The 50708-nt window shown below is 34.2% G+C and overlaps 1 protein-coding gene and 1 pseudogene across 1 annotated transcript; one reads left to right on the forward strand and one right to left on the reverse strand.

Annotated features, from left to right (window-relative positions):
• Positions 1-1079: 1079 nt before the first annotated feature.
• On the reverse strand, positions 1080-2348 carry LOC142616713 (UDP-glycosyltransferase 87A2-like; annotated as a pseudogene).
• Positions 2349-12556: 10208 nt separating this feature from the next.
• On the forward strand, positions 12557-15083 carry LOC142617502 (cytochrome P450 71D8-like). The gene is made up of 3 exons (XM_075790388.1): positions 12557-13498; positions 13906-14105; positions 14394-15083. The coding sequence occupies exons 1-3, from the start codon at positions 12587-12589 to the stop codon at positions 14818-14820; spliced, it is 1539 nt and encodes a 512-aa protein (XP_075646503.1). The 5' UTR covers positions 12557-12586; the 3' UTR covers positions 14821-15083.
• Positions 15084-50708: the final 35625 nt, after the last annotated feature.

Consider the following 50708-nt stretch of genomic DNA (forward strand, 5'->3'; position numbering starts at 1 on the left):
CTCGGCCTCTTTGGCTACTTTCACACCAACCTTTCTCATTCAAGGTGAGCTTTGCTTGTAGGACTTGCTCCAAAGGCTCTTGCTTCTTCTTATTAAGCCTTTCTTCATGGGCTTGTAATGATCCCATGAGTTGGTCAATGGTCACTGACTCCAAGTCTTTTGATTCCTCAATCGCCACAACGATATAGTCAAACTTAGAAGTTAATGACCGTAATATTTTTTCTACCACACGGACATCATCCAAGTTCTCACCATATCTCTTCAATTGATTTACAATTGCCAACACCCTTGAAAAATAATCTGAAATAGATTCAGATTCTTTCATGTGCAAACCTTCAAACTCACCTCTCAATGTTTGAAGGCGAACTTTCTTCACTTTATCAACTCCCGTTAGAGAGTTTTTAAGAATCTCCCATGCTTGCTTGGATGAAGTTGCATTCGCAACTTTCTCGAACATAGTTTCATCCAAGCCTTGATAGATCAACGTAAGTGCTTGTTGATCTTTCTTTCGAGCTTTTTGCAAGGCTTCCTTTTGGTTTGGGGTTAAAGATTCTTCATCTTGTGACTCCACATAACCTTTCTCCACAATCTCCCACGCATCTTGGGATCCGAGTAACGCCTTCATTCGGATACTCCAATTTTCAAAGTTTTGTTTGGTAAGTCGAGGAAATTGGAATGACACCATCCCATTAGCAATAGCCATTCTCACCACGAACCGATTGGCTCTGATACCACTTTGTTGGAAATAAAACAAAATACTGATGGGCCTTTCCTCAGTTACTCTCACAAATATCCACACACAATTTAGTGTGTAGAAAAGACTCACACTCACAAATTAAATAAAGAGAGAGAGAGTGGAGAGGGAAGAGTTAGAACTCTTTAAGGTTTTGTATTTCTCAACTCTTGCATAGAATTTGACGGATGAATGGGTTTATATAGTACACTATCCAACCTTTAACTCTCACTACATTTATTTTCTAACTCTTACATTCATAAATCTCACACATAACTTTAATAAACTTCCCACTACATTAACTTATGAAACTCACTTATTTATGAAGGATTAATTACAAACAAGTTTAACTTCTAACAGGTACACCAGCAAAAACAGCCTCAAGAGTGGAATTCCAGGCACAACACCTTCAATTGGTCACACCAAGGAACCACTAGCTACGCTTATATCACCACTACAATCCTTGAACCGACCAGTTTCTATACCTGACACCCACAAGCACCGAACACCACTGTCTCTTATACCACCAAAAATTTCATCCATTTGGGCATTTGAAACCGAAAAGAAACTTCCCATTGGGATGTACAACACCGAACATGGAGGTTGAGAATTAAGCCACCGGAGATAGTTGACACCATTGTTAGCATTAGTTATAGAAGCACTCTTTTCTTCAAGTTCTAAGTAAGGTATGGCATGACCAATAGGGTAGACAGGGATAGGAAAGTTGGTTTTTAAAGTGTCAATGGCTTCAGCTTCAAGTTCGTGAAAGGTGGTGAATAGAAGATACTGTGCTTTATTGGAAACCCTTGAAATTCTTTCCAGGACTCCAGGCAAGACTAGTCGACCATTGCCATATGTAAAGGTGGGAAGATCAGCAATACGGATTGTAGAAACTCCAGGGATGTAGTCCACAATCTCTTCACCCCGTTCTTAATTAATCACATGGCATAGACACAATGCTAAGCTTGGTGTAAAGCCTAAATATTGTAACGACTAACTAGAAACTGCCTTGGAACAAGAGGGAATATATATATATATATATATATATATATGTGCACACACACACAACGCTAAGCTTGAGTTTCTTTAGTAGATTTTTTTTGTGCCAATCTTGTTTTTTTGTTTTTTTAATAAACTTTAGTGCCAACTAAAGATGCTGTCTTTAGTTGAAACATATATTCTGGAATATCGAACATTACAAGTTCACAACTAAGAACAAAAGTTACAAAGATCTAGTGTAGGTGATCTATATATATATATATATATATACACACACACACACAACGCTAAGCATGAGTTTCTTTAGTGGATTTTTTTTTGTGCCAATCTTGTTTTTTTTTTTTAATAAACTTTAGTGCCTACTAAAGACGCTGTCTTTACTTGAAACATATATTCTGGAATATCGAACATTACCAGTTCACAACTAAGAACAAAAGTTACAAAGATCTAGTGTGGGTGATCTGATATGACCTTTTCTGTTGTATAGTGGTTTGATTGGTTTTTTTAAACACTTTGATGTGCCATAGTCCTTAGGAATTGAGTTTGGCCCATGAATTGCATCCTTGGCCAGGAACTCGTAGCAGTAACAACAGATAAAGAGGAAGGCCCGGTCCATCATAGCGACAAACTACTCCTAGAATCTCCTATGGTGAGCCAAGAACATTAGCAGAGAACAAATTAATTGAGGTATTAGACAGCGCCTCGTGAGCATTTTTCGTCTTTTTCCTGACATTTAGCCTGATTTTCGGGCAACTATTTGAAGGCCTTTCTGAGCTTTGTTTTCTTCAAATGTTATATGCACGGAAAGCTCTAAATGTCTAGTTTCCAATGGTCTTGGCCTCATTTGATTTGGAGATACGTCGGAAAGTTGAAAATTTCTGAACGTCTTCCCTTGAAAAATTCATATATTTTAATCCGAAGCTAATATCAACAAGCCCTTTTGGTAAATATTGGCTAAGACCTTGTTCTTCAAGATGGTCCAACCCGTTCGTTCCAGTTCTTGCCTAATAGGTACAATTTATTGCACAAATCTGAGTAAAAAGCTGGTAATTGTCCTAAAAAATGCAGTAAGGACTTTATTAGGGTTCGGTATTTTTGTGATATCTTATTTGTTTAGCTCTAATTTTGGCCTATAAAGTATTGTTTTGAAGGAAAAAAATATGCCTTCCAAGACGGTCTAAAGTCCAATAGAATCCAACGGTTGAATCAAAATGTCAACTGTTGACTATACCCGGTTAAGCTTTTGGTCAAATTTTCTGTAAAATGAGTTTTTCAACAGTTGTGACTTTTTGATTCACCATTCAAACCAGGGACAGAGGCATTAATTGACCAGGGGCAGTGGCCCCCCCTAATTTTTTTTAAATATATTAATATATATATATGTGCATTAACTTTAGTAATTTTGTTCTATAAAATTACATTTTGCCCCCTTAATAATATCATTGAATTTTTTTAGAGTAACGTTAAAGATACAAACTTATTTACAATATTTTTATAAACTTTTGAGGTTCAAATTCTTATTGGTTCACATTTGAGCCTATTACTTGCATCACTTTTTTACTTACCAATAATCACTCACTATATTAGCAATATACTTCTAGCACTTTTCTGATTTTAAAGGCCATTAAAAAAAATTATAGATCTAAAATCTAAAACAACATATACTAGCCAAAAAACATTTGTGCAACAACAAAAATCACCAATAGAAAAGCTAAAAAAAATTAAGTCCAATTAACCAATTTTACTTGAACAAATGCACACATTAAAAAAAAAAAAACCTCCGTGGCTAAGAAGCCGCCAAACTAGAGGTCAAGGTTGCCCCTCTTTACTTAAAATCCTAGCTCCATCCCAGGTTCAAACATGTTTTATTTATTTATTTTCCCTTTTTGGCTTTAAAACTTATGTTTTTGCACCCTTTTTTATTTGTTTATTTTTTTTTTTTCTTTGTTTTGACTTGTGAATCGAGAACAGACAAAATACGATATCAAAAACTGCCCCTTCTTTGTTTAGCATTTATTGGCACAATAAATGTTAGACAAAGAATTAGATAAAGAATTTTGTCCCTCTCGATTCTAGTGTAAACAAATTTTGGGGCCAAAATCGAGTTGTTACGGAAAAATGAAAATATTGACAGAAATTGGGAAAGAGGGTAGAAAGAAATCTTGATTATTATTGTTCTCTTCTTTTCTACTCTTTTTGGTGCATCCTAGTTTCTTTTCCCTACAAAAGGTTAGTCGCGTCCTAGTCACCAATCTTATTGCCTTAACTAATATCCACAAAACCCGATTATCGATTAAACTCTACAAACCAAAATCACAGATCTAGAAACCCAAACACACCCACCAAAAATCAAACCTTGAAAACCAAAACCCATTAACGAAGGTGCTCCTTGATGAACAGTGACTGTGGTGGTTTTACACAGCTTGAAGAGATTGTTTATGGAGAGAGAGAGAGAGAGAGAGAGAGAGAGAGAGAGAGAGAGAGAGAGAGAGAGAGAGAGAGAGAGAGAGAGAGAGAGCATGTGGGCGGATGAAACATTGAAACCAAAAGAAAAATGATTTCCAAATGGGGCGGATCAGATGAAAAGAATAGGAAAATGGTTTTTATTTTATTTTATTTAAGTTACTTTAATTAGATTAAAAAATTAGAATAATAAATTAAAAAAATTAGAAATTCATAATTTTTTTAATTGTTTTGTTTTTTAAAAAAATGCTGACGTAGCATTTTTAAAAATCAAGTAAATTTATTATTATTATTTTATTAGCCACATCAGCATTTATTATGCAAGTAGTGCACTTCATTTGCCATTTAGGACTTTTCTGTTAGTGGGTTGACCGCAAGGACTAAAATGGAAACAACTTTCTAATTTCAAGGATAGATGTAGGCGCAAAATCAATTTAAGGACCAAAATGAAAATTGACCCAAAATGTAGAGACTAAAAATGTATTTTTGCCTTTACAATACATTCAGCCAAAGTTTTTACTTTTATTAGTTGGTCATATAGGTAAATGTCATTTGTGTACTACTTTACAGCAGTGACAGCAGACAGAACAATAGTGCGAGAAAGAAAACAAAGATAGAGACGTAGATTGAGAGTTATACCACCGGTTGGACTGGTTTAGGAGTGGAGTTTAGCAGACGATCGGAAGATTGCATGGTAAGGCAAGGCGGCGCTACAATGGGGTAGACATTTTTTTTTTCTTCTTCTTTTAATTACTATTTTTTAAAGGGGGTTTACTCTTACTGGGTTAATTCAAAATTCTAAGCTTGAAGTTGTAAATTCTATAGTTTGAGGGGGGGTCGATGAAGAAAATTTTCTTTAATTTCTAAGTTATTTATTACCAATTATATTGACAAATAATGGAAATTTCAAAAAGCTCTGCCTAGTTTCGCCTCTATCAGGTTTTGTTTTTTTAGAGGACGAGATTTATTTATTTTTATAAAAATATTGTTGATTTTGAAAATTGTGGGAGCTTCAAATTCCATATAGCAAGCACTTAGGAAGTTAAAAAAAAAAAGTGAAAACGATTCAGTTTTATAGTATAGCGTGTGTTTATATATATATATATATATATATATATATATATATATATATATATTATTTTGTATATTCATTTTTCAAAACACCCAAATCAGATACATATAATAATTTTATGTTATATTTTATTAAAATATCAATTTTTCTTATTTTTAAAATTATTTTTCTTTTTTCACATGTAACAACCAACATTCATTTTATTATTTCATTCTCGAAATATGTAAAAAAAAGAATAAACAACTAAATACAAAAGTAAATAGTGTCAGTGTAAATTTACATAATCACTGTTATAAACTTGTAAATTTACACAAGTATATACAGATTAATGGAAGTTATTTTTAGGCAAAATTATACCAATTTTACCCATTTTTTTATATTGAATGCTAAACTACAATGCAATACAAAAATTTTACCAAAATTTTATATTAAATTTCCAAAGAATAAAGGAGTGGAATGTTCAAAACTCACAACTTATGATTTAGAATGCGTCACTATCACTGTAAAAATTTACCGAAATGGTTATTGTCATCATTATAATACAAAATAGTGAAAATACGCAGTTGGCATGGTGTTTTTGGAAGTACGTGCATTGTGGGCATAGGATGGCACTGAGCTTTTTTAATTAACTAGCTTAAAATGAATGCTCTTACCGACATCATGATCAAGTTAGTGGATTTGAAAGACGCGTGTCCACAAAAGCGTAATCATCACATATCACATGTGAACAGTGGGTGAACCACATAAGCCACCTAAGGTATCTTTTTTCGAGTCGATGGGGCGGCTGTAAGAATATTTTTTTAAAGAAGTTAAGAAAATTTGTGTTAAATAGGTAGATAAAGACCTTATTGTAAATAAATTTTTTTTTTTTTTATCTTAATCATTATGATAATAATGATGAGATCTTTTGTATCCTATGATCCAAAGGAAGATTTTTTTTTTTTTTTTTCTAAATCAACACGAGTTCTTTTAGATTATAAATCTTATGTAGGAGATAAATCTTGTATGTACGTGACTTCCCTATCAAAAATTCATTCATAATATTAGCAAGAGAATTAAAGGTTAATTATAAGTTCATTGGGCATATATTTTCTTAGTATAATGAAGATATTAATTATTATCATTAAGATTAAATCTTGTAAATTATCTATTCTGTATTACTATAATAAAGTTATTAATTATTGTTGTTAAGTGAATTTTAATTATTATTACTTAGAATGCTCTAATTCATTATTTATTAGTTTTTGTTTTTACTCTTTTCAATTCTTTTATTTAACAATTCAACTCAATTGTGACAGCTTATAGGTGTTTGTAATTCATTAAGAAGAATTTTGTTTTGTTTTTTACAATACTCTATCAAGAATTCACCGGAACAATACAATCAGTAAAAAATAAATGTTCATTCTCCACTATCTTATGCCCCACTTCCATTACCTTATACTTAATTTTATTTTAATGTGTACACTTTACAGATCATTTAATTGTCTTTTTTTGAGATTTAAGATCAAAAAATTAAATTTTGTTGTTGGACTTGCTATTTTTTTCCTTGGATTTTAGATAAAATTGGTTTGATGTTGAGTTTTTTCTTTTTGTTTAGGAAGGCCAAAATAAATTTAAGTAATTTAATTGATTTGTTCTTTGAACTTATTTCAATGAGTTCAAAATTTTATTTTAAAGTGTTCAAAACAAAAATAATTTAAAATATTATATGTAAAAAGAAAAATCATAAGTTAGGGGCTTTATTTGAACCCCCTGAACACCATGTGGCGCCACCACTGCTCCATGTATTCTCTACCGACACAACTCATGAGACCTTCAGAGTTGATTGGTCTTCTAGTTGGTACACGAACACCTCTTCTAGACCAAGATTAGACAAATCTAAATCAGTGTTAGCAATTATTGGGAGTGCATAAAGGGATTTTGAGTCTTTAAGAGTAAGGGTTTTCAAGAATGATGAAATTGAATTTGGAGGATCAGGTCTATGGACAACATGTTCATATCTGGACGTTTTGAGGATACACCAATGGTTGGGTCTGGAGTTTGATCCAATGGATCTTTTTTTTTTTTTTTTTTGGGTGGTTTTGGGATTTTGGTTTAAGTTGTTGAGGGTAAGTTATGGCTGGGAGGATTCCACTTGTCTTGAGAGGGTAGTAAGCAGGATGAATTGTGCCTAAGGGTCGAAAATTTTGTCCTAGAGAATTGGACAAAAATGGGGAGGCTATGGGTATAGATAGGTCTTTGTACAATGATTGTCTGGGTTGGTGGGGAGTGTAAACAAACATTGGAGAGGGTTGTGTGGCTATCTTCTAGGACCTTTCTATGGATTGGAGTTAAGTGAGCAATTGATTTCTTTCTTTTACTTTTTGACTAATAAGAGGGAAAGAACTAGATATATCTTTGACCATAGATGCAATTGTTTCAAGCTCTTGCTCAATCATTTTGATCTTCCTCTTCAAATCATTGATAAGAGAATTTGAGGATGACAAAGACTGTGTCACCGCAAAGTGTATTTTCCACCTGAGATGTTTACTCCCAAAATTTTTATAGAAGTCAGTCCAATGACCATTTTCTTTTTTGAAAGCATAATCCCTTGAGATTTCACTAAATTGTAATATTCAGTGAGTAATCTTTCATGGGATTCTGCATCTTTTGAGAACAGAAGAATATCATTCGCATAGATCAATGCATTAGCCAAGATAGGTTGGAATAGGGTTACCACTACCTTTTGGAATTGAGATAGAGCATTTTTTAGTCCAAAGGGCATAGCCGTCCACTAATCTTGCTGTTTGCCAGATTGATAAGGTATTTTATCATTTTTCACTTTAGTCCTCCAAGTTTGCATTTTGTCATTTTATTTCTCTAAGTTTCAAATTTCTTCAATTCAATCCTTTGTTAACTCACTATCCATAATTATCGTTAGTTTTGGCCATAGTTTAGTATTTATTATATATTTTATTATTTATTTCTTAATTTAAAAAAAGTGTTAATTTTTTTTTAAAAAAAAATTAGAAATTAAAATAACCCTAGTTACACCACCCGCCTCATTGGAAAAACACATAAATCCCTAGCCTACTTCGATATGTGAGAGTATGAGAGGGAGAAAGAGGGAGAAGGAGAGAAAAAGAGAGATCGAGAGGGGGAAAGAGAGAAATATTTATAGCTTAGCAGCCTAAGATAATGAAGTTTTTAAAATACAAATTTTAGAGAGAGAAAGAAAGAAGAAAAAAGAAAAAGAAAAATGAGATTAGAAAAGGACTTGGAAATCAAAGCAGTTATGGGAGTTGTGGGGAACAGAAAATCTTGGAAACAGCAACTGATCCACAGGAACACAATCCTCTCCAAACTAAATACTTTCCAATCCCAAGGCTTCCTAGATACAACAACACAGTCTTACTCTTCATCCAAATTTTTTTGTACATACATAAAATACAAGTATACAACAACAACAATAATAGAAGTAATAGTTAAGGTAAAATAAAGTAGACCCAGAAAAGAAAAAACTATTATTTGAGGAAAATATAAAAAGAAAGATGATAATTCAAAGAGCAATGAATTTTTTTTTGCCCACTTTAAAGATCTTTTTTTTTTTCTTACTCTAATCATATATTCTTTCATCTATTGCTTCTTCTTCTTCTTCTTCTTCTTGGCCTGAACCAAGTGAAGAATTAGCCAAAGACGCCAAGTAGACCTATTTGAGCAGAGTTGTGTGAAAACCTGGGGAGAGCCACCGAAAACAGCTCCTTGTCCCTCTCGGTCTATTGCTATCCTTCTCCCTCTCAATCTCTCTTTCTCCCTCTAAGTCTCTTAGATATCGGGTTAGGCTAGGGATTTTCTTGTTCTTTAGATGAGGTGGGTGGGGTAAATGGGTTATTTTAATTTATGAGTTTATTTTTAGTTAATGTTTCTTTCCTAAGTTACGAAATAAATAATAAAACAAATAGTAAATATTAAATTATAGTCAAAATGACGCCATTTTGGGTAGGTTAATAGCATATATGGATGGTGACTTAATGGAGGACTCAATTGAGGAGATTTGAAACTTAGAGACTTGAAATGACAAAATGCAAATTTAAAGGAATGGAATAAAAAGTTATGAAACTTAGAAGATGGGCTTTGCATTTTAGTCTTCTTATTGATAATTTTTCAAAATGGCTTTAGTGTCCTAATAGTGGATGAGGAGCATAGGAAAATTTGTTGTTTTTTGAAAATGGTTCAACCATGGGATGAAATTAGTTTTTCAACTCACAATTTCATGATATTGTGATTTTTTTTTCTAAGATAAAAAAGGTGCTCACATGCATGATCATTGCTCCGCAATGCATTATAGCATGGGACTACTTGGGTACTAGTAGGGTTTACCACTACTTGAACCTACAATTTTCGAATTTGTAGATGTGACGGGTCATAAAAACTTCTTATCACGAGGCCAACTCCCAGGTGATCTTAACATTCTAAGCTGGGTAGATGATTTTGTGTGACTCGAATGAAATCAACATTTCAACTCAAGATTTCATGATATCATTAGTTGAACTATTGGTTTAATGAAAGAAAAATATATTTAGTGATTAAAAATTTTAGCAATAAAACATGTTTTGTTGTGATGGGTGACAAATGTATTATTCCGAATAAGTGAAAGTAGTGTCACTTTAAATAAAAATTTAACACCTTAATTAATAAGTTATGAAAATAATTACATTAAAAATAAGTTATGAAAAAAGATAATAAATTTATATATTCACTGTTGCTCTCAAATAAAGTTGTGATTATGATTCACGATTTACTAGCACCAACTTTGACTTTCGAATCTATATACATACATACATACATACATACATAGTCAAAGTTTAGAGAAAATTCAATTAAATTTTAATTGAATTTTTCAATTTTGTGTCACGTGTTTTATTTAATTTTTAATTTTTTTTCCAAACGAATTATTGAGTGTAAAAATAAAAAATTTCAAATCCTATTAAATTTTAAATTGAATATTAATGGGAGTTCAATTTTCCCCCATATGTCCATTTATTTTTTGAATTTTTATGACAAGTAAATTATTGGGTGAAAAAACTGAAGAGTCTAAATCCAATTAAATTCTAAATCATATATATATATATATATATATATATATTGAGAAACTATTACATATTTTAGAAATGTATGATTTAAAAAAAATGTAAACTAATACTGTGTATAATTTAAATATTTTAAAAAAAAGTATAATTGTGATTATTTTTAATTATACTCGTGCATATGCACAGAGCTATACATTAGTAGTAATAATAATAGAAGAAAATACTAACACCAACCTTTATGGTACAAATTAATGGGTGCATAACACCCATACTTGCACATGTCGATAATTTAATTGACCCTTATAGCATAAATCCTCTTCTTGAGAATGTATTTTATGAGACAATCTTTTATATGAGACAACCTCATTAGAAATTTCTCCCTATCTATCACAATTTGTAAAATTGGGAAGTGAAACTCATGTGTGAGACTCACACATGTTGTGAAATAGATATCTTATAAAACAGTCTTATAAGATACTTTTTTCATTCTATAATCAAAATCTTCCAGAGTTGACACAATGATGAAATACGGTTAATTTTAAACATGTGTCATGTCTGTGTTGCTTGTGCACTGAACTTAAGCTATTTATACATTCTCACCTAAAACAGAAGTCATTTATGCACTAATTAAAAATTGCTTGTTTTTTTTAAAGCATAAAAACTCTAAAACAGTGGTAAATAATGACACAGCTTTTGGGATATTCATTTCAATAATCTGTGACGAATGGGTGACCAACAGTACTACATACATTTTTTTTTTTTTTTTAACAATATTTTTCATATATTTTTGAAATAGTCAGTGACAAATGGTAAGAAAAACAAAAGTGGCTGATACATTTAGAAAGTGTTATTCATCATTAACAGTTGATCATTTGTATGAAAGTTGTTGTGAAAAGAGTTACGTCTACAGTATTATGAAATCTAAATAACATGCTTCGGATATCCTGGGGAACACCAATTTGAAGACTCTGGTCTTTGAACTTTAAAGGAGACTCATCCATCAACAATTTCTTTCAAGCCAATTGGGATTTCTTTTCTTTACTTTTATGGATTTTGGACTTTTTGTCATGATGTTGTTAGTGGCTCAAATTCGAGTGGAATCCTTTGATAGAGAATCATAATCTAACTGACATTGGAGCTATCTGAAACGTGATCCTTGCTTTGAACTTTGAAGCTAGTGACACAAAACCAATGAGTTATTTTCGGAACAAAACCAATTTTACATTTATTCTTAACAAGTATGTTATGTGATAGACAGTAACCCATTATTAGTTATTTTTATATAGACTTATCATTTATTTTTTTATCATTTACAGTTTGTCATCCTATAATTTGAAATTATGCGTGAAATTACTTGTGTTACTAATATTTTCACGATTAATTACATTCAACGAGAGTTCACCAATTTTTTTCACACCAGCCCTCATTTTTTGCGTCGGTACTTGGTGGGCCTAATTGAAACCTATCTCAAATATTAAGATTTAATTCTCTAAAATAAAGAGGATTTTAGTTTTGGCTAATCTGTAGGATATGCTCCCTTATCCAAAAACGTTTTACGCCAGCAAACGTGTTATCAAAACACTTATCCACAATGTTATTAAAAAAATAAAATAAAAAAACGCTTATCCACAAACCATTTATCCCTACAAACTTACACCTGCAATAGAAAGAGAATGAAGGAAAACAAATTAGAGAAAAGCAAGAATGACAGCATGTTGTGACATGCATATTTATATATATATTTAAAATGAAGCTGGTTAATTTGGCTTCCAGTAACAAATTTGGGCAATGAAATAATCTGAAACATAGCCTAAATAAAGATATAGTATGGGTAGAATCTCTGCATGAGGATGTGGAAGACGTTTTCCATTAGGATTTGCCCTTGAACTTGTGTTGTTTTTATAGTTTTGGTTTTTTTTAATACTATTTCGCTTACCTTTGTCTCAAAAAAAAAAAAAAAAAAGAAAAAGAAAAGAAAAGAAAAGAAAAGAAAGAGGACAGTATTTGACATCCACGTCATCGAACAAATAAAGTTGTTAATTTGGTCTGCCTTTTTTTAATGTTAATCGGCTTCTAATGTGAAATTGCCAAATTGAACCATGCGAAATTGGGAAAAACTTTTGTGTAGAGCCGCACGAGGTTGACAACGTATGCAACCCAAAACCACAAAAATTAAAAAGGAAAAAGTAAAACTTCAAATAGTATTGAATTACCCTATTCCCAAACATAGAGCTTCTTTTCTTGTCCCCAATGCTCCCAATCACAATGCCCTCCTTTCCTCTCTATTCGTGCCTCTTCTTCTTCTTGTTTATCATAGTTTTTTATTGGAAGAGGTCCAAAGCCAAACGCCAAAGCCATAAGTTGCCATCAGGGCCATGGAAACTGCCTCTTATAGGGAATTTGCACCAACTAGGTTTCTCTCTACCACATCGATCTTTGAGAGACTTAGCCATGAAATATGGACCTATTATGCAATTACAACTGTGTGAGGTCGTGGCTATAATCATTTCATCTCCAAAAGTAGTTGAAGAAGTGCTGAAGACGCATGATGCTGCTTTGGCAAATAGGCCAATTGTTCTTGCCATTGAAGTTATGTGCTACGGTAATTCAGGTATAGTCTTTGCTCCCTATGGTGATTATTGGAGACAAATGAGAAAGATTTGTGTCTCAAAGCTCCCGAGTGCCAAGCGAGTCCAGTCATTTAGCAGAATTAGAGAAGAAGTGGTAAATAATCTTGTTGAATCCATTTCCTTCTCAGAGGGAGTTCCAATCAATCTCAGTGAGAAGATCTTCTTCTCAACATATTGTACAGCTTTCAGGGCAGCCATTGGGAAGAAGTGCAAATATGAAAAAGAATTCATATCATTAATCAAGGAAATGTTTACTCTAGATGGAGCCTTTGACTTACCTGATTTCTTCCCTTCACTAAAGTTCCTTCGCTTCCTTACAGGAATCAAGCTCGCATTGTTGAAAACGCATAGAAAAACAGACAAAATTCTGAATGATATAATCAACGATCATAAGAAGAAAAGAATTGTCATTTCAGCTAAAAAAAGTGAAGAAAGCGATAATGATGATATGATTGATGTGCTTCTGAAACTTCAGGAAACGGGCGAGCTTGGATTTAACGTCACAAGCAACCACATCAAAGCTGTCACACTGGTATTTTTTTGTGCAATTGTGCTTCCCCTTTTATTTATTTATTTTTTCATCTTCTCAATTAGTAAATGCGCAGCTTTATACAAATAGTTTTACAAGGATTCTTTTACTCCATAAAATGGTGAGCTATTTGAGGTATGTACCTTCACGTATTTTGCCACACCATATTCTTTTGAGTGGTAGACTTCGTAGTTTATAAGCCAAGTAGATTGTGTAGTGCAGAAAAAAATTTGCCTCTTGACATAAATTTCATTTACACGTAACAATTATCAACATCCAAGATTCACGAAATTAGGAATTTAGAAGAAAAATCACATATACATACACAAATTATAAAGCAAACCTATTTTGCTTAGTATTAAATCATCATTTCGATCACTATGTAATTGTAAGTCAACATCATTTTTCAGGAGGTCTTTTTTGCGGGAAGTGAGACTTCAGCAACCACAATTGAATGGGCAATGTCAGAATTAATTAAAAACCCAAGAGTAATGGAAAAGGCACAAGCAGAAGTGCGACAAGTTCTTGAAGGGCAGAGAAATTTTAATGAGGCAAACATTCAAAAGCTAGATTACTTGAAATTAGTGGTAAAAGAAACTTTGCGATTACACCCTTCTGCTGGATTCAGATCCTCTAGAGTTCCTAGGGTACTCTACCAAGTAGAGTTCATTAAATCCTAACCACTCTTTAATGATTTAGTGGTCTAGATTCTGCCATGTCAGCATTTCATTAACAATCATCTTAATTGTTTTGTTTACAACATTATTTTATTATTTTAAAAATATTATTAATGAAATACTGACATGGCAGAATCTAAACCATTAAATCATTAAAGAGTGGTTAGGATTTAATGAACTCTACTTGGTAGAGTTCGTAGGAACTCTAGAGGATCTGAATCCCCTTCTGCTGCCTTGATCGCCAGAGAAGCAAGAGAAAAATGTGAAATTAATGGGTATGAGGTACCGAACAACACCACAGTAATCATTAATGCATGGGCTATTGGGAGAGATCCTGAATATTGGATTGATTCTGAATGCTTTTTCCCCGAGAGATTTCAAGATTCTCTTATTAATTTTAAAGGGTCCGACTTTGGATTTGTTCCATTTGGAGGTGGTAGGAGGATATGTCCAGGCATATCATTTGCTCTTGCAAATATTGAACTCGTTCTTTCTCGATTGTTATATCACTTTAATTGGAAACTCCCTAATGAGATCAAACCAAAAGAACTTGACATGTCTGAGAGTTTTGGAATATCTTGTAGGAGAAAAAATGATTTGTACCTAATTGCCACTCCTTTGAAACCTCTTCTTCATGAAAGACACTAAATAATAGGGTTGCAAATATATTATGTGCGGATATTTCAAGATAAAGTGATAAGGTGGTTGGTTGTACTTTGATTAATTAGGTTATTTAAATTAAACAATAAACTGAGTATTGTTAGTTAGCCAAAGTTGTTATTATGTTTGGTGTGTAACATATTTTAAGAAGTATTGATCTTTAACTTCTTCATATATTTGAGGAAGTGTTGGCATCTAGTGTATCCTATTTAAATAATGTATATGTTGAATGATGAATGAAATCATTATGTGGAAGTCAGAAGTTTATAAATGTTCAATTTTTTTCAAGTTTTGATTTACCACAATCAAAAAATTGATACACGAGTGCACACAACTAAGAAAGTGGCGCTTAGATTCAAAGAAGGTGTGAATACAACTACATATTTATGCACTATACACACATGCATAGGCATATATTCAGACAGAATTCCAAAAACCCTATGAACTCTAAATCTAGTAGTGTGCTATTTTTATAAATATCTTAATCAAATACGCATGCATGGAACACACGCATTGAACAATTTGAAACATACAAAAGGCATAACTTAAAACAACGGGAAATCTTTTTATATTTTTTATATATATATATTTTTTATACAAGATAGAATTTCTACTCTAGCTTAATCTAAATATATATGTGTATAAAGTTTCCTCCTGAAAACTTGAACCCTGACTCTTTGCCCCTCACACCCTACAAGTATTTATACTTGTGGAGTGACCACTGCACCAATGGTGCACGGTGAAATAACGGGAAATCATTAACTCTTTGCAAATTGTACATAATTGTATGAACATTAAATAAGTCCTAATACCATCACACACTCTTAACGCGATGGTTACTTTAAAAGTATAAGTGTTTGTGTGGTGTGATAGGGAAGGACCGAGGTTCAAGTCTCAAAAAATGACATTCAAACATATATACACTTAGATTAGACTAGAGTAATATTTTTATCTTGTAAAAAAAAAAAAGGGACTCTGTAATACCAAACACTTAAGAAATTGAATTACATAATGAATAATAATCATGAATAGAATTGGAATTCGAAATACTCTCGTCAAACCCTAATATAAGTACAGCACGACAATAAATTAAGTAAATTAAAAGATATCATTTCTCTTCAGGACTCTTGAAACCACAACACAAATTACAACTTCAACAAATTCGCTAATATACTAAAGGGAAATCACAAAATAGTTTTAAAAAATCATTTGAAAGTTTTCTCCTCTCTCCAAATTCCTTTCCTTTCTTTGGCCAAAAGTCTATTTGGAGGAAAATAATATCTATGGTTTTCTCTTTTTTCTCAAAGCCCTAAATTTAACTCTTAGAAATCCTTTTTCTCATCTAATGTGGTCCCAATTATATCAAATATTGATATCATAAAGTAAACTTACAAAATATGATAAAAAAATTATTTGGCAAAATTCGTAAAAAGAAGGCTTTGAAAAAATTTTAGACATTAAATTCCGTAATTTCATAGGCTATATAGTATGACCATACTTAAAGCGTCATATCTTATCATTTTATTTTATTTCCAAAAGAAGTCAAATTAGTACTCATTTTCAAAAGCTCTGGATGTCCAAATTTTAGAAAGAAAATAATTTTCTTTTAAAATTCTCTGCATTCTTTGTATGTTCAAAAGGATGAAGAAATGTCTTTTTCACCACCACCTATTTTTGGGGGGTATGATAGCTTTGAGTACTACTATGTAGCCTACAAGATTACAAATTTTAATTTCGTAATATTTCCCGATTGAGCCTATTTCTGATGAATTTTCGTACTCCAAAATTATAAGTGATTGAGCCTATTATTTTTATCATTAATTTTTAAGATTATCATATCTATTTTTGATATGATTAGAACTGTAAAATTAGATAAAAGAACAATAATTGTTGAATTTGAGGTTTTAAATGTAAGCAAAAACCACTTCACTACAAAATATGAGGCCTATAGCTGTTCTTTCAAAACATTGCTTTAGCTCCTAAAAGCACTGTTATAGGTCCATCTAGGCTATAGCGGTGCTTTGTAGCATCGCTGTTGAACCGTCGCTATAGGGCTAGCTAGGCTATTTCAGGCTTTTATAAAGCGCCGTTACAAGTCCATAACCTATGGTAGTGTTTCTAAAACACCGCTATAGGTCAATTTTAATTTTTTTAAATTGGCTATCGCAGTGTTTCTAAAATGCAGATGTAGGCCCTTTTTTTTTTTTTTTTTTTTTAAAAAAAAAAAACTTGGCTATAGCTGTGTTTTACAACGCCACAATAGGCTCCTTTTCTTTTTTTAAATAATCTATAGTGGTATTTTAAAAACGTGCACCACAACAAGTCCATAAGATCACCTCTCTCTCTCTCTCTATTTTTTTTTTTCTCTCTCTCTCTTTTTTTGGTTCTTGGGCATAACTAGTTCCTGGGCATTCCACAAGCATGTTACATATCTATACAACTCCTAGGAAGTTTTGTCACCCTATTTATAACTCCACAAAATTCTAAACTAACTAAAGTGCGGGAGCTTCTAATTAAAACTACCAATTTAATACAATAACAAGCTAAAATATATAGATTGAAAGGTATAGATTTGGAGTGAAGATGATATTTTCAATGGAAAATCCAATTTTTGTCAGCCTATTCTTAATTTCATAATCTTGATGTTTGATTTTTGTTAAGTGCAGCTGAAGTTGTTCTCCACTTTATGGAGTAAAACAATAATTCCAAAAATATTTTTATATTATTTTCACATTGGGATTAGTTAGAACATACACAATAGGATAGTCAAGATGACATATAGTCAAATAAATTGTAAAACCCACTTAAAAGTATTATGCATCAGGCTCAACGTTCTAACATGCAAAACTAACAAATAAACAATGCGTCAACATACTTTTTGAGAATTGTTCATCAATAAAACAAAATCAATTAATTTTGTATGAATTTCACTCACTCCTCTCTATCTCTTTCTCTCATGCATCTTAGTGTCTCGCTCATGCTCTAATACACGTAGATCAGTTGTGGTGAGTCAATTTGGTGTTGGTGAGCGTGGTACAATGGTAGTGCATTGTTCTTGTGCTCTAGTGAGATTGGACCTTCATTCGAATCTGAAAGTTCAATTAGTGTATAAAACACCAATGAACATTTAGACCCCAATTTTGAAATTACCAACACAAACTTATAATCAAACAATATATGTGTGGAAAAATGAAATATAAGCTATAACCAAATTGGTAACACACTCTAAACTATATATAATCACAAACACAACAGTAATTAAAAGATAAAGAGAAAGGAAAGAAAGATGCAAACATAAAGATAACACGCCGATGTGTTATCGAAGAGGAAACCAAATTACTCGGCAAAAAACCTCTCTGCCGCCCTCCATGCAGTCAATAATCCACTAGAGAATGAAGTTGAGATACATGAATAGTAAAATACCCTTCAAGCCTAATTTACCTAGTGCACCTAAGCCCTCCAAGCTTCTTGCTCCAACAGAGTTACGCCAAACCTTATCTTCTATAACTTATTGGATCCTGCAATAAGCCCACTGCATCAACCAAATGAATTGGCTCCTTCTGAACTGCTTCCCAAACACCAAAACACCTCCTCACTGATGTAGGTATAGTGAGATAAGGATTCGGCTAAATGTACCTCTCAAGGATATGTTAATGGAGAGGATGAGAGTAGAGGAATTTGGAGAATCAAATGATGAAAATTGTGGATGAGTCAATCTTGTTTTTCTCTAGGGTTTCTCTCTCAAAATTCTCTCTGTAAACTCTCTACATTTTGTGGATATAAGGGTATTTATAGTGGGGAGTATGAGGAATGTGAAACGTCGGTTTATCCAAACAGGGCATTCTAACGACTCGACCTCATGATTGGAACGAGTCGCGAGTCTGAGTCGCGAGCTAACTACCTGGCCAAACTGGAAGTTTTATTCTGTAGTGCTCCAGCTGTCACGACCCTTCTGCTCCCCCGCATGCTCCACACGTGTGCCACCTTTGGTGACTCGCCAATCGCGAGCCAGTCGCAAGGCTCTTCTAAAGTACACACTTTTGAGGTTTCTTCACACTCTTTCACACATTATCCTTACATAATTCCCACATAAATACAAGGTATCTAATTGTTAAAATACAAGCAAATTTGGCACAAAACAAAGCCAACACATGATTGAATAAATTCAACTTTACAGAATCCAATAGTTCAATTCCCTCGAACTGGTGGAGCGTAGCGTTAATCCTTTGGTAGCATGTAGCATTACAAGGGGGTGTTCTTTGATCGTAATGTTTGGTGTTTATGGTGTAATTTTGTTTCCCTATGAGTTTTTAGTTTGGTTGTTCTAAAGAGAAAATTTAGTGTTTTAAGGAAGGATGGGTTGTAAAAAAATATTTGGAGAGAAAAAAATAATATTTAAATAGAATAGTAATAAGTATTGAGACTAATGTAGTCATTTGTGAATAATGGATTAGCTAAATTAACAACAAAAAAAAAAAGAAGGAAATTAGATGAAATTGGGCTAAAAATGTATTGAGCGTGATGTGAATACTCTTAGTAACACTAAGAGTTTAGGATATCCTTGTTAGTAAATTAAAAGAATAAAGAAAGAAATAAAGAAAGAAAATCATAAAAGAAAAATTAAAATGCAACAAAAGAAATGTAGGTAATAAATTGATGGATCTTATTGAGCGGTTCTAGGACCATAAATTTTTTTTTGCTAAAGTTTTGCCACAATTCTAAGGTGATAGAGTGTAACTATTTGCTTATTACTTTTACATGAACTCACTATTTTTTTCCTACCACTCAAGATCTATCATATCATAGTTGCGGCAAAGTTGTGATAGTAAATTTTCAATCTTATTTGCTTACCAAGGTGACAGCTTTGATGTGGTTGCTTGTGATATTAAATTCAAGCTCACCCGATTCCTGAAATTTTAGAAGAAGATCAACTATATCATCATGATCGATCACTTGCATGTTTGCTGGTTGAAGAGGCACACCTTTTCTTCTTATGATAAATGATTATATCATCCAGGATCTTGTCAAGTTTTCTATGTATTTTCTCCAGGGCAGGTTTCTTTCCTGTAAGGAAGCTAATGAACTTAATTTAGTGAAGGAAACAAATCAGGCAGTTCAAAGCCTCCACCGAGAATAAACATTTCCTCGATTAGTGATATGAGTTCTTTTTCATATTTGCACTTCTTCCCAATGGTTGCCCTGGCAGTGATACCATATGTCAAGGAGAAGATTTTCTCTAAGAAATTTATTTGAAGTTCCTCAGAAATAGAAATGCATTCAATTATATTGTTGATCTAAATGACTGGATGCTTTCGCACTTAGGAACTGCATGACACAAATCTTTTACATTTGTCTCCCATAATCACCATTAGGATCATTGTGATGTGCTGCTCTCTCCTCTCACTTTCATTGTAGGTCTCATAATTCAATTAATGTGACCCACTATGAACGTGAGAGGAGAGAGTACTACATCATTATACTCTGAAACTTCCTAAGAATTACTCTAAGTTTAACAGCTATTAAGAAGACAATTTATAATGGGAGTTTAATATTTTAATTTCGTATTACAACTTTTTTTTTTTCCTTCAACATGTTTGGTTATAGCCACCTCTTTTGAAAATTCTAAATGCGCATCTTGGGGTACATGATATGCAGCTCAGTCCACAAGTATTTTGACTGTGGGATGAAATCAGTTTATGATAATTGTTATTGAAATCAGCTTTATTTTATCATTGTTATTGATAATTGTTCAAAATGGCTTCAATGTCCGAATAGTGCACCAGGAACATAGGAAAATTGTTGTTTGTTGAAAATGGCTCAACCGTGGGATGAAATCAGTTTTACAACACACAATTTCATAATATTGTGAGTTGCAGTGGCAGTTTCATTAAATCATAATAAATGTTGTAATTCAACAAATTATTGAATATTACACAAATAAGTACAATCAAATTAAGAGTGGAATAGAGAAATATTTAGAGCTGAATTTTTGGAAATGCTCTCTCCCTTGCAAAAGAAACTCTCAATGTGCCCTAGCCCTTAGGTTCCTTGGCTCCACTACAAGCTTTGCTCCCGGTCTTTTCTTCAATATCTACCGTTTCCCTTGATTGTCTATAATGGTTTTGAGGTAAATTTTTGGAGAGCAATTGGATATTTTTTTAGGAGAAGCAATTGAATATTTTTTTTTCTCATTTGTATTATTGTCTATCCCTAATTTGTCTGAATAGATTTGGTTTGCAGAATTTTCTGTAAGGATTAATATTCGTTTTTTCATGATTGCATGGACCAATAAAAGCACAAATAATGTTATCTTTTTCAAAAACAATTAAACTTAATGCAACTACGTCTTTGAATTTAATTGAAAAGCCTAATATATATAACCGAAGTCTTTGACTTTTTATTGACCTCTCCAGAACTTGCCATGTCATTATCCTTTTTTTTTAAATTAAATTATTATTTTTAGTCGAAACTTAATAAGGAGTGAAACTCTATTTTTCTAACAAGTCCAACTTAAACTTAAACTCAAACTTATCATTATCATTTTTTTAAAACAAAATTATTTTTGTTTAGCTCAAACTTAACAATGAGTGAAACTCTATCTCTCTAGCAAATCTAACTTAAACTCAAACTCATTATCATTTTTTTAAACAAAATTATTTTTATTTAGTCCAAATTTAATAAGGAGTGAAACTCTATTTTTCTAACCGGTCTAACTTAAACTTAAACTCAAACGTTGATAATTTATCTCTAAATTTGCAAGGTTAATCATCAACACTATAAAAGCAGTACAAATCCCAATATTTTTTTAAAGCTGTTAAGAGGTATGAGCTCTTATTCTGTTATTTTCTTCTCCTCTACTTTGTTAAAAAATAAAATAAAATTATTTTATAGTTTTTCATGTATTTTTTTAAAAATAATTTTTATAAATGAACCACCAAACTCTTTATAGCTGGTTTTTACAAGATAAAAAAGTTTGTAATAATTGAAATTTAAGGTTGCTACTACTGCATATGCCTTTGTTTCATCTCACAATATGAAAGTATGTTAATTTCTTGCGCAGAAAGCTTATATACATGTACAATATATTAGATGAGGTATAACTTTCATCATTTCAATGTGGGCTCTTGCTCAACATTTTTTAGCGTGGGCTACATGCTGATAAGGTTTGTTTAAAGTTTAGACACATTAAAATTTAGAACTTATTGCTTTATGGGCAATGTACTTTTTTTTTTTCATTATATTTCTCTTGTGAATAGTCATATCTTTTTTGAATTGTTTCAATAACTTATTCTTTAATTATATATCTTTTTTTGGCATTTTGGAAGTTTTACAATCTGAATTTGTGTAGTCACACACACACACCCACACACATATATTATCTATAATTTGTAGGCTCTAGATCTTTTGATTCCTTTCAATAGTTATAGTCATGGATTATTCTTTTGAATGTAACCCATTTTTCTCTTATATTTCTCTATTGTTTAGTCATATGTATTTTGTTTTGTTTCAATAATTTCTAAGCAGAGAATTATCTGATTCTTTAACATTTTTTAGTCTTTCAGAAGTTTTAATATCTTAATTTTTGAGTTATTTTTTTGCAGTATCTGAAATTGTCTGACAAATTTTTTGTAAACTATTGCACGTTCAAGCAATTGCTTTTTTATCAAATTATAACACAAATTGAAGTCATACAAGAGCATATCATGCAATGGTATAGTTTCTTAATCAATTTAAAATTTTACAAAATTATTTTAGTCTACCTCACAAATAGGTAGGTTCCCATGCATAGTATAGGTTAGCTACAGGTGTATGAATTTTCTTCTTTTAATACTTTTTATATTTCTGCTTGTACTTTTGGAACAGTTTCTATAAGTAAAATGATCTAGTTTATTTAATAAATTCCACTACTTAATATTTATAATAAAAAAAAGAGAGAAATGGTTATACAACGAAAAAAAAATCCAAGGTTTTGAATGCCAAGAGTTTTGTAGCTCAATTGACATTTCTTGGTGTATCTGATAAAGATGTCTATGGTTTAAATATCTCATTCCATGTAGATGCAACAATTGATTTAAAAAAAAAAAATTTGAACTCTTATTTGGTGCTCTTAGATCATAAATATGTTTGATCTCTCTCTCTCTCTCTCTCTCTGATATGATGAGACTGCGGGTAAGAATATTGAACCATTAATAATTTGTCCCAAGTTGGGAATTATTTATGATTTAAAGGATAGTGAAAATCGTGACTCCAATGAAATCAGCACTTGAAATCATGATTTCACCTCAAATCATTACTTGGAGATGTGAGACATGATTCCAGTGCTTCCTTGACTTACAAATAGTAGTAATAATAATAATTATAAAAACAAATCCTTACCCCAACCTTTATCATGCAAATTATTGAGTAGATGACACCTCATACTTGCACACTTCACAATTTAATTGATCCTTATGTCATAGGCCCTCATCCTAAGAAGATATCTCACGAGATGGTCTTAGTAGATATCTCCGTGCAATATATATTGCAAGAGAGATATCTTATAAGACTATTTTAAAAAATAATTTTTTCCTTCCTCTTAAGTTTAAGATTTTCTAGAGTTAATATGATGTTAAAATTTAGTTAATTTTAAAAACGTGTTGCATTGGAGTCATGTATGCACTGAACTCAAGTGATTTATACCTTCTCGACTCAAAAAAAAAAACATTTATTTTATTTATAATAACACTATTTTTCATTGTTATTTATAACCAAAGTCCTTGAAGATTTTGTTAAAGGTATATAAGTTGATTGATACAGTGGTACTTCTGCAATAATTGAAACGGGCCCGATGATTAAAAGGGACCAATATGGACCTTACATTTATATATGGAAAGGAATGATTGAGAATTAATGCTTTTATCTGCTAGGACTTTGTTTTTCAAAGATTAAAAAAAATGATAGATTACCACGCGCCAATTAAAAATGGTTTCAACCAAAAAACCTTTTATATGGAATGTGTTTTAAAAGAAAAACTTCGTCCTGAATTACTATTTTCAAATTGATTTCTTTGTGCGTTAAAAAAAAAAAAAAAAAAAAAAAAAAAAAAAAATGTCTAAGAGAACTTTTATAGATAGTGAATGGTTATTCTTAAGTGATGTGAGTAATACTACGTGTACTATTAAGATCTTGATGGTTAAATCATATATATATATATACATACATTAAAAAGAGCGTCACTTTTTTTTTTTTTTGGCTAGGAATAAAAAACTCTAAAAGATGGGAAGACATGCAGTATTGGTAAATTATGTAATAGCTTTTTGGGATATTCATTTCAATAATTTGTAACGAATGGGTGACCACCAGAAGTGCTACGCAGATAACTTTTTTTACAACATTTTCATAATTATTGAAATAGTCAATGAAAAATAGTGACAAAAACAGTTGTGGTTGATACATGTAGAGAAAGTGTTGTTATTCATTATTTACAGAAGATTTACAGAAAGTATGAAAATTTTTGTGAAAAGAGTTAAAGGTCTATGATATTATGAAAACTAATGACTTGCCTCTGAAACCCTGGGGAACTCCAAAGCAGCCCCTCCTAGCCATTAAAGAAGAAATTCGTGTGAATTTGAAGACTGTGATCTTTGAAGGAGACTCCCTAGCTAGTTGTCATCTCATCCATCAACAATCTCTTTCAAGCCAACTGGGATTTCATTTCTGTAATCACAGACTTCAAGGATTCCCTTTAATCTTTTTCAATTTTGTCATGTTGGTAGAGGATTAAATGCAATGGCCCACACTATAGAAGCCTGGTTAGCTGTTTTTTGTTACACAACAATCCCATCTCTCCAAGCGCCTGTGCCTTGCTGCAGAACTTTGCCATCCAGAAGATTACAGATAGATGCAAAAATCAGTGACAGTTCGAGAAAATGCTTCAGCTGACAAGATACTCAATAATCAATTTGGTTTTGTGGAGTGGAATTGTTGATAGAGAATCACATTCTATTGGAAATACGAGCTATTTGAAACGTGATCTTGCTTTTAAGTGACACAAAGGTGTGGGGGCACTTTTGTCTGCTGGAAAGATTTTTCGCGAGAAGAGTGAATGGAATGGAGAATCCAATGATTAATTGTAGATACAGAGAGTTTTCACACCATCCCTCGATTTTAGGGTTGGTTGGCCCAGTCAAAAATATATGAGTAAGATATGAAAAAGTTGGTGATTTATTTTGGTGTCTATAGTATTACAGTATTCTTCTTAATTAATTATTTTGTTTAGATTTTAAAAACATTAATACTAAATGTAAGTAATTTTATTTGGAATTCTCCTATGAGAAGTAACGAAAATGAATATTTCATAACAATATATTTATATTCTTTTGTTGTAATAATTATTTCCTTATCTTATTTCCAAATTGTGGAAGAGAGACTTTGTTGCAGGGGTGGCTTGATGCATTTAGAGACCTAAGGCGAAAACTGATTATTTTGTTTTATATGCAAAATTACTACTAATTAACATGAACCACGTAGAATTTATTTATTTATTTATTTATTTATAGTTTTATAAAAAGTTTATAGACACAAAATTTGACAAAACTTTTTGCACTTGTTGATGTGGCAGATTGATAGTAGTAAGTGAAAAAGTGATATTAGTGGTCGACTTAGATGAGAACTAGTAAAAAAATTTTAACTCAACTATTGTGAAAAATGTTGAGATTTTTTTTGTATTGCCCTATTTTCTTTTTCTTTTTTGAAAATTACTACATTCACAACATTTTTCACAATAAATCCTAAGTGTTAAGTTGCTTCTTGTTTTTCATTTGAGTCTATCACTAAAATTATTATTTTTTGCTATCAATAACAACCTATAACAACCTATTACTTAAGATTTGTTGTAAAAATACTATGAAAAATTTTATGCACGTAGCATTTCTCTCTCATTTTTGTTTTTTTTCATTTGATAAAAAAATATTATTTTATTTATTTGTTAATATTTTGGTTTAATTAATACATTTACAATGAAAAAAATAACTCTATTGGTTAAAATTTGGGGGCGTTTTTTACTTGGGGACCACATCAATTGTTATAAAAAATAACAACATCATAATTACACTCCTACTTATATTATTATTATTATTATTATAAAAAGTAAAATGATAGAAGGCCCAAAAGTAAACTGATCAAGATGATGGCTTAAAAGTATACCTCATTTGATGTAAGACAGCAAGATTTAGTTAATAAAATTAAGGAATAAAAAATTAATGCGGTATCATTAATTAGGTAGAGTGAGGCAAATAATAAGAAAAGGGTATTATAGAAAATTTATAAAGTATAAAAGAGTATTATGGACATTTCAGTGTAAATTTCATTTGTTCGGGTTTTAGGCCTCACTTGTCACAAAATTAATCAATTTTTAACCAAGTAACTAATTAGATTAATTATATATATGCTCTACATCTTAATTGAATAACTTCACACAAACATAGATTATATAAGATACCGAAATGATGACCTATAAAAATTAACGAAACAAACAATTTCACTGTAAAAAAAAAATCGGGGGGGGGGGGGGGTGTTTAACCTAAACAATCCTCATGGTAACGAATCCACTAGAATAAAATGAAAGTTTATACAAAGATTCACAAACTCTTCTATTTTGATTTGTTGCACATGAAATCCCGTTTCCTGGCTCTAAAACCCACCCTCAAAGATTTAGCCTGAAAGCTCAATTAGTGTGAAAAACACTAATGCTTGTTTAGACCACCAATTTTAAATTACGACTTAATTTATTTTATTCTAACTTATCTAAGTGCGGAATAAGAGTAAATGAAGTGCAATAAACCAAAACTACTCTAGTGCATGACCATAAGCAATAAAATCGAATGTAAAGCACAAAGAGTAAGGGAAGAGAGATGAAAACACAAGATAACACTGCGATCTGTTATTGAAATGGAAACCGAAGAACTGCATCATGGCTCTAAAACCCACCCTCAAAGATTTAGCCTGAAAGCTCAATTAGTGTGAAAAACACTAATGCTTGTTTAGACCACCAATTTTAAATTACGACTTAATTTATTTTATTCTAACTTATCTAAGTGTGGAACAAGAGTAAATGAAGTGGAATAAACCAAAACTACTCTAGTGCATGACCATAAGCAATAAAATCGAATGTAAAGCACAAAGAGTAAGGGAAGAGAGATGCAAACACAAGATAACACTACGATCTGTTATCGAAGAGGAAACCGAAGAACTGCATAAAACCTCTTCGTGACCCTTCAAGTTGAAATCGATCTACTAGTGAGTAAGTACATGAGTATTAAAAAGACCATTCAAGCCTAATCTACCCAATGTACTTACTTCTCGAAATCCTGTCTTCACTAGTTATTTAGATCCCGCAATACTGCCCAATTGCATTCACAAAGCCTCACCGACTTCTTTTGTCAAGTCTCAAATGCTTCCCAAACTCCAAAACACTCTCTAGTCTCTACACTCTGAATAGGTGTGGATTGTGTTTGGGTACAAATCTCTTCTCAAGCTTTAACAATAGGAGAGGGGAAGAAGAAGAGACTACGAAGGAATTCTCATTTAAGGATGAGTAATTCTCTTTCTAAAAGGTGGGTGTGTTGTAGAAACCTCTCTAGGGTTTTCCTCTAAATAGTCTCCTTACAATTTTGTGGGTAATGAAGGTATATATAGTAAGGTAAAGAAGATGAAATGTCACACTTAAAATCCTCCAAGCAGAGAGTTTTGCGGGTCACTCGCAACTTGGTCTAGGTTGCAAGTGACTTGAGAAATGCAACTTGGCACTTGACTGTTCAACTTTTAGCATGTGCTTCTTATGTAACTTTCGCAGGTTGCACCACTCACGAGACAAGTCGCAAGATCAACTTCTTGAGAAATATTCACCAACTTAATACTAAACTCATTACAAATAAATCCCACAAAATACAGGGAAATAAATTAATGAAATTACAACACTTTTTGTCATGGAATAAAGCCAACACAAATGTTATGTGAAAAACCATAACTTAACATAGCTAATAACTGTAGTCAACTAGTTGCAGCATCTTCACTTGATCACTAGATCTTTTGTATATATGCATGTATGCTTCAGTTGATGCTTCAAAAGGACTTGGCAAATTCTAGATCTATGTACAGAAACATTGCCCTCATGTGTATGTAAAATCTTTCTCTAGGGTTTATGTTTATATGTACTTGAGTTGCTCCAAAACCCTAAATCAAATAGCTAAGAAAATAGGTTGCTTGTCAAATATGCACGAATCTCGATCGGTTGAGATGTGTAGTTTGACTGGTTGAGATAAGTGGATTTCTACTTGTCATGCTACAGTCGAAATGCAGCCTTCCAGCACTCTTTTTTTTTTTTTTTTTTTTTTTTTGCATTCTTGAGTCTTCAACTATTCTGACCTTGATTTGTCTTGATCCAAATATTAATTCAATACCAATCAAAGAGATATACTATTTTCTAAGTTGTTACATTTGTTCATGGTTTCCAACCTAAAAATATAAATTTTACATCATTAAACTTAATTTTATTCTCTCAAACTCCAACCAATTTTGAGAAAATGAAAATTTGAGTTTTTGACAGAAATGGAGGAATAAGTGTTCCCTTCTACCTATTATATTCTATCTTATCTCTCCTACTTAAATTTTCAAACAAGGAAATGAAAAAGAATTACCTTAAAAGATTCTTTTCATTTCATTCATTTCTATCTCTTTGCACTCTCTTAAATATTTAAATGGGTAGCTGGTGTAATTGGGATAATCTTTTTCAATATCAATAAATCTAGTCACACAAAATTTATCATAATTTTATTTCTAATATATGTGATTTGTTGCCTTTAAGTTATAATAAAAGCGGTGTTCAAGATTAATTCATATGAAAATAATATTACTCAAATTATAATTTATATAAAAAAAATTAGTGAAATTTTTATGACAATGAGCATCTCCATTAGTGTAGGCATTTTCTCACCCAAGTTGGAGAACAAAAGTTATATATTTATATATATATATATACACTACTACTACTACTACTACTACTACTACTTTTTCAAATACATTTTCCAATAGACTTTTTTTTTTCCCTCTCTATCTCATTTAAATATTATCTTTTATTCTTTCTTAAAGAATCTTTTGCTAATTCTTTTGAATACACCTTTTCATTAATTTCTCTACTTTTTCATTTTAAGCCAAAAATTCTTTTGCTAATAAACTGTCACTATCTATTAATGAGCATAAAAATTCAAATAGACACTTCAACCAACATTTTGAGGGTTTATTCTCTAAAATAAAGAGGATTTTGGCTTTGACTAAGTTGTGCCATATATATGTTCACTAATCAAAAAACCTTTTACCCTGCAACCATGTTACACACCCCTGCAATAGAAAGAGAATTAAAGAAACTAAATACATATCCACAAACTATTTATACCTACAACCATGTGAGGTATGATTTGTTGGTAAGAGTTCTCGTACTACTTCATATAATGCTTGGTAAGAGTTAAACGGTTTGAGTAGTGACACTTCAATGAATATGTTGTGCCCATATTGATAGCTTATCAAGCTCCGATAGTACACGTGGTATTACATTTATTGATAGTACACGTGGTATTACTCTAACTTAGACTAAGTGTAGAATAAGAGTAAATAAGCGCAAACAACCTATAACACTACCCTAAGCCATATTCATCCATTATCAACGATATAAAGTAAAACTTAAGAATAGGGAAGAGAGATGCAAACACAAGATAACATTGAGACGTGTTATTGAAAAGGAAACCGAAGAACTCAACGAAAAAACTCTCTGCTGCCCTCCAAGTGTTATCGATCCACTAAAGATTAAAGTTGGAGTACACGAATAACAAAAGACCCTCCAAACCTAGTCTACCTAATGTACTTGAGCCCTCCAAGCTCCTGCTACCAACTGGCTTCTTGGAACCTTGTCTTCTCTACCTTTCATGGATCCCGCAATATGCCTGATTGCATCCGCCAATGATTGACTCCTTTCAATCCTTCCTAGCAGCACCAAAACCTCATTTGACACTCAGATTGGGTGTGGTAAGTGTTTGAGCTATCAACCTCTTATGGATTTAGAGATGGAGAAGTAGGAGTAGAGGAAAAACATAAGGAAATGTGTAGATGATTGTAGGTATAATAATCTCTAACTCTCAAGTGTGTATTCTAGGATTTTCTCTTTGAAAAACACTCCTTACAATGTGTGGGTAATGAGGGTATATATAGTGTGAGTAAAGCTTTGGTAAAACAAACATGACAAACTAGCCAAATAGAATGTTTCGTGAGTATTTCGCCGGAAGGCCTTACTCATGAGACACTTGCGAAAACTCCATGTTGGCATGACTCTTCGCATTCTAGTCATGTGATCTACACGTGGCTATTTCACGGGTTAGCTTCTCGCAAACTTCACATGTTCTTCATTTTAAGCTTGAGTTTTCAAACTCTCTTACTTTCTTTTCTTACAATTAAATCCCACATAAATATAGGGAAAATGATAGAATAAAATTACAATAAAATTTGGCATGGAATTAAAGCCAACAAAAAATAGTTGTAAATCACAACTTTACAATCTCCCTTTTAGCTATTCTGTGACAAAACCCCTAAACAGACTCTAAACTTAAATGTGAGTTTGGGAACATAGGCAAAACTCACTCACACCTAATTCTAGAAGCTGTGAAGCACTTGCACCATATACACCTGTATCCTGAAACAGTCGCACATAAACAAAACTTTCATTAAGCTCATGACAAGTTGAACACAAGGTAAGTATAGGAGCAAGTAAAATGCGATCAAGATATTAAGAAAGATATAAGTTATGAAGCATAACTTGATCAAACATGAACAGTCATTAAAGAATGACTATAATGAACATTTATCTAGTAAATGATCTGGCACGCAATGCAATAAAGCGCAATGCTAAAATCAATTGCATGTCTAACAAGCATGATGCATTAAAGAAACTAAAGATAAAAGTGATAGAAAATAATAAGCATAAACAAAGGCTATAAAAACCAAGATACACAAACAGTACTAAAGATAAACAAAGTTTTAAACTAAAGTACTTTAAAGCTTTAAAAGAAAGCAATGTGAATATCCATAACTTATAAAAACATTAAAAAGGTAAACTACTAAACCACTACAATGAACCAATGCTCTAGGATGCTAAGCTATGCTTCCCCTCAAGCTATGCTACTCCCCCTCAAACTACTTCCCATTTTTTGACCAAAATGGCCAAAGAGACTAGAATTATGCGGATTCCAAATCTGAATCCTCCTGCTACTACTGGTCTCTCATCATGTCACTGATTTGAGATGACAGTGCTGTGATTTGACCTTTGATGTAGGTGAATTGAGTTGAGGAGTGTTGTATATGGGATTCTAGCATACCATACATCTATTCAATCCTTGCAAATATATTGTAAAGTTGTGATTTACAATTATTTTGTGTTGGCTTTAATTTCGTGCCAAATTTTATTATAATTTTATTCAATCATTTTTCCCTGTATTTATGTGGGATTTTAATTGTAAAGGATGAGTGTGAAAGAGTGTGAAGACTTAAGTTTAAAATGAAGAACAAGTGGAGTTCGTGAGAAGCTCGCAAGAAGCTAACCCACAAAATAGCCACGTGTAGAGCACATGATTGGAATGCGAAGAGTCATGCCAACCTAGAGTTTTTGCGAGTGTTTCGCGGGTAAGGCCTTCTCGCGAAATATTCGCAAAACATTCTGTTTGGCAAATTTGTCATATTTGTTTTACTGAGTCTTTACCCACACTATATATACCCCCATTACCCACATATTGTAAGGAGTGCTTTTTAGAGAGAAATCTTTAGAAGACACACTTGAGAGTTAGAGATTGTTATACCTACAATCATCTACACATTTCCTTGTGGTTTTCCTCTACTCCTACCTCTTCATCTCTAAATCCTTGAGAGGTTGATAGCCCAAACATTTACCATACCTAATTTGAGTGTCAAGTGAGGTTTTAGTACTGCTGGAAAGTATTAGAAGAAGCCAATCATTGGCGGATGAAATCTGGCATATTGTGGGATCCAAGAAAGCTAGAAAAGACAAGGTTTTGAAAAGCCTGTTGGTAGTAGGAGTTTGAAGGGCTCCAATACATTGGGTAGACTAGGTTTGGAGGATATTTTGTTATTCATGTACTCCATTTTTATTCTTTAGTGGATCAATTACCGCTTGGAGGGCAGCGGAGAGGTTTTTCACCGAGTTCTTCAGTTTCCTTTTCGATTATATGTCTCGGTATTATCTTGTGTTTGCATCTATCTTCCCTACTCTTAAACTTTACTTTATATCATTGATAATAAATGAATATGGCTTAGGGTAGTGTTATCAGTTGTTTACGCTCATTTACTCTTATTCCGTACTTAGTCTAAGTTAGAGTAGAAGCAATTTAGCAATAATTTTAATTTGGGGGTCTAAAAAAGCTTTTGTGTTTTCTCACAAATTCGATCTTTCAATTGGTATCAGAGCGGGTACACTTGTTTTGGTTTCATTACTTAAGTGTGATCTTTGACCCCTTGTGTGTTTTGTTGTGGATAGTGTTTTGTATACTTCTATGGATGTTTTGGATGTTGTTGAGTGTAACATGCCATGTGTTTGTGAAAATTCCTCTATGAGTGTTAATACTCATAATTTTGATGACATGTTACATGAATCTATGGGTGTTGTTGATATTCCAAATGTCAAACTCTTGAAGAAAAAGGCTAAGAAGTTTCATGAGAATTTCAGCAAGTTCATTTGTGAAAAGGATGATTTCATTTCTAAGCTCAATGAATCCAATAAATTGGTTGAAAAGTGTAAGAAATTTGCTAAACATTCTCTTGAAAAACTAAAGGAGTTTAAATGTTTGAATATGAACTTGGATGCTAAACTTGTTTTGTCTAACATACTAGTTGATGATCTTAAATGTGAAAATGAATCTCTTAAGATGCATGCCAAGTATTTGATTGCTAAACCTATTGCTAAAAATGAAGAAAATCTTTTTTGCAATCATGTTATGGTGCCTGATTTTGTGCCTATTGTGAGTTTTACCTCTAAAGACAAATCAATGTACATTCCTTCACACAAAAGAAACCAAAAAGTGGAGAGAAAGACTCTTAAGCCTAAGCTTTAGGTCCCATCTTAGGGAATTGAGTGATCTAAGTTTGCTCCTACTTGCCACCACTGCTGTGTGATCGGTCACATAAGAACTCAATGTTCCATGTTGAAGAGAGAACAAAACCATGTTGCTAGATCCCTCCCTAAAAAGCCTAGTGGACCTAAACCCATTGTTTGTCACCATTGTGGTGTCTTTGATCATCTAAGACCTCATTGCTCTAAGTCTTAAGCTCTTAAAAGAATCAAAAGAAAATGGAAACTTGAGCATTTTGGAAGTTGTGCTATAAAAGCAAAACCGGATTTGGGGGAACATAGTAAGTTGTTGAAGAAGGTTTTTGATGTTCTTACCTTATTGTCTATGTGCATCTCCAGTTCTTACTCTTCCAACCCTCGTGTCACTTCTCATGAGACACTCATTCCAAAAAATCAATTTGTTTAGATGAGGAAGGGTTCCTATGGTTAAGCTTATGCTCTTTTTGTCCTTGATCAAATTCTTTCGATCTTTATAGGACCTTTCATGCATTAGATGCTTCATTATCATGCATTTATGCATCATGCATCTCTTTATATGCATTATTTTTGTGTGTAAAAATCCAAAACCACATAAAAAGTGAAAAATTCAAAAAGTTTGATCGTATATGTTTGAGTACATATCACATATGAGTTTGGCCTAATACCTCTGTACTAATGGCATAGTGCATTTACGAGCTTAGCTTGTTATGTATGCACATTTTTAAGTGTGAGCAACATCTAGAAATCTACGTTTTGATTGTTGTAAATAGATCTTCAAGCTTGTCATGATTGATTGGTTAATAGTCTTGTTTGATCTAGATATATGAGTAGACTTGTGCCTATATATCTCCTCACATTTTTTTTCAAAGAGTTCTACAAATGTCTATCTCTGAAAGGGAGAAAAGAGCTTAAAAAGTCTTGCTTCGAAAACTATTATTATTATTATTATTATTATTATTATTATTATTATTATTATTATTATTAAGTAATTTTTTTTAAGTAAGTATTATTAAGTAGTTAGTTTAAGTATGAAATAAACTCCATTGTATATACATTGTCCTTTTTGGTAATTTACAACTCAAACCGTCATTTTTATAAGTGTTAGTCAAATACTCAGCTTTTTCAAAAAGAACTTTTTAACAGTTTTTACCAAACATTCAGTTTTTTAAAAAAGTCCAGTTTCATACCGCACTTTTTGAAACTCCCACTTTTTCAAAATGTCCAGTTTCAAAAAGCTGAACCAAGCTCATCCTAAATCAAAAACAAAAGTGGTTGATACATTAGAAACAGGGTTGTAAATGAACCAAGTTGTTCATAAACAGCTTGGCTTGGTTCGATAAAAAACTTTTTCATGTTTGTTTGTTTATAAATAAGTCAAGCTTAAACTTTAGTTTTAGGCTTATTTAATAAACGAGCCGAGCCCAAATAAAAAATATTGTTCATGAAAAAGCTCGTGAACACCAAGGCTTGATACAAAAGTAACGAAACAAGTTAAGACTAGGCTTATTTATGAGTTTGGTAATGAAATTGATATGAACTTGACAAGTAAACTTATATCCTTCTAAGACTTTAATTAATTATAAGTTGAGACTACTCATCCAAACCAAATAGACTAGATAATAAACTTAATATAGGTTTGATAATATACTTGTGTTGGATCTCAAGCTCAAAAAACATAATATTGAACTTGAGTTTGGGCTTGATATAGAGCTCAAGCTTGGCTTGACTATAAGGAATCAAGCCAAGCCAAGCTGAGCTCAAGTTTTTATACTTTATAACAAGCTCAAGCTTGAGCGTTATTTATAGGCTTGTATCAAGCTCAAGCCAAGTTTGAACATTCTGCTTTTACTGTCGAATCGAGCTTGAACATTCACTACTCAACAAAGCTCGGCTTGTTTACAACCCTAATTAGAAGTGTTATTCATCATTTACAGTAGATCATTTGTATGAAAATTGTAGTGAAAAGAGTTACAAGTCTACAGAATTATGAAATCTAAATTGTCACGCCCCAAACCCCAAAGGGTCCAAAGCGTGAGAAGGACATCTCAAGTACCTGTAAAATTTTCATTTTTTTTTTACAATTCAATCCACATAAATCCTATCAAGTACCAAATTCCAGAATTACCGTAATAATTCCATTGAATATACTCTCAAAGTAAGTTAGAGCTCTAAGCATTAATTATAAGGACCATTGGCCACAAAAAAATTGAGGTCTAAATAAACAATTACATATCAACAGCTTGTCCCATTAGTGGGAATACAATCACAACCACTATAATATACAAAAGAATGAGTCAAGTCTATTCTAAAATGTACATCATCAAATAACTCCATTACAAGTCTAACTACTATTAGCCACTAAAAGCTATCTCAAAATATTGTTGCCTACTCTGAAAAGTTTATAAAAATAATGGGATGAGACAGAACCCAATAAGTAGCATAATTAATGGGGGTGGGGGAAATGCAAGTTTTATCTTCAATAATAATAATATGACAAGAATGATTAAATAATGAAATACAAAATTTCTCTAAGTGACTACCTTGAAACAATATACTATAATCTGTGAGCATCAACAATATAATTTCTAAAGCTATAATATCTAACATAAGATAAATTATCACAATAATATACCACACTACCACATAGATCGGTCAAGGGATCCACCCATTCACAACTGGCATGATATTGTCCTCTCTGTTATGTAGACTCTTAGCCCCATGGATAGCAACCTCACCCATACCCTCAAGGTTTTTGTCTCTCCCCATGGGCAGCAGAGAGAGCGCGTCAAATAGGACCTCTCTTGCATGTGGTCTTTTGGCCCCATGGACAGCAGCTTCACCCACACACAATCAAGGAATCTCTTCTCCCCATGGACAGCAAGGAAGAACGCGTCATCCAAAATGAAAGGACACTGACCTAGATTTGATTTCGTTGTCACAAAGATTACGAAAACCAAATCGGGTGATCACTGGGAAATCACACATGGCATGGTGTTAAAACTACATGATGCTCACAAGTTACATTACTTTGAAACACATAGTTTATATCCAAGTAGTTTCAGAAAAACCTTAAATAATCTACTTCCACAAAGTTTGTAAGGTTTTCAACTTCATTCTTGCCAAAAAGATTTTCTAACAATTTCTCAAGTACTAAGACAAGATAAGCATCTTTAAATTTTCTATTATACCATAGAATTCATAATTTCCTTATCAAAGATTAAATAAAAGATGCTCATTTTTTTCCATATCAACAATTCAAGCATTTCCCCAAATGTAATACCAAATATGATGCATTTTCATATATAATAATATGTAATAGGGTCACAACACAACAATTTTAAGAAAACATATATCCATATATAATTTTCCAAAATGTGTTTGACCCAAGAACATCATTTATGAAATATGGTTATTTTTCCAAAAATATCCCATTAAGAAGCTACTTACATCGCAACCACAAAAGCCTAATTCTCCAAGCTCCAAGGAGATTAACTAGAACCTAAACAATATCAAGTAAACATATCACAATAAGCATAGAGTTTGAAATTGTATCTAGCCACAAATTAGGAATTGCCAAATAGAGACTTAATTAGGCAAGCCTAGTATTTAACCTCATCAATAATAATATATACCATTCCCGAAGTTTCTCAACAAATTTATTCACAAGGCATCAATTCCAATTTATAAAGTTAACTCATTTCATAATATCTCCAACATTATAATTAGCTTTCATAAGATTTACATTACATCATTAAGAAACCTATGAAAGCAAAAATCAACATATCCTCCAAGACAAGAAATTTAGAATTTCACTAACTTCAAATAAACCCAATGGCAATGGAAAAATTAAATTTACCAATCATCATACATTATAACTTAAAACCCCTAAATTTTCTACCATACATAAACCTCAAGTAGCCATTTTTAGCACAAAATATATACCCACTCGTCAAATAATTCCACCAATACAAAACTCATACATAAAAATACATAAATATCACTTATAATACTCATAAATCACATGAGTATCATTATTAAAGCTTAGATAAAAAATGACCTCAAGCAAAAGTGTAAAACCCATAAAAAAGATTAGAAATTTTTACCTCAAATAAAAGATGTGAAGGTGCTTGTAGGTTCACAAGAATTTTCCGATGATCTTGCTGGAAAAATGATGGTGGAAAATGGTGGTAGTGGTTGTAGACGACTAATTTCTTAGTTTGAAATAAGTCAAACAAGTAAAATAGTTTCACAAATGCGAATTTGTATTGATGAATATGTGGTACAATTCTCTGTAATTACAAAAGAGTGATCCTCTGATTCGATCTTCCTGAAAGATTTATTGATTGGAATTGTGGTGATGTAATTTTAATTCGAACACAAGATATCCTTCAATTTGGCTGAGGAATGGATCGAAGATCTTTGAAACAAAATTACAATGAATCTCTGGCTATGAACTTGTTAGAAATTCTTTTTTCTTCACGTTCTTTGTTGTTCTTTGTGTGTTCTTCTTTTCTGAAGGTTTGTGGTGGAAGTTCTTCTAGGCTTTAGACGCTAGAATCCTTAGAGCTTCGCTGATTTGTGGTTTGTTAAGGTTTCTGGAGGCTTTTGAGCTTGATTCTAGTGACCTTTGAGACCTGAATGAGTAGTTTGGATGATTTTGCTTCGAATGTTGTCTGTATTTGAGGTTGAAGTTCTTGAAATTCTTGGAGGCTTCGGGGTTTGATTCCGACAGAGTTTCTGGATTTCTGAACTCAAGATCTCTATTTATAGGAGTTTGGAGATGGGTGAGCGACACGTGGCGGAGTCTGATTGGTGACACATGTCACAGCCTGATTGGTCCGCTTATGTCATCGCTTACACATGTTGGATTGCTTGTGTCATCGCTTACACGTGCAGGGCTGCTTGTGTCATCGCTTACGCATGCTGATACATTTCATGTCTTTATTTCAATGACACTTGGCAAATTTCTATTGGTTTCTGAATAGTGATAGCAAAACCTAGCAGCAGTACGTGGCGCTTTGTAATTGGTTGCATTTTGTGGACTTGGTAGTATGATGTGTCAGCTTGTGATAGGTCGGGAATTTTCCCTCTCTACAAATGCCCCCTCGAGACTCGTTCATGCACACAGTTTTGGAATATGGTGAGTGAATGAGTCTTGAAAAAAAATGGATTTTTATACTTGACTCTTCTAGTGAAATAGCTGAAGGTGGTGGAGCTTTTAATAGGATGAAGTAATTTTAGAAGAGTAGACCCACCCATATGAAAGGCTTTGATGAGACCGAGAAGGGGTCTATGAGTACTTGAATGTACTTGCGTGACCGAGTTTTCTCAACAGAGGTTAAGTCGAAGTAATTTCAAAAGAATATTTTGGATCGTTGGTGGCGATCACAGGGTGTTGAAGATGAGAGAAGAGGTGAGAATGTTGGCTGGGTACAGCATGCAGAGCTCTGGAGCTAGCCTCTTATTTTTAAGAATTTCTAGTGAAGTTATATCTGAAGGGTATACTTCGGCTCACTGAGAGAACATGTGGGAGTGTGGTTGAATGCGCATGTGTTATTGCATCACTCAGGTTAAGTTGAGGTAATTTCAGAAGGGATTTTGGGTGTGCTGATGTTGGTGGTGAAGAAGATAGAAATAAAAATGAAGTGAATGAGTGAAAAATAGGACACCATAGCATTGACCCTACATGCTGAATGAGGTCCGACAGCAAGTTGTTGAATGCGCTTGTGTAACTGGACCATGCTGACGGACATTAAGTTGAAGTAATTTCAGAAGTATATTTTCTAAAATTCTTCAAGCTAATCTTAAGTTTGAGTAATTTCAGAAAGTGTGTTTTGAGGTACCAACAATGATGACCTTTGGGCTCCACGCTGGTGGAAACATGGAATGAGGCTTTGGCAACCATTAGCCGACACCAAAGGCTAATTTCTGATGAGCTGGTACCTTGGAGGTCATCATAAGTGTTGGATGGGAGACAATTTTTAGGATACCCCAACACTTTTTACCACCTTCACCTAATGCAACTTGTTGGGAAAGCACAACAAAATGGAAGGTGGAGCTAACTTGTGATCCTGGTTTTAGAAACCAGCCAAGTTGCTGTTTGTTCCGAATCACTGCTTCTGATGGGAGATCAAATTGTTGGATAGAGACTACGGAAGCTCTGATCTAAGGAACGGGTGTCTCTGCTGGACTTGGATTTCTTAGTCAATCAAATCCAAGAAAGCATGGAACAACGATGCAGACCTTGTTACGAGTAATTTTATGGACAAATGAGGTCGTTAAGTAGGGAAACAAAATTTGTTTGAATCCTAAAACAACGATAATGTTGTGAGAAGGGTTTCTATTGAACCATGAGAGGGTTGATTTCAAGCTGATTATGAAGCAATTTTGGTTGCTAGGTGTTGAGAATGATGAGGCCACAGTGAGAAATGGCCATGAGAAGGAGGATTTGAAAATTTGAAAAAAGCAAATCTTCATTTCATGATTCAGTGTGTTTTTTTTTTCTTGATGGGCTTTAGTGAATCCGACCCTTCTACTTATAGCGAAGAGATGAAGAACAATAGTTGGGTAGTTGAGAACGGCGGACGAGACTTTTTGGTGAGAATGGTAGACGAGAACGGTAGGCACCGAATGAGAATGGTAAGTTGGAGACTGATAGGCACCGACAGAAATGGTAGGCTGAAGTAGTGACCCAATGTAATTTCAATTTTGAGACATACTTGTGAGAGTTCATCTGTTCTTTGAAAGGGGAGCCTTGATCAAGTCTGGAGGATAATCTTAAGGGAATCCAGAGCAAATGGATGGATCTCAAATTATGATCTTAAGAGCTTAAATTTTGGACACAGCTAGTACTTTGGAGAAGTGGGTCAGATTGGTGGTTTTTAAGTCCAAAAAAAATACGCAGATTTCAAAATCAAAATCTTTGTGAAAACCCAAATAGGACAAGCTTTGCTCGAACATCTTGATTTTCGGTCAAAGTTTACATCAAAGCCAATAGTTGTAGAATCACACTATTTGAGCAATTTTGGATTTTCAAAATAGACCCCAAAATTGGAACGTGCGTGAAAAATTGAGCAAGATAGGTCCATCTAAAAAATTTTGACTTTTGGTCAAGATTTGTGCAAAAGTCAACTTTTTAAAAATTGGACTGTTGTGAAATTTTTAAGTAATGGTTGAAGAAACAGATCCCAAAATTGGAAAGTACACGAAAAACTGAATGGGACAGGCCCGTTTTGAAATTTTGACTTTTGGTCAAGATTTGTGCAAAAGTCAACTTTTTAGAAATTGGACTATTATGCAATTTTCGAGTCCCAGTTGAAGAAACAAATCCCAAAATTGAAAAGTATGCGAAAAACTGAGTGGGACAAGCCTGTTTTGAAAATTTTGACCTTTTGGTCGAAGTCAAAGTTCCAACTTGTCAAATCATTTTTTTTTTCAGGCGGTCCGGATCCGAGTCGGTTTTCCAGTTCGGTTCGGGTCAAACCGGTTCGTGTATGGTGACGTCATCAGTGACGTCATACGCTGCACCTGGCGCGTGCGACGCGAGTGAAGCGCGAGGGGAGACGAGCCGACGCGTGTAGGTGCGTGGCAGGCGAGTGTGGTTCGTGGGAGCGCGTGTTCGTTCGTCGGAGCTTCTGGCGGCGTGTGGCATGGCCTCTAAACCTAAAATTTTTAGGTTTTGTATATCTAAGGCCGTTGAAGAGCCCTGTGTGGTCAGTTTTGTGAAATTGTGCACAGATTTTCACAGTTTTGAGGGACTAAACTGGTGGTCATCGTGAGCTTGTGGCAGCGCGTGGTGGTGCGTGGTTGATTGTTTGGACCTAAAAATTTCAGGTTTTGTAGATTGAAGGCCGATAGCTCTAATGGTGGCATCAATTTTGTAAAATTGTTCTCAGATTTGGGCAGATTTGAATGAAAAACCCGCGGGTCACTGAGAATTTATGGCCATGTGTGGCAGCGTGTGGCTGGGTATCTGGGCCTGAAATTTTTAGGTTTGGTGAATCGAAGGCTATAGAAGACTCCTGTGGGTTGATTTTTGTGTCATCTTGTTAGAGGATTTAGAAATTTGGAAGAAAAGCCAGCAGGCATTGTTGGACTTTGTTGCTATCTTCTTGTTTGTTCGAAGTCCTCAGAAGATTTTTGTGAGTTGATTTTTGTGACATCTTGTCAGAGGATTTAGAAATTCAAAAGAGGAGACGGCAGACATTGTTGGACTGGTTGCCATCTTAGTCTTCTCTGTTTTGACATAGTTGAAATCTCAAACTTTCGAGGTTGGTAACACAGTCAGCTTGAACAGTGAATAATGCTAAAGATACAAATAATTTTACAAACTGCTAATGTGGTGGGTAGTTGTTGGTATATAAACAAAAGTGATTTTAAGGGTAGGTGTAGATACAAACCAACAGGAGGTTAATCACATCAAAAAAATGTTGTGAACTAATTTATGGCGGTAACATTACTCTTGAACAATATGTAGACTAGAACTTCATCGCAAGTCTAATGCAATAAATTCTTTCTGACAACGTGATCTTCTTATGGGTACCAAGTGCAGTATTTTTTTTTTTTTTTGACTTTGAGTGCCTTTGAGTTGCTAAATCTGACTTCAAATAATATCTGTTTGGTGGCAGCGCTTAATGGCTTGCCAACTCTCTTCATTTTTCTTGTCTGTTATCTCAGAAGTTTTCTATATAAAGGCATATTATTGCCTTCATCACTGAGGCACATGCTCAACCTTCAGCTTTCTTATCCTCCTTTCAATTTTTTATTTTTTATTTTACGTGCTATGAGATCTTTTTCCCTGACAAATTTTTTGTTGCTTGTTTTGTTTTGCAGCACAGTTTCCTTGATCTTTGGGTTTTGACATTTAAACTGTACGTTGACATTCTCATAGAAGTGTTTGCCTTCATTTGGTGGCTTTGTATTTCATTGATAGCATAGTTCTTGCACTGACATATGCTTTCATGTTGTTACATTCTTTTCTTACATCGACAATCTTTTAGTGATATTTGTCTTTGCAACGACGTTTCCATAAAGATATTCAGCTAGGCAATGATGCTATCACTAGTACTCGTCTTTGAAGTTGTACTAGCTCTAGTGTTGGCAATTTAAGCCGCATCAACACTTGTCTTCGCTACGCAGCCATATCAAGAATCTTTGCAACGTAGCCACATCAAGAGTCTTTACCATGAAGTCGCACCAGCATTCATCTTTGCCGTGCCAACATTCATCTTTGTCGTGCCAACATTCATCTTTGCCATGAAGCTACGTCAACACTTCATTTTCACCGAAGCCATGCCGACATTCATTTTTGCCATGAAGCAATGTCAACACTTCATTTGCATGGAAGTTGTGCCGATATTTATCGTTGCCATGAAACCACGTCAACAGTTCATTTGCACCGAAGCCATGCCGACATCCATCTTTACCATGAAGCTATGTCAACACTTCCTTTGCATCAAAGTCATGCCAACATCCATCTTTACCATGAAGCCACGTCAACATTCCACATTGGCACTTGCATTCGCATTGAAGTTGCACTAATATTGCCCTTTATAATAAAGGTTGAAGTTTCAAGAAGCTCCCATCAAGACTTTGAGGATGCAAAGAGATTCCAACAAAACCTTGAACATGTAAGAAGAATGCCGCCATGATTTTGACATTGCACAAACATGCCCTTAGAGGAGAGATGATGCAGCACCAACTTCAGATGTTGGAGGAAGGTGACATTGTCTAGATTTCAGAGATATGATGTGAAACAACACCACTCAGAAGGGAGATGATGTGGTTCAAATTTCAGAGCTATGAAGTGGCACAATCTAGAAGAGAGATGATGTAGCTTAGACTTGCAAGGTACAAGAAGATGCCCCCAGGAGATAAGTGATGCAAAGCATACTTCTTAAACGTGGGAGAATGTCTATAGAAGATGGGGAATGCCATGCAGACTTCATTTCTTGCAAAATAAGTTGAAGACTTTATTTTACTCCACAACCAAGAAGCAACTTATATTTATCATCATTTCAAGGAAAGCTAAGCAACGTTAGCTCCTTACAGTCTTCATTTTCTACTACAACAATTTTTGAAAAACTCCTCAAGCTAGACTGGCAATCCTTCTTCTTTTCATGTGACTGAACTTAGTGAAAAGTACTAAGCTGCCTACGTACCCCGGAGAAGGATCAAGTCATTACGTAGTTCAACAAAAAAAAATTTTGATGATTTTTTTTGATGATTTTGATGATTTTTATTTTTTTATGGTTTTGATGATTATTTTTGTTTTTATGGTTTTGATGAATTTTTTTTTTTTTAACTCTTTTTTTTTTTAGTGAGTGACTGAACTTAGCAAAAGATACTAAGTTGCCTACGTACCCTCGAGAGGGATCAAGTCATTACGTAGTTCAATAAAAAAAATTGATGATTTTTTTTTTGTTGTTGTTTCTTTTTTACAAAAAAGGGAGGGCTCACGTGCGTAATCCTCGCCCTACACCCCAGGGCATTTCATGGGTAACAATTGCGCAATAGTGGGTATCACCTCTAATCGAACTCGAGACCTTAGTCTTAAGGGCGACATGGGCATCCAGCCACTACGCCACACTCGCAAATGGTGACATAGAGTGGGATTAATTTCTCCTTATTTGTACACTTTCAAAGGTAATGGAAAGACATCATGTACTCTTGTAGTGCTGCATTAGGTAGTTTAAACTCTTACTGAGGAGCAGTTCTTGATTTTCAAGCATAGAAGCGTTTGAGGAACTTCCCATTGATGGGGCCGATCCTTACACCCTCCTGATCAGTCAACTTGTAAGCTCCATTAGTGTAGACTTCTTGCACAACATAAGGTCCATCCCATTTTGAGGTGAACTTACTGCCTATACAATGAGTCGTGATGATAGGTCTTCAAATGGCGAGGACTAAGTCACCAACTTGGAATGATTGTGGTTTAACTCTTTTATTGAATGCGCTTGACAAACGAGCTTGATAGCACTCAAGGCGTTGTTGGGCCTCGAGCCTTTTCTCATCTAGTGCCTCTAGCTCTTGTAACCTAAGCTTGGCATTTTCCTCTTTAGTTAACCCTTCTTGAATGGCGATCCGTAGTGATGGGATCTGGCGTTCTAAGGGAAGGATAGCTTCTACTCCATAAACGAGAGAATATGGGGTCACTTGAGTAGGCGTTCGAAATGTTGTTCGATATGCCTATAATGCTTCTCCAATTTTTTCATGCCAGTCTCGCTTAGTTTTGGATACCACTTTCTTTAACAAACTACCAAGAGTTTTGTTAAAGGCTTGGCGAATCCATTCGCTGGGGCATTGTACATAGAAGAATTGTATTGTTTGAATGCAAATTTCTCGCACAGCTCTGTCATCAGTCTATTCTGAAACGGTTTGCCATTATCGGTTATGATATATCGAGGGACACTATACCGATAGATCAAGTGAGTTCGGATAAAATTGACCACCGTTTCTTTCTTCACTTCCCTAAGAGGCACAGCTTCTGCCCATTTTGAGAAGTAATCAGTTGCAGCCAAGATGTACAGATGGCCACTGGATGATTTTGGTAATGGTCCTATTGCGTCAAGCCCCTATGCATCAAAAGGCCAAGAAGCTACAGTTGGGTGTAGAGGTTTTGGTGGTTGATGGATGAAGTTTGCATGATATTGACAAGCTTCGCACTTCTTAGCATACTCCATGGAATCTTGCACCATCGTAGGCCAATAGTAACCCATTCGCTTGGTCCTATAGTGTAACTTAGGACCTGATTGGTGTGCACCACATATTCTAGAATGAGCCTCCTCCAAGGCTTGTTTAGCCTCTTTCTCTCCTAAGCAATGAAGAAACAAACCATCAAATGAACGGCGGAAGAGAGTTTCTTTATAGTAAATGAATCGAGCAGCTCTTCGTCGAACTTCGGTCTTGTGGTGTACATCATCCGGGAGTCTTCCATGTTGAAGGTACTCAATGATTGTTCGTCGCCAATCTTCCTTTTCCACAAGGCATATAGAAATGACGTTGGCTTGCTCTTCTTCTTCTTCTTCTTCAACCACGAAAGGCACCACCCATCTTTGGGAAATAGCAACTTTGGCTGTCTCTTCTTGGGATAGTGCTAAGATGGTAGCCAAATTAGCTAAAGCATCAGCCTGTCTATTCTCCTTCCTTGGTATATGCTCCAATGTAATTGCCTTAAAATTTGTGAGCAACTTCTTCACATATTTGCAATAAGGGACAAGGTCTTCTTTCTTGACATCATACTGTTCCAAGATTTGGTAGATAATTAATTTAGAATCCCCGAAGATTTCAAGTTGCGATATGCCGATCTCAATGGCCATTTGTAGACCAATGATCAATGCTTGATATTCGGCTACATTGTTAGAGCAAAGTTCACTTAATGAGAACGAATATAGAAATATTTGTCGTTGTGGAGAAATAAACACTACACCTGCCCCCGCTCCTTCTTGACGTGCAATCCCATCGAAAAACATCATTCATGGTGGTATTACTTCAATGTAAAACACGTCTTCGTCCGGGAAATCATCAGAGAACTCCCAATTAGATGGAATTGGGTGATCAGCTAAGAAATCTGCCAATACTTGTCCTTTGATAGCTTTTTGCGGAACATATGCAAGGTCATATTGTTGCAGCAAGACTGCCCATCGAGCTATGCAACCCGAAACCACTAGCCTGGAGAGGACATATTTAATTGGGTCCGCCTTTGCTATCAAACGGACCGTATGTGCTTGCATGTAGTGCTCCAGCTTGTCTATGGCAAAGAAAAGAGCGAGGCACATCTTTTCAATAGGAGCATAATTTAATTCAGCTCCATTGAGAGTTCGACTTAGATAATAAAGGGCTCTTTCTTTCCCCTCTTTATTTTCTTGTGCCATAAGAGCACCTAGAAACCTTTCTTGTGCCGCGATGTACAACACCAAAGGTTTTCCAGGGATAGGAGCACCTAAAACTGGAGGATTAAGCAAGTATCTTTTGATGCGCGCAAAAGCATTACTACAAGCCTCATCCCATTTAAAGTGTGCATCCTTCTTCATCAATCTATTGAAAGGTTGACATCGACCCGCCAAGTTTGAAATAAATCGTCGTATGTAAGCTAGTTTTCCTTGCAAACCTCTAAGTTCTCGCAGGTTCTTGGGCTCTAGCATTTTTTGGATAACTTCAATTTTAGACTGGTCAATTTCAATACCGCGGTGCCTCACAATAAAACCAAGAAATTTTCCAAATGTTACGCCGAAAGCGCACTTGTGAGAGTTCATTTTAAGCTGATACTTTCTTAAGCGGTTGAACACGGATCGCAAATCTACCAAATGGTCTTCCCTCCTTTTTGTTTTAACCACCACATCATCGACATAACACTCCATGTACTTATGAAGTACATTATCAAAGATCTTTTGCATGACTCGTTGATAAGTAGCACCAGTGTTCTTTAATCCAAAAGGCATTACTTTGTAACAGTAAATACCTTTAGGGGTACGAAAAGCTGTGAACTCTTCATCCTTACGATTCATTCGAATTTGGATATAACCAGAAGAGCCATCCATGAAAGATAAGGCTTCATGACCAGTAGTGGCGTCAACCATGATCTCAGTGATAGACAATGGAAAATCATCGTTGGGACATGCATTGTTCAGATCACGGAAGTCAACACACACCCGGATTTGTCCATTCTTCTTTTTGACAGGGACGATATTAGCGATCCACTCCGGATACTGTACTTTACAAATGAAGCTTGCCTCAATTAGCTTATTGACCTCAATTTCTATTTGAGGGATAAGCTCCGGCCGAAAGCGTCTTTGAGCTTGTTTTACTAGGCGCACGCCCTTCTTTACTGCCAAATGGTGTAAAAAAATACTTGGATTGAGCCCAGACATTTCTTTGTAGGTCCAAGCAAACACATCTTTATATTCTACCAGGAGCTGGAGCTATCCTTCTTTTTCTGCAGGAGTGAGAAGGGCACTGATGAAAGTTGGCCGAGGTTCTTTAGTAGTTCCTAAATTGATCTCTTTAAGTTCATCAACTGTAGCCTGTACTCCATCTTCCAATGCTAAGGGAGCTTCATCGACCTCATCCTTGGTGGCTTCAACATCTGACAGTGTATCTTCTTCTACTGTAATATGAAACGAGGATGATACCTCTTCAATTTGCTCATTGTGGGCGAGTGACTGACTTATGTGTACAATCGTTCGCCTTTTGACTTTGAGAGCTCCTTCAGTGCTGATATCTAAGATAAAGTTACACTTCATGCGTGAAGGAATACTATTGCGGATCTCATCATCAGCTTTCTCCTCCTTTTGAACCTCAAAGTTTATTAAGCTTTGAGAGCAACTATCAATGGGCCTTTTCGTTGCCCCCAATCGATTAAAGACTGATCCACATGCAAAAGTGTCCTGACTTTGCGTTAAACAAGCCGTATTTAACCTGTCGAAAACTGTAATTCGTGACGATGAAGCCTTAATGCGATTGAATACTGAGATGCGTGATGAAGAGTGATCTTTTCTTTGATTCAAACTTTCGTCGACCTCTACTGTTACGTATTGGGAACTTGAAGCATTGCTTCTTTTATTAATCCATATTTGAGCCGGTGGTTCTGAAGTATAACCTATTCCGGTCTTTAGGATAGGAATTTCATGCCCTTCAAGCTGCATTTTCCCTTGTGTTTTACTAAGGCCGTGCATCTTTTCTCCAGTAGCTCATGGAATTAGTTTCCCAAGGCCGCTTTGTTTTGAGAAATTTTTAGCCTACTTTGGCTAATAGCCTATATGCCTTTGGGTCAAACCATTCTTTTGTCCATTTACTTGGTAGAATACTATGCTGTGTCAGATTTTGTGAAGACCTCGCGAATCCATTTAGTGGCTTCGAGGGCAAAGGATTTGTGGATGAAGTTAAAGGCATAAGATGATTTTCTTTCAATATGGCTACATCCTTCATCGTGAGCTTTGTAGGAGGTCTTCGCATGTCCATTGTAGATTGAAGGCATTCTGCGAATGGTGATTGTCCATTCTTGCGGTGTGATAATGGTACATAACGGAGGAATGTAGGGTTATTGGAAGGCGTAGAACTTTCCACTCTCTCTGAATTGCTAGTAGATTCACTAGACTGGTTATTCCCATATCCTGGATCTTCCTTTGGGGAAGGAATATCCTTTCTAATGATGAATTTAACATGCTTCTTTTCACCCTGCTTGCTTTTCATGGACGGGACTTCAACTAGGAGAACTTCATTAGGGATATCATCTTCTACATAAAACTTCGCGTCAGCAAAGTGAGCTTCAGTCTCAGAAAAAGGCTTCAAGTCGGCATTGACTTTCTTTATTCCACTTTGAAGATACTTGAAACATTGGTGCAAAGTTGACAGCACTATTCCATTCCCATGGATCCATGGACGTCCTAACAACATGTTGTAGGTTGTCTTGGCATCAATGACATGGAACAAAACATTGCTTGTCAATTCTCCAATAATTAACTCCAAGTGTATCGTTGTCTTCTTTAGTTAAAACCTTGTATGACCAAGTGACTGTGCGATAACTCCTCCATAGCAAGACCAAGTCATCACATTGTCATTTTCGGTAGTATATTAATAGCTGAACCTCCATCAATGAGAATGCGATCAATCTTTTGTTCACGAGTATAACCAGAGATATAAAGCGGACGATTGTGAGGCTTAGAGCCTAACAATAGATCCTCATTAGTGAAAGTTAAGTTTGGAGAGCACGCGCAACATTCCTGTGTTTGTTGAAATGTATTGGTACAAGGAGTGTAAATCTTTGGCTCTTCAAGAGTTTGGGTGATCCCTTCTTTTGGTGAGGTGGAGGATTGCGAGGGTTCAACTTTATCAACCTGAGATTTGAGTTGTTCTAAAGATGACAAAGTCTCATTTGAACTACCATGGTCAACACCTTTTTGTTTTTCATCAACTTCGCAACAAGAAACCGTGTGAACAGCTTCCACTGACTTGTTTTGAAAGAATTTTATGGGGAAGAATTCTTCCAATGTGACGAGACTTCGAAAATTTTGAGTTTGTGCCGAATCATCATACATTTCCGTTCTTCGTCTTTCTTTTCTTTTATCATTCTTTCTTCTTGGCTACGGCTGAATTTGGTTTTGTGCTCTTCTGGACTCTTGGGTGATCAAATGAAGAGGGAATACTCGTCTCTTCTGCCATCTCTTATGAGTAACCAACGTCCAACCCTCTTCCTCATCCACTGTTGACTTTTTATCATCATTTGAGTTATAATCAGATGCTTTTTGTGAGAGCTGAACTTGAATAGGTTCCAAAGAACCAAATCGGATGAACGTAGTATTTGCCGCCTGCTTAGTAGTTAGAGACATGCAACTAGGCAACATGCAAGCAAATGTTACAAGGTTTGACTGAGCAACATCACTAACATCTAAGTCGATTTTCCTTTCCTTGGCTAGCTTCATGATGAGTTCTTTAAGATCAAAGCATTTTTGGATTGGATGACTTATGATGCGATGATACTTACAATAGTTTAGGTCATTAACCTTTCCTACCTCTTTCGGTCATTTGCATTCTGGCAATTCAATTAATTTCAAGTTGAGCAGTTGTTCTAGCATTTCGGGCATATCAGCGTCAAGGAAAGGATACAGCTTTTGTTCCCATTCCTTGAGTGATGAGCGACACGTCTTGATGCGAACCTCAATCGACACGCTTTGAGACCCAACAAAAATATTGGAATATTTAACACCAAATGATGCGAACCTCAATCGACACGCTTTGAGACCCAACAAAAATATTGGAATACTTGCCCAAGAAAGCTAAAATTCAGATTTTTGATAGAAACCTTGACTTAACGTTTATAATCGAAACGCGAACCAAAGGTATAAGTTGACCTTGACCCAATGATTATAAAGAATCACGAACCAAAGGTATAAAGTTTGAACGCCACAAGGAAGAATCCCTGATAAGTTCACAGTTCTTGAAGAACCAAAAGAAGAGCAAAGCCTCACCTTTTCTGATTTTTATTCAATAATATTATATGAAAAAACGTTTACAGACTTAAGGGCCTATTTAAGGGCTCCATAAAACTTGATAGACAAGAAAATATATTCTAAAATAACTCCTAATTGATACCTTACCATATCTAGAATCAAATTTGACCTAAAAAGCATTAAATGCACCTAAAAACAAGGAATTAAATCACCTAAACCTAAAATAACGTTTTTACAAAAAAATACCAAAAATAATAAATTACAATAATTAAACAGTAAATTGTGTCCTACATCAGACCCCTCCACTTGAAACAAACTCGTCCTCGAGTTCATCTTTGAAATCTGAAATCTTCCGCTCCAAATAAACAAATACTTCGAATGCTTTAATGACTTGATCCGGTTGTGAAATTTGAATCCTTCATAAAGTGTAGCAGAAAATTTCTTCTCATCTACTTTCAATTTATTTGCAACATCAATCAACAAAGGGTTGATAATAAAATTAAAATTTTCTACTCCAAGAAAATCAACATATTGTATAGTCATCTTCAACAAATCAACCGAGACTTGAGGATTGTGAGTTGTGGACTCATCCTCATATTTGACCTCAATTGAATCTTCCATAATGTTCTCAATAATTACCATCTCTTTTTTTTTTCAAGTTTTTTTTTTCACTTTTTTTTTTTTTTTTGGATGATAACAGGAAACAAAAGATAAAATGATAGAAAACTGATTTTAGAACCTGTGCTCTGATACCAAATGATGCGAACCTCAATCGACACGCTTTGAGA

The sequence above is a fragment of the Castanea sativa genome, chromosome 11 (assembly GCF_040712315.1).
Source record: "Castanea sativa cultivar Marrone di Chiusa Pesio chromosome 11, ASM4071231v1".
In the NCBI taxonomy this organism is placed as follows: domain Eukaryota; kingdom Viridiplantae; phylum Streptophyta; class Magnoliopsida; order Fagales; family Fagaceae; genus Castanea; species Castanea sativa.

Excerpts from the sequence above, each read along its gene's own strand:
- LOC142617502 (XM_075790388.1), top strand. The coding sequence starts at position 12,587 with ATGCTCCCAATCACAATGCCCTCCTTTCCTCTCTATTCGTGCCTCTTC. Across the intron at positions 13,499-13,905 it reads ACATCAAAGCTGTCACACTG|GAGGTCTTTTTTGCGGGAAG; the intron begins GTATTTTTTTGT and ends ATCATTTTTCAG. Across the intron at positions 14,106-14,393 it reads AAAGAAACTTTGCGATTACA|CCCTTCTGCTGCCTTGATCG; the intron begins CCCTTCTGCTGG and ends AGGATCTGAATC.